A 72089-nucleotide genomic window follows, 5' to 3' on the forward strand; every position below is an offset into this window, starting at 1 on the left:
TCAGGAACTTTATAGTGTACTGATGTAACATTCTTCACCCTGTTTTACAGGTAAAGAAAATGAAGCATAGGGTTGTTCAGTCAGCCAAAGTTACAGGGCTTCTGACCTCAGTGTCAGACTTGGGACCACCTTGCAGCCCCTGGAACAAATTCTCAAGCATTTGGATTTCTGCATTTCTGACAGGGTCGGCTATTATCTATGTGTCGAGATTCCCAGGGGAGTCTTAGTTTTGCTGCTGGCTAGAGGAAGACATGGAACAGGGTAGGAAGAAGAGAAAATATCCTGAGGTTCTTAAAGGAGCGGAGAAATTTGAAGACCACACACAGAAACGCTCTGTTCCTGGGGAAGGACACTCACCATTGAGAAAAATCTGAGGGTCACAGCCGCTGTGAGCCTTCACCCATTTCCCACCTCCACCACAGGGCTCCCAGCTCCCAGCAGCTCTAGCCTCCACTGAGGTGATTTCCAGGGAACCCAGTTTTGTCCACCATATGAGTTTTCCTCAAGGCACATATTATTCCTAGAGGGTGAAGAAATGAGTAAAATAAAAGCTAGCATATGTTTAATTTATAGTTAAGTGAACACGCAGATAACATTGTTTTCAATTCAAGCAATTTCGCACAATTGGCCAACTTGAGAGAAACAAATGCGTGGCTAAATTCATTTTTCTAAATATTTTCTGAAGAGTTCAGACATGTTCATTGCAGGGTTTTTGCAAAGTAAGATTCTATTCTCCCGCTCTTTAAGCGAAGCATGGCAACTTTTTTGTGAGAAAAGGAGGTTCTCTATTTCTTCTAAAATGCCTTAATGAATGGGAAAAGATATGGTTAGGTTACAGAGCACAGCAACGTTTGCTTTTGGCATCAGTATCTGGGGATTTTTGTGCTTTTCTTCCTCCTTTGCCTTATCTCTTTTCCCTTTTCACAGTTCACACTTACACAAACTGTGTCATTCATTGTAATGATAAAGCAAGTACTGAGTGTTTAGCTTTCATTCTTGTCCTTGGATGTTAAAACTGACAGCTTAGCACCTCTATTACTTTTTATCGGTGAGTCATTGCCCTTGCCAGCACTCAAGATAAGAAAGTCTCACACTTGCCAGAGGGAGAAAAAAAAAAAAAAAAAAACAGGAAAACTGAAAAGAGCACTGGGGCTGAGTTGTACTAACCACAGAACGGAGGGTAGGAGGCTGTTTTGAAAATGGATGGACCTTGCCATTCTCCAGGACAAAGTTATAAATGCGAAACTGTCCAGTGTGATTTAGGTCATTTCCAATGGAGAGTCAATTTTCAACTACCCGGTTAACCAGTATAAACCTCTAAGGAGTAGAGAAATTCAACACTTGATCGCATTTTAATCCAAATATTAAAAGACCTACATTCAAAATGAATCTGATCACCTCACACTAAATCCTTATTTATGAAAGATTAGCCACAAGAGCTGAGAATTGCCATTTGATACTACTGCACCGTGTGTGTGTGTGTGTGTGTGTGTGTGTGTGTGTGCGCGCGCGTATGTAGTTATTCTGAATAACTACAGAATAACTACACCACGAGAGGATCAGAGAATTCAGTGACACATTAAGGCTGTTTTGGGGGTCACAGTTATTCACTGATAAATTTGGGGAGATTAAACAAAATTATATGTTCCTTTTTTCCCTCTAATACAGACCATCTTTCCTGGCACTGTGTCTTCATCCCTATTGTTTAGGTACTAAAACAAACTGCACAGGGCTGTGAGAGACCTCAAAGACATTCAGTCCTCACCTGCTCAGGGAGACACGCCATGCAGGTTCTGCCCTGTAGTTTGTGAAGGGTTTGGGAAATCTGTGAAAATATTACATTGATTTAAATTTCCTATGTTGGATTAGTTCGTCTTTCTATTGACTGAATGGTTCAGGATATACTGAGATGGAGATTAGCTATATTTAATGTGCAACAATGACTTTCTATATCATCATAGTTTGCTTTCTCAAAAACTATGTGAAGTTCTGAGTAAGCACAAGCCACACCCATAAAACATCCTCTGCTAATTGATTCCCAATTATGATGACTTTAAAGTGGAACAAGAACTTAAAGATGCTTGCAAAGCAAGGTGTGTGAAGAAATCTAGATTTCTAATTTCTCCCCAGTTTTTACAATTGTCTCACCCAAATCTAATCTGATAGCATTGCATGTTAGTGATTACCTGTAAAGAATCTTTCCCAAGCTTCAAATTCATTATCATAGAAATGAAGTTACTTCTGGTAGATGCAATATTTAATTGTGTAATTATAGATATAAACAAGTCTGGAACTACAGTGGGTAGGAGCAAAGAGAGTACTGGGGAGGGGCCGGTAGCCACTAGATTTCAGCTAGTCTTAGGCATTAGTCCATAAATCTTAGAGAGGAAACAGAGAATAATAGCTAATCCAGTAAACTGATAAATGGAAAACAGATAAGAGAGTGTTTATTGTATTCCCAACTTACAGATGAAGAAACTGAGGTACTGAAAATTTAAGTAACTTAATCAACATCACGTAACTGGTAAAACCCGTAAAGGATATATAGGATACATGGTTATATGCAAAGTCATTATCGCACATTAAGCATTATTTAGGAAGTACTAGAGTGAAAATGGCCAATTACATTCCAGTGAATACCGGATGTGCTGGGAGTGCATTCAAGGGATAGCTAAAACAGGACTCAGGGAAACCTTCTCCAAAAGAGGGATGCTTAAGTCGAAGGGCCAACCAATCAGACAAAAGAGGGGCAGAGAGTGATCTGGACAGAGGGAGCAGCATGTGAAGGAAGGCCAAAGGCAAAGAGCACAGCATGGGAAGAGAACTGCAAATAGGTCCTGGAGTAAAAGAGAGATGAGCAAATAAAATGAGTTAAAGAGGTTAGTAGAGGCCAAGCACACAAAAACGCTGCATAAGTCACTCTAAAGAATTTAAACTTTACTTTGAGGACAATGGGAGTCCGAGAAAGGAATTAGGCAGTTGAGTCACAGAAGCAGATTTGAGCTTCTGGGATATCACTTGACTGCACTGTGGAGAAAGGACTGGAATGCCAGATAGGAAAGAGGCTGTGTCAGTAATCCAAGCAAGAAGCTGATGGGGGGCTGAGTTTGCATAATGTCTATAGAGATAGGAGATATATTTAGTTGCTAGCTTCATTAGGACTTGCTAATTGATTGATTGTAGAGGTGGTGGTGAGAATGAGGAAATGTGAATTAGGCTTCTGGGGCAGTAGTCATCTGAATGGAGGCAGGTATCATTCCTTGAGATAGTGAACTCAGGAGGAAAAGGAGTAAGTTTCAGGCGTGGTGAAATTTAATTCTAGATATGTTGTTACATTTGAACATTCAATTTGAGACAACCTAGAGGTGGTTGAAAGACATGGGTCTAGAGTTTAGGAGAAAGATCTGGGCTAGAAATATAGATGTGGTAAATATCAGCATATGGATGTAAATGGAATTCACAAAAGAAGATGAAATAATATAAGGAGCATACAGAATGGGGAAAGAAAATGAGCCAACCCCCCCCCCAAACGGTACCCAATTTCTGATTATCTGTCACATGCGTGACACATCATTGAGCAGGCCACCATACTCGTGGCACCATGCCTACACCTAATGGCATGTGTATAATGGCATCTTTCTTCTTTTTAAAAACTCCAGTGCACTAAGCCTGATTTTCCTTATATGAAATAGATGAGAGAGACTGAGCTGGAAAATCCATACCATGACTGGGGTGTGCCTTGATACTCCCAAGCAGGCAAAATAATAACTCAAAACTGAAGTACCCTCATTATAAATATTTTCTAATTGTACATCATTTTAAAAAAAAGGCGGTGGGGTGGATGTTAACAGTAGCTGGAAAGAAGAGGATGGGGTATCATATCTAAAGTGGTGTGCCTCAACTTCACAGTTGAGTCTCTTCCCGCCCTCGTGAACGGTGTGTTCATACAGGTAATTTGCCACAGTGGAAATCAATGGGCGTGAGTTGGAGTTAAAGTCTCAACTCTCCAAGCGATCTCCACTCCTCAATAATGAGCAGTTTAAGCAGCCCCAAAGCATGCTTTGGCAGACAACATGCAAGAAACAATGTGTAGAGGTGAAAGGATAAAAATAAGTTTTCAGTTTTTGCCACAAACAAGTGTATCTCCTCACCCAGAGGAGGAGGGTGTCCCCAGATGGGATCGGAGGTCTCCATCATTTCCTGTGGCCTCAGTCACCTGCAAGAGTAAGTCAAGGCACAGACTTCACTGGCAAGTCCTGTAGGCCTGAATCCTCCCCTGGCGGAGGGATCCGGCAAGTACTACTTCTAGCCTGGTAGCACTCTCAATCACGATTTGTCAGCACTCAAGGCACAGGTAGGCCATGGTGCATATATTAATTTTTCCTGCAAGGTCCTTGTTTTCCTTTGGCTTTGAAATATTATGGTGACTACTTTTATTATTTTTACCTATTGCGTGCGATGATTGCCATCGCGGTATATTAGAAGGTCATTTCCCATAATTTCCCCCCAGCTCTATCCAATGCACTAACGCTGGCTATTTGTAACTCAATATACCATTTCCAACACCATGACTTTTTCATTTTATTATTCTTTTTACTTTTGGAGCTGACATACGGAAAAAACGCAACCAGTGTTAATGTTAAAAAAAAAAACTATATTTTTATTTAAACCATTGTTTCCTCTGTGAATAGTAGGATAATTTATACTTATTTTAAAATTTGGAATGCAAGGTTTCCTCATAACAGAACTAACTTTACTCCCCTGAAGTGCCCCCAAATACCTCCAACTCCGAGAGCTGGCCTAATATTTGCTCACTTGGTTGCTCACTCCCTTTTTCTCTTCAGCTCCATTTGATATATGTTTCCCAGGACGTAGTGGAGACTTCTGGCCCGAGAGGCTGGAAAATGTAACACGGAATTTCCTACAATCTCAGCTCCGCTTTCTCAGCGATCCGACCCGGGGCGGGAGCCTTGTTATTGTCACGTGGCCACGGGGGCGAAGCGCCCGGCAGGCCAATGGGCTCGCGCGGGCCTTGCCAGCCCCGCCCCTCGGCTCCGCCGCGCGGGGACTTGGCGCTCCGCCGCGGGGAGAAGGCGGAAAAGTTTCTTTTGCGGGCGAGGAGAGGCCTTGGCGCGCGGACGTTGCTCCCACTGCAACTCTGCCGCAGCTGGCCGTTCTTTTCGGTTTCCCTCTCGCTTCCCCGGGGCATGAAAGAGCTTTACTGCCAGGACTAAAAGAAAGGGGTTTACCTGGGAGCGTTAGAGGAGGGCGCGCGCACACGGCCCCGAGCGCGGGCGTCCACTCCCGACTGGAAGTTGGTGCCGGGCCCCGAGCGCGCGCCGGCGCGGAGCCCGGGTCAGAGCGAGAGACTGCAGGACCGCGATGGGCGCGCCGAGGCTCCGCGCACCCGCGGCGGCTCTGGGATTGCTGCTGTGCGCGGTGCTGGGATGCGCGGGCCCGGCCGAGGGCAGCGGCCGCGGGGCCCTGGGGCAGCCTTCTGGGGTCGGCGCAGAGCACCGGTGCCCCGTTCCGTGCCGCTGCCTCGGGGACCTCCTGGACTGCAGTCGCCAGCGGCTGTCGCGTCTGCCCGAGCCGCTCCCGCCCTGGGTCGCTCGGCTGTAAGTATTCTTCCTGAGGGCGGAGGGGGAGCCACTCGAGATTCGGGACTGCGGGCGAGGGGCCAGGATGCTCGGCGCGGAGCAGCTTTTTCCAGGGCACCTCCTCTTGGCCCAGGCCTCCAGCGGCCCTCCGCGGAGATGGAAAAGGAGCCGACCGGGCCTCAGTCTCCCTCCATCCCCCAGCGCCTGGCGGGCCGCGCAGGTGGGCCCTGAGTGCGCCCCACCCGGCCGCAGGTGGGCGAGGGGATGCAGCCGCTGACAACTCCCAGGGGCAGAATCGACGTCCTGCACCTGGAGCTCGCCAAGGGGGCTCAGATGCGCGCCCTGCCAGGCCGGGGCGGGAGAGTTGGCAACCTGCTGCCGCCCTGAGTTCGCAGTTCTCACTTTGAGAGGATGATCCCGGGGCTCAATAGTTTCTGACAGGTTCATGCCACTTTTCGCGTTCCCAACTAGTAATCGAACGCGCTCCTTTCGTTTGGGAAGCCCCCGCTACAGAGTTCGGTCACTGTCCAAGCTGTAGTGGACATCCTTTTGTTGTTCTTTATCCTGGGCTTAATTTCGCGTTAGTAAATTCCCCTCTTCGACCAAACTGTAAGAAGTTGGCAAGAGTGATCAATGGATAAGGAAGGGAAGGAACTAGAGATGTTTCAGAACCGAGAGCGTGCTATCTGTAGTTTCTCATCAGGTCCAGAAGGTTTAGGAGAGAGCGCTGGGTGCTGTTATGCAAGTGTTTGGATGCTAGTTGTGAAGTCCGAAAACCTGAAATCACTGCCAACTGCCAGAACGAGGAAGAAAATGTAGTTTAGGTCCAAATGTCATCTTATTCTCTCCCACTCTCGTTTTGTTAAAATTGGAAGCTTGGTGCAAAATGTAAACAGTCAAAACTTGTGTTTCTTTTTTTTCAAAGTAGCTATCCTGTTAAAATAACAAAAGTGCAGTCCATCCTTAATCCTTAGATTTGGCCGTAGCAGAATTGCAGTGGAAATTTGAAACTCTGGAAACAACTCTAGTCGACTGTCCTAACATCCAAATAATAGTGGTAGGAAGTTTGGTCAGGTAGTTTAAGAAATTGTGTTTTTAAATCACTGTGCTCATCAAAGTCTTTATTTGTGAATTGTAGAATTGTGGACCATCAAAAGCATATTCTTTGTGTTAATATGTCTTAGTTTAATAAAAAAAAGTAGAAGTAGAGAGTTTTAGATTGATATGTAATCTCTTATCATGGGATGTCTTGTTTAGTAGTTTTTATTACAATTGAAGAAGGAGATAAGCGCTTTAACCTAAAGCAGGAAGACTTTCAATTAGTTGTGGCTAATTCTGTTAAATTGCCTCTTGTGGAGGTCATGTTGCCTTATTCATGAGATGTGAATGGCTCTATTGACATCATATGGAACTGAACATTTGAATGACTGGAGGTGAACATGTATGAATAATAGAGGGATGAGAAAGAGAAAGAATACAGTGCTTCCTGGGGTGTGTTTAGAAATGCTCGAATCATTCACCAGATCTAACTTATTATTCAGTAGTTTCTCAATGTTAAGTGGCCTATCGGATCATGCCAGTGTGCAGTATATTTTTGTGTGTGTGTGAATGTCTCTTTTAAGAATTGGATGTCTTAAAAAAAAAACCTGTATTGCTCTTGATTAGAAGTTGAGTTAAACCAAAAGGGGTTTGATACCTATTCAAACATTGTCTTAAAAGTAGCTGACCTAATTAGGATTTTGTTTTGCAGATAATTTGGTGGCACACTAAAAACAAATTACAGTTTATTTGGTTAGCACAATCTTTAATTACATTTCCGCCAGCAGTAAATTGTCTTAATACAAGTCCACATTCCTTAAATGTATGCGAAAATAAGTTCCACTTGTACAAATAAGCACTACGCCTGTTGTCAGAAACCCTGCTGTGATCACTCATTGGACAGCTCTGTCATTCTTGTACTTGTGTGACTTTGTAGTTGTCACCAAACCATGTGGTCCAAATTCTTTATTGTAAATGTTTCTTTTGTTTGTGTCTGAAGCTCTAGAGGTCTCCTTTCTCCACCTTTGAAAGGAGCAGAAAAATACGTGGAATTGAGCTTTAACTTCTCTTTAGCTTGGTATTTGGAGCAGGAGGCATAAGATAGCTGCTTCTTAAATTTTACATAATTTGAAAAGCTTTTAAGTAGACTGTTTCCAGAGTTCAGAAATAAGTAGAAAAATGCATATTGTTCTTCCCCATATCTTAACTTCCTTTTCCTCAGGTAATTAAGAAAGTAAAAGTTCTCCTTAGGAATACTTCATGAGAGCCCTCTTCAGAAAAAGTTTGGTGTCTAGCTTTTGTTTCATTTGTTGAATTGGTAAGTTAAAAACTTAATCTATTTAATGTACGTGTGTATGTATTTCTTTCCAGTTTATTCAGTTGTAATTTATGGCCATAGGAATCCCATGTGTGAAAAGTTGAATTGTTTGACCTGTAAAATAGTCATATTGTAGTTAGTTCTCTTTTCAAAAAGGAACTTTTAATCCTTTAATGAAAGTGACTCTTAAAACAGTCACTATTTGCAGCGTTCCTTACAACTGCCTTTAAAAGCAGACTTGAGTTTACATCTAGAGTGTGTGCCTGCAAAGAGTTGGGAACCCAAAGAGGAGTGCTAGTTAGAATATGTTTACTTAGCCAAAAGAGGGAAAAGTTGCCCAATTATCAAGAAGAGTTTTAAGTATTATTAAAATCTCAATGGAATTTCAGAACTATTTGTCTTCTCACATAGAAAGCTTTGAGTTAGCTGGGCTCAGGCAAAAAAAAGTCTGAAAGGTACTTTCTGCTGGTGTGGCTTCTTTAGTGTCTGCCTGTTATAAATCCTCTGGTTCGTACCAAAATTGGGGCTCGGGTTAGGGGTATTAGTCCTTATGGTTTTCACAGCTGTTTTTCTATATTTTCCAGACTAAAACTTGAACATAGCAGGCTGATTTATGAGTCACTTTGGATCAGTGTCTTAAAACAGCTACAGCTTGGCTTTTTGTTTTTCAGCTTTCCAGATTTCTGCTGAATTAGCAGCTCTGCAGGCCCCAGTGGGATTGATTAAGAAGCTGTGCTGGATTTGCATTTTAAAATTTGACTTGGAAGTCAGATTTCCAAATGCTAAAAGGAAAAAAATGAGAGCTGGAACCAAATGTTGTATATTAATTATTTTCCATATATATTTATTTGCTTGCTAATATGCAGGAAAAGAGACTTCTCTCTATTGTGTAGAGTTTGGTTTGCAAGTGTTTGGCCAGCTGAGTTTTGGGTAAATAGTTCACACCTCCCTGCCTCGCCACCTTTCCCATTTATTAACCTCATTACAAAAAGTTTTTTAGGAAAGGTTTCTGAGGAAGATGTTCATTACTGGAACTCTAAAAACAAAGAATCTGCCTTCCTTATTGAATGTAATGGGGTTTAAGAAAACATCGACATTGTACAAGTTGAATTTGTTTTTAATGGTCTAGCCATAAAAAACAATACAAGGAGATTTAGGAAAATGTGGCATCCTTTAATCATTTCTGAAACATAAACTGTATTAAATCTAAATTTAGGTACATTAAAAGTTTCATGGCTTTAAGTATTTAGCAGTAAAAGTCACTTCAGGGGTGATTTTTTTTTTCTCCCCCATATAATGTGGTTTTAATAGTACACGCAGCTCTGGAATGGAAGTGTGTCACAATAACTGAAATATTTAAGGTTGCCAGCTCCTGCTTCTGGATCAGAAGTGAGGGGTCCCCAGCATGTGCCCTGTTCTCTGAAGGCACAGTTTCTCATTTTACAGGTCTTTTGTTGGCGATTTCATCCTGTTACTGGTCAGAAAAAAAAAAAAAAAAGTTAAAGCACGCAATCTTTTTATTTATTTATTTTTCCTCACGGGATTGCCCTGAGAAATAATCCTTAAAATGAAATGAAAAGTGGAATTTTCGTTTTTTCTAATCAAAAAGAAAATCACCTGTGTGAGCTGGAAATGCCAGATGGGTGCCCCCTTTCCACTGAACACTTGAAACAATAGGGGATGCAGTTGTAGGCTTAGTGCAACGTTCTTTAGTTGAGTGGGTCCAAATGAGCCTTTCTGTTGATTCAGGCTACCTCCCAGGTGAAGACCTCTTTTCCACGGTTGTTTTTTAAAGCCTGTGGGAAATCTGTGACTGTCTGGGGTGCTAAAAGCACACAGGTTTTGTCTGAATCCTAACGTGAGCCGTGGGGCCCATGGTTTCCTTGATGAACTCCAGATGGATGCGAGCTGGGCCGTGAGGGAAAGTGTCTGGTTCCAGCGTGGGGAGCATGCACAGCAGTGGTTGTAATTGCAGGATTTTTATAGTTTAAAGACTGTGCCAGATTTTTTTTCATGTTATAACTCTACCGGAACAAATCTGCTCATGTCTGTTACTGTCTGGTAGGTCTTTAGGCAAACATGTTTCAAATAAAACCTTTTGCAAAAATTTTTTTTTTCCTTTTAGGTGAAATAGAGAAATCCAGGTTTATTGACAAAACAAAAATTCAAAGACTGAAAGGATCTCTGATTTCTAATTGTTACCCTAATGGATGTGCACAAAGTAACACTGTGCGTCTCTGGATGTGATTTCTCTGCCTTTTTTTTTTTGTTGCGGGAGGCATGCTTATGTATTAATATACAGCAAATGGTTCCTGCTTTTCTCCAGTCAAGTCTGGTTATCTCTAACTTCGGTTATTCAAAAATCTTCACTTTTAAACACTGAAGGAATTAATCTAGGAAGGGTGGGTATGCCTCTTTCAGGGGGAGAGCTTTCAGCCATCCTGTTTGGCAGCCGGGTTTTCAGTAGCTGTTCAGCCATTTCATTTTCCTTAGACCAGTTTGAAGGCACTTAGTCAGTGTATTGACCAATATAACCAAGTGTGTGCCGGATTTTGTTTCACATTTTCATCCTCAATGCTGAGCTGACGTCCTAGCCTAGAATACTGCATACGTAGGAGTTCGATTGATGTCCTATGGAAATGGTTACTGAGTTATATTGAGTCTCTGAGTTAGAAGCAGGTTTGTTTTAATAATTGAAAAGAAATCTGATCACGGATTTCTGAACAGTCTACTTAACTTTGTTAGGTGGTTGATGTGGTTTAAATTATACATTATATTGAGATATTGAGATTTGGAGAATTCAGGAAAGCAGAGAGTTTGGGTTGTTTCCTACCTGCTCCACACACACACACACACACACACACACACACACACACACACACACCACACACCACACACAGCAGTACTTTAAATAATTTGGTGCCTTAACCCAGAGAAACAAATATGTGTGAAAAGGAATTTCTACTTTGTTTGATTGTAATAAGGACTCTGATGCTTAGTTTTGTGATAATAAAAAGGTTTCTTTAGAGGTTTTAGTTTCAGCAACCTGACTAATTAGCCACTTTTCATAAGCTATGACTTCATCATATCAAGTTGGAAGTGAGGAGTTGGTAGTGGATGGGGAGGGTGAAGTAAAACAACCAGTTCACAAAAGATCTGTTCACCCTGGACCAAAAACCATCTCCTAAAACATTTGCGGGCTTGGAGCATTTGAATCTGCCAGCCTCCTGAACTAACTTTGTCCTCAGAGTTTGTATTTTGGAGTTTGCCCTCTCGTTTATGGACAGGATGCACCAATTATTTCTTATGCTGTCGCTAGCGTTGAGAGAGAGTTCATAAATCCACTCTGTCTTGCACATCAGTAAGCACTATTAGTGATTTTTGGAAACTTACTTATAATTTTATTTTTGTTTTTTCATAGGGACTTAAGTCACAACAGATTGTCTTTCATCAAGGCAAGTTCGATGAGCCACCTTCACAGCCTTCGAGAAGTGTGAGTTCAGCTATTTTCTGCTTGAGGTTTGAATCAAATGTACTACCCATCACAGTATTTAATTGTAAAGAATGTTTGGGTTACAGTGAATTATTTAAAACTTTTAACTTGGGAGGGATCTTAATAATTTTATAAAGTTTTCACCTCTGTGGATTACAGATTGCATAATCTGCTTCTCTCTCTCTCTCTCTCTTTTTTTTTTGGCACTTATAGGAAACTGAACAACAATGAATTGGAGACCATTCCAAATCTAGGGCCAGTCTCAGCAAATATTACACTTCTCTCCTTGTAAGTGAACGTTAGGAGGGTTTTGAATGTATGTTTGCAGGGACTGGGTGGGGAACAGTTCCATATGGGCTAGAGAACAGATCTTACAAGCAAAATAAGCTTCCTTTAAACTGGTTGACTTGTTTCCTAGCCTCTCTCTTGCTCCTAAATTTTAAGTATCGTAACAAGAACACTTTACACTATGCTGTTATTGCTGCTGTGGCCTTCAAGACTCAGAGAAGCCGCCTTCACCCCACAGGGACATGTATTTGATTATGGTGGACTGAGACTTAAATTCTGGTGTCACTCAATGGTTGGCATGGGATCTGTGGATTCGGTATTACATAGTTCCTAGTGGAGAGTGACCGGAGTTATTTGGGGAGGAGAAATGGAGTTGGTAACGAAGCATTGAGGTATCCTCTTTTATCCTCTTTTATCCTCTGTTAAGTGTGGCGCCTGCAGTGGAAATCAAGGTCCAGAAACGTCAAATCAAAATATCGACTTGATACAGTTAAAATTCAGTAGGTCCTTGACGTTAGAAATATCATTGCATGTTATTTTGCAGTTCTGAGTTTTCAGATGAGAGTAAAATTGTGTTAAATTTTGTGTATTATTAGGGCAGATCACATGTTTATATTCATGCAGTGGAGATGTTTTGGAATAATTTTAACTTTTGGCCTTTAAAGACAGCATTTAGAATGAGCATGGTTTGATTTCTAAAATTAAATAGTCTACCACCTTAATCTTGAATAATTTAAAAATATATTTCAGCCACTAAGTTTAAAATGTTTTCCTCCTTTAAACAACTTAAGAAAAAAAGCACCATTGTTAGTTATATCTGGGAAAGGTGTTAGGAGGGTTGAAATTGTACAGTAAATTTCAGGAAAGCTGTTCAATTAATTACAGTGATCACTACCCGATTGCTTACATCTGGTGATTTATAGAGGTTTGTTTTTACTGAGGGCCCAGGTCAGCTAAGTCACGGGTACAGCCGCTGTGTCTGCTTTCCTCTGTTTGAATGAGAACTAAGTGACATTTGATACTGATGTGGTTTTTCCAAAGATCAGAAACAGAAAGGAATAAAAGAAAAAGCAGTTGGTATTTGACAAATAGGCACTGAATTTAAAAAAGGTTTTTATGCTAGCATTAATACCTGTTTTGGCTTTCCCAATTGCTTAAAATTTTGGAGTCTGAATGGAATACTGCTTTTGGTATCTTTAACATCTTTAGCTATTCTCATTTGACCACTGAGGCCTATTTAAATCCCAGGGAATGCCACTTCCTTGCCCTGCTGTCCTTGTCCTGTGTATTGGCAGATACTGTCAGCATGTTCAGGGGGTCTTGAGGGTCACTGCGTGATTCATGGCTGAGAGGGTCTGCAGTGAAGTTTTGGAATCTGGGTGGGATGAGGAAAACAATCTTCTCTTTGGCATGGTATAGAGGTGAAAGCGTAAGAACTTGTAAGGAAATTAGAAAGTTTGATCAGAAGTAAATAACCTAGTGATTTTTACACTTTAAAGCTGTAGTTTGTAATTAGAAAACTAGAAACCTTCAATATCTGAACTCTTCTCCATATTTTTGTTTGTGTTTCACTTTAGTGAGTGCTGAATAAACTTTACTGAACTCGAATAATCTCACTTTCTTCCCCTAGATTTGTCGTAGTATATCTAACCAGGGGTTGCTTTGTTCCTCTTATATAATGATAGATCCTATTTATTACCTAGATCACATAGACTCTCCAAAGAGTAATTTATGTCACGGGCCTGCTAATTCCATGTGCATAGTAAAAATTGTTTTTATATCTATGAAATATCTTGAAAAATTTACTTCTCTGGCTGTCCTTTTCTGTAAATGTTTTGTTTCTTCTGTAGGCTTCTTTGGATTTCGTAATACATAGTCATTGTTTCTAAAGCACTGTTAATTTCTGTCTTGTGTAGGGTAGACTGTTTTTGTTTATATAGAAGCACTTGAGAATAACCAGAGCCAAAAGTCAGTACTTAAATGCATTTCTGAAATTTCAAAAACAAAAAATTGTTAAACCACATAACATGGCTCAGATTAGAAATTTGCTGTAGCACCACAATTAAATCCCATATCTTTCCAAGTAGTTCCTGAGACTATTTGACTTCTGTCAAGATTTTTTTTTTGTACCATTTCTGCTCTGTGCGGTGAGGGCCCCTGCCAGCTGGATGGCCTGGATGCAGGGAAGACTGTACCTGGTAAGACCCTCCTCTTCTCTCAGCTGCAGGAGCCAACAACTAATATTAGGTCAATTGTCACCCATGGCCAGAGATGAATTCACTTAGGGACCAGTTCTGATAATGTCAGGGAAGCCTGGTAGAATGCCAACATCTTGGAATGAAGGTTGGATGAGCATTCAACTTCCCCATTAACAAAGCTCATCTCTGACCATGGGAACTTTCAGGAGGTAAAAGACCTGAACAGACTTGCTTTCCTTTGAATCCCACACAGCAGTAGCTCAGAAGTCAACTGGCACGCTGTGGGCAAAACATGGTTTGTGCTTTGTGTTTATTTTTCTTAATTTCCTAGCCACACATGGCAGGATGGTATATTTTAAGGGAAGAAGTGGAATAATTTTTGGAATGAACGTATCTTGTACTAAAACTGTTGACCTGGCACAAGCGAGTTGATTTTACCAGATGTGATAGTTCTGGCTTCTTGCATATTGCATGAGCTGCCCAACATTGGACATTTTTGAAACCTGTGACCTGAGTTAGGGCAGGTTTGAATCCATAAGTTATGTAACGTTACTGTTGAACAAGAGGCCTTATTGGTCATAAAATAGAGCTAGTTGGGTCTTGTCTTGACACTGATCGTTTATATGGTATCATCCAACATGCAGGTGCTTTGCCTGGTATCTTAGACTTGAAAAAGTTTACATGAAGGAATGTCAAAGGGATACCTAGATTACTGGTTAAAATGTAGATTTCCTGACCCCATCCCTAGAGATTCTGAATTAATGTGTTTGGGTGGGGCCCAAGTAAATCCATTTTAACACATCTACTTGAGATTCTGATTGGATATTACATACATATTTCTGAATTACTGAAGAGGCCAATTTGTCATAACCAGACAAGCCTTTTCTCATTATTATCTCGAAGGTAGAGCATTTCTCCCAAGTCCATCCTTTTCTTCATAACCTGTCATTTTTTCAGAGATGACAGTGTCATCCTTCTAGAGAGGTTATTACAAATATTGATCACTTTTGCCGGTGGGACCCCAACAGGTATGCTCCACTGCCATGGAAGTGATCTAAAGCAGAGTGAGGTGATTAGTTTTGCTATTGGAAAATGTCATTCTGGCTTTAGTGTGGAGAACGGCCTGGCAGTGGCAGGAGGGGGCTTAGAGGGGCCAGATAATGAGGAAGCCACCACAGTAGACCTGATGCGATGGTGGCCCTGTTGTCCCACAGTGCAGCTTCCGTCGAGTCAGTAGAACAGTGATTAAAAGCAAAGCTCAAGTTGGATGGCTTGCCATTAATAGCTGGCTCTTCTCTTTGGTAGTTTGTGCCCTTGGGCAAGGTACAGTCTGTCTGTGCTTCCTACTGTATAAAATGAGAATAATAATAGCACACACCTCATCAGGTTGTTGTGAGGATTGGGAGAGAGAATATAGTGAAACCTGCCTGGCATAGGCTGAGTGGTCAGTGGACATGAGCCACAGGCATGGGGATAACGGTCATTCATTCAAGGAAAATTTGTCAAAGAAACAAACAGTGCCAGGTTCTGTTTAGAGTGCTGGGGACACCACAATGAACAAAGCAGACAAAAAACTCCCTCTTATTCTGAAGCTGCTATCCGTGTGAGGGGTGAGAGAACAATAAGTAAACAAACTTTAAAAGAAAAGATAACTTCAGTTCTTGATAATGGCTGTGAAGGAAAAGAAAGGAGAGCGAAGGGATGGAGAGCTCGGTCGGCTGCCCTTTAGGATGGTCAGGAAGGCTGCTTTTTGAAGACTTACCAAATCCTGCTATGTGTTCGGTGCTATTCTAAGGCCAAAGTTCAACAGTGAACAAAACAGACAGAAATCCCTGCCTTCGTGGGGCTGACCGTCTCATGGAAGGAAAAAGACGGAGAGTAAAATAAATAAGAGATGGGACTTCTCCGGTGGTCCAGTGGTTAAGAATCCACCTTCCAATGCAGGGGACGCAGGTTTGATCCCTGGTCGGGGAACTAAGATCCCACATGCCACGGGACAACTAAGCCCGTGCGCCTCAACTGTAGAGCCCGCGTGCTGCAAACTACAGAGCCCACGCACTCTGGAGCCCGTGCGCCACAACTAGAGAGCCCACACGCCACAACTAGAGAGACGCCTGCACACTGCAATGAAGATCCCACGTGCCACAACTAAAGACCTAACACAGCCCAAAAAAAAAAAAAAAAAGAGATGTGATCAGAAGGAACTAAGTGCTAGGGAGAGAGGAGGTATAGGAGTATGTGTGGTGGAAGAGGGGGAGCAGTTTACAGTTTTAAATGGGGCTGAGGGGAGAGGCTCACTGGGAATGTGACACTTGAATTAGGGCCTGCAGGTGAGGGAGGGAGTCATGAGGAGCATCCTGGGGGTGGGGCTCATCTCCGTAAGCCTCCCCTGCCCTGTCCAGGCCCATTTTGCCTTGTATATCCAACTGTTACATGGCCATGAGATGATTTTGTTCATATTTTTCTCCCCTACTATGAGGCCTCTGGGGCTGACTCTTGTTTTCCCTAGTACTTAATGCAGGTTATATGGCATACAATCGGTGCTTAATTAGTATATGAATTGAATTAAGGAATATTTATGGAACAACCACACGCATTTAACATTATTTAGACAGATCTCCTCCTAGAGACTTAGTCTATAGAAGAGGCTAAAAATTTACAGTGGAGAAAATGCCTACCTATGTCTTAACCTGTGTTCAGCTGTGCATGCTTGGCAATAAACAAAATAAAAAATTATAGCAACAGCAATACCAATAATTAAAAGAAAGAATGGAAGAACACAAGAGAAGTAATTTAAGTAGCAAAAGGATTTAGCTCACCATTCTACCCAGCGAGCACATGCCCTGGAGTGTGTGTGAAATGAAAGTATGCAGGAAATAAAAGCCCCCTTTCCCATTTGCCTTTTGAAGTTTGTATATCTCAGACAACCGAGGATGACTTTGGTCTTCAGAGATAGATATATTTCCTAGCCCCTGTGCCTGATGTTCATGGGAACTACTTCATCAGGTCCTGAACTAAAAATTCAAAATACAGAACAACGACAACAACAAAACACGAAATTGATCTGTCCTAACACCAAAGGAAAAACTGGCCCTACAGGAATCACTGAGAGAGAGAGAAAGCGAACACATGTGTGCATAAAAAACCTTTGCTGGTGTTTTAAGGGTTTTTCAAGGGTGTATCAATGATAGATGATCTTCCCCCCTCCATGGGCTTTAGAACCTGAGTCTGCCTGAGATGTGGCGCCATCACACCATGGGAGATGCTTTGGGGATGCAGGAAGGTATGAGAGTCCTGCCTGCATCTCCTGCATGGGAGATGCTTTGGGGATGCAGGAAGGTGTGAGAGTGCTGCCTTCCATCAGAGGTCTGATCTGATTTATATGCTATGGAGAACAATCCTGGGTAGTAGGGAGTATTAGCAATTGCTGGAGCATGAACAGTAGTCATTGTAGAATTTGGAGAAGGGTGGTGACCTTTCTTTCTTCAGTTTTGAAACTCCTACAAGCGCAGTACCTGTGGTTCTCCCATGGCATTTGTCATACCTCCCACTCCAGGGTTGGACTCGTGTCTTACTGAGCTTTCTGTCGCCTCAGGAGCCCAGTCCAGTCTCTGGCACATAAGAGGTTCTCATTAAATATCTGAGCAGATGAGAGATCTCGGGCCCTTGTGCGGAAGTAGAGAGACCTGAGCTGGAAATGGGGCCCCCAGGTTTTTGTCTTGTTTCACGCTAATGACCTGTCTGACCTCAGGCAGAGCTAATGAACTCTGCTTTGTTTATCTGTAGGAACAGTGTAAGATGTCTGCCCGTCTATCTCATATGGTTCCGGTGAAGGATCAAGTGGCATATTGTACATGAAAGGGCTCCGGATGGCGTGAGCGACCACAGCTGGTGCTCATACAGTTGCAGTGGGCTGGGGGGAGGCACAGAGACTTGGGGGGGGGGGCGCACAGTGGATTCTCAAACAGGAGGGTCACAGGAGGAAGGCAGGATTTAGAAACATTATCCTGGTGGCAGTAGATGAGGGAGGAAGGAAGAACTTGGCATTTGGGGTGAGTTATCAGGAAAATTTTTGCTCTCTTCAAATAGTTCCAGAAGAATCAGTGAGCACTCAATTATAATTAATAAATGAACACCGTTTCTAGCCTGAGGGTTTATATAACTATAAGGTGGATTTGGAGCTGTTTAAAGTGCCCCCAGAACACCACCTACTATGTGCTGAGTGCTGGAGAACAAAGAAAAGTAGCACTTGGCCTCTGCCTTCCAGGGGCTTTGAATAAATATAATGGGCAGACAGACAATAAAGAATAAAGAGATACTCCAAGGAGGAGATGCCCTGGATAATAGAGGGAAGCAGAGGAGGGCTGTCCTTTCAATGTGTGTAGAGTGAGAGGGTGAGTGAGGTCTAGACTGGGAAGGAGATTTGGTTACACTGACAGGGATCAGCTTAGGTGTTTTACAGGTTTTGGGGGAGGAACTGACTTTTTTTTAAGCAGAGGAATGAAATAATTACATTTCAATTAAGCACCAAATCTGCTTCTCTCCTTTTTCTCAAGTAGTCATTTAACAGTGCTCATATTCAAAGTCAAGTGCCATAGACCACTCAGTAATGTGACTTTGATAATTAACAGTTATGACTTGCCAAATACCTGTTATCCATCCACCTTTAGAACCGTTCTGTGCTCTGAGCCTTGCTGTATGTTAGGGCCACACCTCCTTTTCCCACAAAAGGAAATTGGCCATGGCATGGGAGTCATGTGAGCGTGGGCTTCTGTTTTGCTGAAAGGAGTAGAGTTGAACTAATGACTAGAAGTCAGATCTGCAGTGTTCTGTTATCTGTGTACTGAACCCGACACCATGTCAAGTGGGAATTCCATCCAGAAGCATGCATTCTCATTACAGTCCCCAAATCAGACTAATGAAAAATCAGTTTGGGAGACTTAAGAGGCTATTGCCTGGTTGCTTGGCACAGAGTTTATTTAAATGATTCACCAAATTCTGCTTATAACTTTTAAAATACATTGTTATTTTAATAGCTCACAGCTCAGAAATAAAGCTGCATGTGGGAAAGGCAAGCATTTTTATATGTTCTCAAGTGATGGTAGAGCTAAGTAATTTTATAACCATGAGGTAAAGCTCAAAGGTAAAAACAAAGTTTTTTTTTAAACCAAAGCCTATATAAATCAGTATTTGAAAAGCAGTCACCAGTTTATCATGTAAATTAAGGAAATTAGGGAGACGCTTCACTCAAAATGAGAACTTAAGTTTCTGGGGAATCAGGGTTCTGATGAAGTGGAGACAAACGGTATCCCATCTTTACCCACATGTGGGTGTAGACGAGCCCAAGGAATTTGACCACCTTAACTGAAAAATTCATCCCCAACTGTGTGCTCTACAGATGAGAATAAATGGACTAGTGTCTTCATATGTGAAGGACATTGCATTCGAGGGCCACCACCTTCACCAGTACAAGCAAGCCAGACATTACTGTGTTTAATAGCAGTAAGCTCATGAAGCCCAAGTCTTACAGAACAAACACATAAACACCTTAATATGATAAGTTGTAATCTTTTATTGGATTTTAAAATGTTTATATGTGATTTGCACATAAGAGAGCTTACTGTACACAGAGCCGTATGTGTAATACTCTCTAAGTTTACCTTCACATTTAACCATAAACTGGTCCCCAAAATACACATTTGCTAGGTTTTTGAATTCTCAAGTTACAGTGGCTGTATTTGAAACAAATTTGTGATCGTGTCATGGCTCTTTAAACCCTTCAAGAATTTCCCATTGCTCTTAGATCAGGAGCAAAAATCCTTCTCAAGATAGACAATTCTCTGCGTGACCTGAGTCCTCCTTTCCTGTTAGCCTTCTCTAGAATCATTCCTTATTTCTAGGAATGTGCCAGCTTGTTCCTGCCTCAAGTCCCTTTGCCTAGAGTACTCACCCTCCCCCAGCTTTTGCTAATTCAGACTTACACATTTTCATATCTCCTTTATTTACAACGTCTATGTTGTTATCATAAATGCAATCCCATTTTCAGTTGTATATTTGTGATTCTTTAATGTCCACTTCCACCCCCAGAATGAAACATTATAAAAGCTGAGATCATGTCTGTTTTTGTCCCCGTTGTAACTCTGTCATGTAACTCAGCGTCTGGCATATGGTGGCCACTCAGTCCATGTTCGCTAAATGAATGACTGAGTCAGTTTCCCAGTCCAAATTAATACATGGTTAATTACAGAAGAGACTAGTCAGTTAACCTTTTTGTTCCTGCCTCTCTGTACACACTTACAATTGTTTTCATTAACAAAACTTTGTTCCAAGGTGGCAACATTCTTAGATTTGACTTGGTGACCCATTGGGCACCTTTCTTCAATGATGGCTCTTGGAGCCCATAAAATTGACCCCCAGTCCCTCGAACTTGACCTTCCAGTATAACTTGCCACAAGAAGTCCTGCATTACCAGTGTTTATCCTGAACCTACAGCATTTTCTCATCCTTTCCCTCAACTTCACGTTAGCCTTTTGTTGGCTGCTTTGAAGTATCAAATACAGCTCCTGCCAGAGACTTCTCTCTGCTTGTGAGGCTTGTGCTTCCAAGACAGACAAAACAATAATGTTACAGCAGTTGCTTTTCCTGACTGGGAGGCAAGATTCAACATGTGTCTCTGTCCTGGCCTAGTTACTTTTCCTCCTTCTCTCCCTTCTTTTACTGTCTGTGCTGTCCTCCATAGCCTAGAGGTATGGGCTCTAGTTGTTGGTTAGAGAGACCAGAACAATGAAACAGGGCTCTAACCAGCACCTCCCCTTTTCTGTCTGGCTGCAAGTTGCTTAAGTACTAAATTCAAAACATGAAAGAAAAGACAGTTATAAATATTAGCACCTCCTTTCTAGCACTTAAAGTCACCTTCCTGGCTGTCTCCCTTCCTCTCCAGAAAGCTTCAGCTGGTAGATAGAGCGGTCTCTAGAGTGAGGCTGAAGGCAGCATGAAATATTAAGGTAATATTCACTGCAGGTACCATTCAGCACAGGATAAACATGGTATACATTCTTGGACTGTCAGTTTTACAATGCACAAACCATTTTAAATTTTTTATAACAAAACAAACATACGGAGTTAGAATCAAAACGAGCATAATTTTTTTTGAAAAAAATAAGATGCTTTTGTACTTCATCACCAATGGCCATGTCATCCTGCATAAGGTATTGGCCTGGGAATAGAGGGCAGTACTCTTTAAAGATGAATGCATGTTTACAGAATCAGGACTCTCATCAGTTCATCGTATAAATCCCTCTTTTCTCTTATTCTCCTTCTCCTGTCAGTCTTGCTTTCACTTCCTCACCTCTGTCCTCATACAAGTATCAAGAAAAGGGTGAAGGGAGTTAGAAACAGTTTACTATATTATATAACTGGTCAGAACCCATGTCTTGTTAGTTTTGAGTGTCTGCATGCAATCCTTGTAACTTTGAATTGGAAGAGACATTTCTCACTGAAGGGAAGTTATGCAACCTCCCCTTGAGCCCTTCCGGGGACAAAAGCTCACTCCTGGGTGAGGTGCTGTTCCATTTGGAATAGTTCTAATTGCTGGGACTCTTTACTTGTTAAGCTGGGCTCTGCCTTTCTGCAGTTTCTGCCTATCGTCCTAGGTCTGTGCACCGGGGAGAACAACTTCAGTCTATTTTCCGCATCATAACATAATACTGACAAGTCTTAACCTGTAAGGTCTTCTTAAAGCTTTCTCTTCTCCTGGCTCAAGTTCCTGTTCCCATTTTCTATACGATGTGGGGTCTAGACCAGTGCGGTCCAGTAGTGCTTTCTGCGATAATGGAAATGTGTGCAGTCCACGGAGGTAGCCGCTGGACACATGGGGATTGAACACGTGAAATGTGGCTGGTGTGATGGAGGAATTAAGTTTTAAATTTCATTTAAATTTAAAGAGCCACATGTAGCCGGTGGCTATTATGCTGGACAGTGCAGGTCTAGACTCTGAAAGTCCTCCTGTCACCCTCGTCCTTTAGCATGACACTAAACTCCAGTGCCCAGAGCAAGATATTGAGATGTGGTCTAATGCAGAATATGGTGGACTGTGTCTCTTGACCAGAATATGGGATGTTAATGAAGCATAACATTATATTAGCTTTTTTTTTTTTTTAAAAAGGACGGATGGTGAGCATGTCCCATATATATTTTTTTTTAATTTTAACAATTTCATGTATCTTTATTGATTTATTTTATTTATTTATGGCTGTGTTGGGTCTTCGTTTCTGTGCGAGGGCTTTCTCTAGTTGCAGCAAGTGGGGGCCACTCTTCATCGCGGTGCACGGGCCTCTCATTATCGCGGCCTCTCTTGTTGCGGAGCACAGGCTCCAGACTCACAGGCTCAGTAATTGTGGCACACGGGCCTAGTTGCTCCGCGGCATGTGGGATCTTCCCAGACCAGGGCTCGAACCCGTGTCCCCTGCATTGGCAGGCAGATTCTCAACCACTGCGCCACCAGGGAAGCCCCATTATATTAGCTTTTTAAGGACCATGTTGTATTATTGGCACATACCAAGTTGCGGTCAGCCGAGATCCCCAAGTCTATTGTCATTCTCGCACGAATTGCTTCCAAATAGGCCTTTTTAAATGATTGATTAAAAATTCAAAGCACTGCCTTTCCCCAGTTTAATTTCTCTAGTTGCTTCTAGACCATCATTTTAGTATATTGAGAGGTTTGGGATCATATCATCCAACGGATGAGTTGCACTTGATTATTCACATCTCTATTCATATTCATACAAACGTTGACAGCACAAGGCCACAGGCAGCCTCAGTAGCAGACCACTTAGCATCTTCCCTAAAGGTCCATGCCAGTCTCTGAATAAAGACTAGGGATGCAGACTCACTTGTCTATGTGATCATCACCACCGCATGTTCCGTGTCTTATTCACAAGGACAAGTTAAGTACTTGGTGAGATCAAGACATTCTGTGTTTGTGATGTTCCTAGTCCATTGGTCTGTGGACATCAGAAAAATAAAATGACATTAATTTAGCCCGATGTGTTCATACAGGATTAATCCCCTGTATGAGAACTGTTTATTAATTTGAGGTTCAGAATAATGATGCCATGTTTTCTGGTTCATAGTGTCATCTTAAGGTAAAATTTACATAGGCTAATTCTTTGTTAGACTATCTAAGTTGAATGATGTTTCAATTTAAAAAATTACAATAACTTTTGTGAGGGAAGGTTTTTAGAGAAAAACTGGTCTTATTCGCTGATCAGATTCCCATTAAAGACGTCCTATCAGGCATGGTGGACTGAGCACATTTGCTTCACTCTGCTCCATCCTAGAACCCCCTTAAAATGAAAATAAAGGACTAAAGTGCACACCGACAGGAACAAAGAGAAAACAGGAGAGGAGACAGTCCAAATGAAAGATTTCATTAAAATCTTTCAAGCAAGCACACAAGTTGTAAATGATTTAGAGAGAGTGGAGTGAATCCCAAAAGAAGCAAACGCTTTTTTGCTGCAGAAGCTCAGGATGCTTCAGGAATTCAAAGTCGGTAAAGATAGGGATGCAGAGTAGGACTGGAAATGGGGGATTGGTGAAAACTCTTTTATAAGAAGCAGACCTCCAGGTTCCCCCTCCAAAACTTAAGGCCCAGTGACCGACCCTCCCTTGATGGAGGCAGAAAACTAGAAGTTTACTCTCTAGAGAGTTGAAACAAAGTCTCTGGAATTTGGGGCACAGGTCCAGCTGGGCAAGGGGTGGGGATTGAGGGCAGCATCTTCTGCAGTCAGGGAAATTAAGTCTGATCTGAATAGGAGGGTGACAGTCCTCCCCTCAGCTTATGTTCCTGTTCACCTTCCCAGACACTAGCAGTCAAGCTTATCCCCACCAGCCTGGAGGTTGGAGGATCTGAGCGATCAGACAGGTGCATGTGGATCCATCGTGAAACAGACACCCTGTGGTGAGACTCACCAGTCAGCAAGTCCTTACCTCACAGCCCTCAGCAAGCTTTCCGGGGCTGCTTTTTACTAAATATGAGTGGATAGCCAGTGATCACTGTCTCTTGAAAGGGTTTGTAAGAATAAAGTCAGAGTCTGAAATACATAGGAAGAGGGAACCAGAGACAATGGAAGGAGAAGGGAACTTCAACTTAATATCTCTAGAGAGAAGAGAGATGTTATATCCACAAAATAAGAAAAGAGTAGTAAATAATAATAATAAAAAGGAATATTTCAGAAAATAAGAAAGGGACTCTTAAAAGTTAAAAATATAATAACAGGGACTTCCCTGGTGGCGCAGTGGTTAAGAATCTGCCTGACGGTGCAGGGGACACAGGTTCGAGCCCTGGTCCGGCAAGATCCCACATGCTGTGGAGCAGCTAAGCCCGTGCGCCACAACTACTGAGCCCACGTGCCACAACTACTGAGCCTGCACGCCTAGAGCTCGTGCTTCACAACAAGAGAAGCGACTGCAATGAGAAGCCCGCGTACCACAACGAAGAGTAGCCCAGCCCCCGCTCGCTGCAACTAGAGAAAAGCCCGCGCGCAGCAACGAAGACCCAATGCAGCCAAAACAACCACAACAACAACAACAACAACAAAAATATATATATATATATATATATATATATAAAATAATAACAGACACTTTAAAAAGGTAATAGAAGTGTTGGAAGACAGTTGAAAAACTCTCAGAAGAATCAAAAGATAAAAAGATGGAAAACTGGAGAGGAAAAAATAAGAAAATTAGAGGATCAACTTAGAAATCTAATTGGAATTCCATGAAGAGACATCTATGGAAATAGAAAAGAGGAAATTATCAAAGAGGCAAAAAAATTTCCCAGAGCCACGGAACACACATTTCTAGGTTGAAAGACCCTACTGAGTGCCAGCAAATGGGAAAAAAAAAAAAAAAAAGACCTACACCGAGGGACATTACTGTGCTCTTTTAGAACATCGGGGTTAAAGAGAAGCTCTGAGAGGAGGAAAAATAAAATACAAAGCAGGTCACCTGTAAGGATAAATAGTGGTTCTCCCCAGTGTGAGCCTCACCGCATCAGCATCACCTGGGAACTTGGTAGAAATGCAGATTCTCAGGTCGCACCCAGGCCTACTGAAACGGAAACTCTGAGTGTGGGGCTCAGCAATCTGTACTTCAAGAAGCCCCCCACCCCCAGTTCTGATGCCTGTTGCAATTTAAGAAACACTGGAGTTGAGAAGCAGAATGGCCGCTGGCTCCTCAAACTTGCATCCTTGAGTGTTGTGATAGGGTAAAACAGTCTTCAAAACCCTAAGGAACATGGTTTCTAATCTCAACTCGGTACACGCCCAACTGTCAATCCCATAAAGACATTTCCAAGTGTGAAAAAAAAAAAAGTACCTTTACAGATGGTTTCTTAGAAAGCTCATGGAGGATATGCCCCAGGAAAATGAGGGAGTAAACCAAGGAAGACTGGGCAGCCAGGCAGTGGGACTCCCCTAGGAAAGAAATCCCCCAAAAGTGAGGCCAGGATCTGTAAGAGGCTGCAGTTTTATATGATGATTATGTGAAGCCTCTGTAGCACATCTGGTCATTTGCTGAATTGTCATCCAAATCCACAACTCCTTAGAGCTGGAAGAGGACATTTCCTTCCATTTCCTCCCACTGACAGTGAGAAAATCAAGGTTTACAAAGTGTGGTAGAATGAGACATACAACTGGGAACAGAATCAAAATCTACTTGCTGGGGAGCTGTGGTATGAACTGCTGCTTCAAAGAGATCCTACTTTTGACAGGTTGATTGATGTATGGAATCCCAGTTTTATGTTTACTTTTTCTGGCTGGCAGCTGTGGTGGTCATACCACTTTCTGATGGTTGTATGCATCTTGAACCACAGTGGAGGTACATCCTTATGGGCCAATCTAAAGCTTGATCTAGAGTTTCAAGACTAATTAAGACTATTTGGTCACTTCAGCATCTTGAATCCATTCATTTAATCCTGAGTTTGGGGAACCAAATATGAATCAGAGATTTTCTTCAATCACAAGTAAATCACAAACTTGTGGGGAGACTCAAACTCACAGCTTAACCATAGCAGTGGTTTGACCTGTGAAAATGGCTGTGGAAGACCCTGCCTCAAAAGAGAGGTAGGGAAAATTTTTTTAATTTTACTAAATAAAAGTAGAGTTAATTTTTATTGTATATAATTCAGTTATTTCAGATTAAAATAATTGTTCAGTAAGTGTCTTGTTTAGGATCCTGTTGTCTTCTAGGACCTGCCCTTAAATTTCTGTTTACATAAAAGGAATAAATAGAATTTCTATTTGGGGATCAAAAAAGGTTGTTTTTTATGTGGTGTAAATGAGTTTCCTACTTATATTTCTTTTTTCAAGCTTACATGTATTATAATTGGCACATAACTAGGGCTCTGATTATTGAAGGATCTCTGTATTTTAAAACATTGTGGGCAACTTTATCATGTTCACAATCCAAAAGATAATTATATTTTATGTTGACCTGACTTTTAGCTGAAAGAACGGATTCTTTGCTCCTTACCGTGGCTCCTTTGCTGCTTAATATCACTGCTTCTTCATCAAGAATCTTTCTCCTTGCAGAAGCTTCCTCAGTTGGCTTTATCCTTTGATGCCACAGGACCAGTGGACCGGTCTAAACATGTGTTCTTTTAATGAAACTTCTTAATTATCTTTTTAGAAAAAAAAAAAAAGATGAGCAGAGACAGTTTATTTTTATCTGCATGGGAGAGGTTCTTTGCTTGCTAAGTCTCTCTGCTAAAAGAAGCCTAATCTTATGGGGTGTTAGTTATTCCAGCCAAGGTAGTTTTCAAGGAAGCTTTTTTTTTGGTGGGGAAGCGGGGTAGGGAGGGGAGAGGAGTTATTGTTGGAAATATAAGTGATCTTTAATGTATTTGCAAAATGTCGTGTTTTCTTTAACAACTTGTAATACCTTTATAAATGGTGTTAAACCAGTTGCTTACAATTTATATATAGAAATCAGTATTTCCTTGGGGCCAGGCCAACTGTCCCAGCCAGTACCGTTAATGTGCTTGCTCTATGGTTGTACGGAGTGAGCACAGATTCAGCAATTTGTTGGCTGCAGTAACTGAATTGGATTTCAGGGATGTGGTCAGAGTAATGCATTCTAAGAAAGGGGGGCATTGCAACATGTTAAAAAAATGGTTTCAGATTAAATTTCACTGCACATACCCTCTCTAAAAGGAAAATGCCACTCGTGCATACCTTCTCTAAATAGCCAAGTTTGCACGTCTTTACACATCAAGCTGCAAAGCCTTCAGCTGCCTTTATGTTGTGCAGTAGGTAGGAGACACCTGAAACTATTGACAGAGATTTCTTATTCACCAAGAAGCTACACTTTAATTGGTTTCAGGAATTCCAGTGTGAAAAAACCTGATATTCCAGTTCCTCACAAAGAATATTCCACTCTGGGACTCTCTTCTCCGACTCCAGAAATAAACTCATACCATTTATATCCACTTAGGTGTGCATGAAGTTCTTCTGAGACTCTCATGCTTTCTGGAGATCACAGTGAGTCAAAAAGAACCAATCATCATCGTACCAAGTGGTCGATAACCTCATAGATTATATTTTACTGTTATTAATCTAGTCCGGGTTTACATTTATTGCAAGTGTTCCGAGTATCAGAACAAATGCACACATTTCTTATATATAAGAATAAGACATTTGTCCATGTTCCTAGTGATTACAGACATGAAAATGCCAGAACTGGGCTATTCTGGTCAGTAGCATCTCACACCTGAACAAGAGAGGACCCTACTCTGCTTTCGAAGGGGACCCCCTGCTTTAGAGGGCCTCTCGTATAAGCAGACAGATCACAGGGGTAGTGAGTAGTGTGGATGGGAACTCCAGTAGTGCTGAACTGGGTCCCAGTGTCCAGAGGCTGCAGAGCTGGAAACCTGAGCCTGTATGTCAGGGGAGGGGGAAAGCGCGGCCTGTGCCCTGGAAACCAGAGGAGGAACGTGCTTCACCCCCAAAACGGGTGTCCAGGCAGACCGTCGCCATTGTCCCTCCATCCCTCCTCTGTCCTCTCTCTTGCCTGTGCCCCACCCAGTCTTTCTCCCCACTGCTGCCAGAGCAGTCTTTCCAAAATGCACATCGAATATTGTCACCCCACCGTTCGAAATCCTCTGTCCTCCTCCCTCTACTTGATCTTGAGACAAAGGCCAAGTGCCTAATATGGTTTACAGGGTCCCACCTGACCTACTCTCTTCTCCTCCCAGCACCTCACTCCTCAACTTCCTCTTTCTCCAGTTTCCACTCATTTCCTCAAGGGAAAGAAGCCTTGCCTTGCTCTCACTTGCTTCTGCTCGGAACTCTAGCCTTCTCCTTGCCACAGGAAGTTTTGCTGACGCCCACACCCTCCCATCACTTTTTAGGAGACTGTCCTTTCTTCTTCCACTTATCCCTCTGGTGGCCACTCCCTTTTGCCTGCCTGTTCTCCCCCACTAGACTTTCAGTGCTGTGAGGTCAGGGACCATATCCATCTTGTTCATTGTCAGATCTTCAGGAATCTCAGAGCAAATATCATCATGTAAATATCATAAGTCGGGTTTGCTTCTGCTTAAAGGTATTTGGCAAAGGCTGAAAGGTGAAATTAGCGACGAAGTGAAACCATTATTGTTGGGCCTGAGAAGCCAAGGCTGACATACCTAGGCCTCCTGTTATTCCCATGGCCTCTGAGAAGCCTGAGGGAACCATCTGCATTCCAGCTGACCAGGCCCCCAAGTCTGTGTTTGTCTATACGGGACTGGTTGACCTCAGCCATGATTTGACCATGGAACGCCTTGACCTCAGCAATGATTTGACCATGGAATGCCTTGTACTATCAACAAACATAGATGACCAAAATATTCGTGGTCCTTAAGATGGATTTGCACAAGGCTGAAACGCCTTCCTATGCTCAGAGTACAGATTTTTGAACAATGGAAAGATGACATTTCCACATTAACTTAAGTAATGGAAAAAGATAGCTTGTTTTGTTTTGTTTTGTTTTTTGTTGAAGGAGTGCACATTTCCTGCCAAAAATATTAATTAACTGCAGTGCTTTAATATGTTCATCGATTTTGGCATTTATCCATATTTGGAGAAAAATTGAAGCCCGAGTTGAATTGAATCTTTGTCTCCTAGAAGTGGTTACTTGTGACCCACTCTATTATGAAGTATGTTTATTTTGAGGGTTTTAGGTGATAAAAAGATTTTTTTAATCTAGTTTTTTAAGGTAGTTGTCTTTTTTGTAAACCCTTCTTGTTTGACATAAAGCAAGTTTTTTTTTCTTTTTTTTTAAACTTGTACATATTAGGTGGTTATTTGCCAGTTAGTCTGAGAGCTAATATGAAACTGGTATTTGGACTTAATTCAGTTCCATTAGAACAGAGTTAAAATTTTGTGATACAGGGACCATTATCCTGGCAGTTGTAAGGGATTTTTGTGCTGGGAAGCAGTGCTGACAAAGACGCACTGTACAGGCTCCGTTTATAACTGAGCACTTTCACGCTGCAATTTAGGAGGTGTGCGGCTCAGGAAATTGCTGGCTTTGGCTGGAGCATACTTTAACTGCAAGGAAAATTTTATTCGTCACTCAAGTAATTGGCAGTTTTAATACCTTGTTCATAATTACCTTATAAACAAACGAATACACAAACCAAAGATTGTATGGCCTGTTATCTAACTTGTAGCCTTATTTGAGCAACGTGATAGACACCTGTGGGTCTCCCTCTCCCTCCCACCAGAAACCAGTTTGTTCCATTTATTGCGAAAACCTATGGCTGTTTCTTCTTGTTGTTAAATGTAAGCGTAGCTGTACTAGCTAGCCCCAGACAACCTGGGGCCCAAAACCAGATGCAGAATTTGATGGGCGGCAGTGACTGCGGACCGGACGGAGAGGGAAGGAGATGAGAGGGGGGTGCTTCAGGGTTACTCTGCTGTTTGTGGGGGTGGGGGGGCTTCCTGGTAATGCAGACATTTGGGTTGTGTATTTAAGAGAACATTTTTGTCCCCTAAAGTGTGGTTTTCTTTAACCCACACACCCTGACCCTGAGGCCCTGTGGCTTGTCTCTTGGACTGAATCCATCTCCGGGATGTAGAAATTGACTAATTGTCTCACTTGCATTACCTGGTACCTCACAGCTAGATCAAGGGGTTTACACACTGACGAATCCAGATGTGGGAAATGGTCAGAATCAGAGGTCATGGCTGACTTGACTCTAAACAAAGTCTGTAAGACTTCATGGGAATCTGAGGGGCTTGATAGTTGTGACTTGTACATGGGACTGCTAACCACCCCCCGTTTTTTTAAACCTTACTATAATCACAGAGTTCAGCTGTTAGGGTATACATCACCCCTGCCTGTTACCTTGTATAGGATTACTTTAAAAATGGGGTTAGATTTTTGGATGACTTGGGTCAAAAAAGACGATTCCCTGACAGTCCTTAGAAGTAACATAGGGAAGATTTTTCACAATATTTTGAGAAGTTTTGTTAGTTCATTGTTATTTAAATAGATTCAAAATGTACAACCTGGTTTCTCCACTTACTGGGGAAAGCAGCACCTGGCATTTGCACACATTCAGGAAGCTGGTCTTCTACTCTGTTGGGTGCCAAACACATGCAAACTCTTGGTGACCCTCTTTTCCTCCTGGGGTGCAAGCACAGACTGGGGGGAACCCAGTTTCCAGGGCATCCTTAGTGTTGGCATGATGATGGCTAAGTGAGCTGGTGTGGATTCCCACAGCAGTTTGGAACCGGTAGCTCAGCATTTTTGCAAGAGTGGGAAGTTGCGGGCCTTTCTGGAGGTGCATCTTCACCTCCAGAAAGTAAGAACTTAATTGCGAAAATTAAGTTGTTTGAATGTTTGAAACTGTGTTCTATGAAACAGGCTTCAGGGATTGCTTTGGGACCAATAGGGACTTACTCTGTGAGGTGGCCTGGGGGGAGTGCTTGGACTTGTTATGTTAAAAGCTCTAGTTTCCTAATTTAAACAGCAGAGAAATGTTATTATAATTAAATGGCATAATATATGAAGAATGCGTAGCATAGGGCTTGGCATCCAATGCCCTCAGCGTTATTAGATTCCATATACATTCCAAGACGGGGATAGATATATAGCCCTGCTTTAAAGGAGCTCACAGTATGGCAGAAAAGACCAACAGCGTAAAAAGTGCTGTGTCACACACCGCAGAGGATTTTGTGAAAACACATAAGAGGTGCTCCTAACTCAGGAACCTTCTGTGATGGTGAGAGGCCTGAGAGTTACAGTAATGCAAAAGAACTTAATGAACTCAAAGCACTATACAAATGCAGTTATTGGTAAGAAAGATACACATATGAAATCTCTTTCTAAGTTTTCCCCTTAAGTGAGGGTTTACCTAAAAATGGCAGCACGTGACTTATATGACATACAGAGTTCTACTTAGAGCCTTCAATTGTTTCATTGTTCCTTGAGCTGTAAAGCGAAGACCCTTCTTTGTAGGTGGGCTCTGCCATCATCCCAGCCTTTCTCCCTTGACGTGTCATTTTTCCCCTGCCTAATAATGGTCTAAAATGTCCAAGCTACCTGGTCTAATATGACAATTAAGATGGTTTGCACATCAGTTTGGTTCCTGTTTTCTAGCAAGATTGTTGTTTAATGCTGAATCTCCCTCTTGGAAACTGTTGTATTGATGACCTTCTAAAAGCTTTGACTTGGCCTCTTTTTGTTTTATTTTGTTTATCTTTTTTCATTTGTGGTCTAGTATAGTGCTCACCAGTAGAGCTTTCCACGATAGTGGGGATGTTCTGTGTGTGTACTGGCCCATTTGACAGATACCAGGCACCTATTCAGGACCTGACATGTGACTACTATGACTAAGGAACTGAACTTTAACATTTAATTTTAATTTAAATGTAAAGAGCCACATGTGGCTACAATATTAGACATCATGGTCTGGTGTTTAAGACAGTTAATGCCAAACTTTTAAAAAATCTAATTGCTCCCAGAGATTATTTAGACTGGTGTGCTCTTATTTTTATAATATTCAAAGCCTTAGAGCATATCCACTGGTTTTGAAGACTATGGCCATGCATTGAAACTTGCTATTTCCAAAGAAAAAGAGATTTCTCTAGGATGGCTTTTAAAAAGCCCAATCTGATGAGTATTTTAAGTTCATTGGCACCTGTAGTGTGTATGCTTTCCAAGAGAAGAATTAGAAATGAATTAGGACTCAAGAAGAAAGAATAGGGAACTAACACACCAGTGCCTGGAATGCCAACTTGGTGCTAGTCATTTCATATCCCATTTCATAAAATGATAAAGAAGAAAGACTGTTAACAAAATAACAGAAAGAAAAATCAGTTTAAGTGCATCGCATTTAGATAACCACAGCTGTTAAACACACCCAGATTTATATAGGAAAGCTTTTCATAATTCTAAAATTATGATTTACTATTTAATGCAACATTAAAGTGACTAAAGAGTTGCTGTTTAACTTTTTAACGTGCTGTGTAGAACAATCAGTTTTCTAAATTTCTGAAGAACGAGTTACAAATAGAAGAAATTTTTCACCTTTCGGATTGTTGTACCATTAACCCTGTTATCTGTGCTATTCTTTAAATCCAGAGCTGGAAACAAGATTGTGGAAATATTACCTGAACATCTGAGACAGTTTCAATCCCTCGAAACTTTGGACCTGAGTGGCAATAATATTTCAGAGCTTAAAACTGCACTTCCACCCCTACAACTCAAATATCTGTAAGTCAAGTTGTTTTTAACAGTTTTCACCTGTGATGAAAATATTGTGCTATATTAAAAAAGGAAACAACTTTAAGATAGGGACCAGAACTCTGACCATTTCTTACTGCTGAGGGATCAAAAATGTAACTTATTGACTGGTAATTTTCTGTAAGCCCGAATAACCGCAATCTTCATTTTATTCTTACACTATTGGATTACAAAAATTGAGACATCCTTTGACTGTTATAGAAAAACCAAGTGCTTCTGTAAAAAAATAATCAAAATTAAACCCCTGGTGTATTTCATTAATAAATGAATTTCACAAAAATTGGGTAAGCGTCTCTAACAAATGTTTGTTATCTTCAAATATTTTAGTCGCTTTTTCCCCCAGAGATATGTGTGAATCATAGTCGATATTGGCCTGCAAGGGCCTAAAGAGTTAATTATTTTAAGTGTCCATTGTTACAAGTGATGGGTAGGTTCTCTGGAGAGTCTTTTATATACAGAGAATACATGCACTTTAACCTCCCAAAGAACCAGAAAGAGAAGCTCATCTGCAGACTTTCAACAGGTATATCAACAGCAACCGAGTGACATCCATGGAACCTGGGTATTTTGACAGTTTGGCCAACACACTCCTGGTGTTGAAGCTGAACAGGAACCGAATCTCAGCTCTCCCACCCAAGATGTTTAGACTGCCTCAACTGCAACACCTGTAAGTAAAATGTCCTCTTAGATTCTGTTTCCTCACCTCCTCTAAACCCTTGGCACCTACCCCCTAAAATCCACAATGTGGCAGAAGGAGTTTAGAAGCAAAGATGTAGCCACCTTTCCTCTGAGAGCTGGAGTTGTAGAATCACTGAATCAGAAAGAGCCTTAAAAGTCACCCGGTACAGGCTTCTGCCTGACAAGGCAGGTTGGATTGTTCCTGAAAGAGTGAGCAGTGTAATCATTGAACAACCTCCGTACAAAGGCATCATGATGGCACTGAAGACATCATGGTGACTCTCCACAGCTGTGGATCGTGAGAACAGTACCGATGACTGCAGGGCCCCTCATAGCTTAAGGAGCTGTAAAGCACTGTCTCATTAATAATGGTGGAATAATCTGTGAACAGGCTCCTACAGTATAGTGGTTTTCAGCCTTGGCTGCACATTACAGACACTTGGGGAGCTTTTAAAAATCCCAGTGCCCAGGCCACACCCTAGACCAATTACATTAGAACCTCTCGGGGTAAGATCCAGGCTTCAGTAATTTTTTAAAACTCCCCAGGTGATTCCAGGGTGCAACCAAGGTTGAGAATGACTGCCTTAAAGAGGAAGCATTAAACACAGTACAAATCGTGACAGAGAGGAATCAACTTTTGTAAGCAGTTGAACAGGATAAACTTGACGGCCCTGCTCCTGAATAGACCTCGTGTTTTAATGTGATATTCAGTACTCCCATTCTGGATACTTTAAAGACCAATATTAATGTGTTTACTTCTATACTGAATGGACAACAGTTTAGAAATTGAAGTGCAGTCTGGTGTCAGTATTTGATTATCCCAAAAATACATCACATGTTTCAGAAGGAAATTTACTCACTGCTAGTAAATCAAAATTCTTCTCAATAAAAATGCTTAGAAATTTAAAACATTCTATGTAATTTAACACAGGCTGGTTTAACTATATTGCAGTAATGTCACATTTTATTACTGCTTCCAGAGTTTGTCATATAAGCTAACTGTTTAACTATAACATCTAATGTAGTGAACTGAACCGAAACAAGATCAAAAACGTCGATGGGCTCACGTTCCAAGGGCTTGGTGCTCTGAAGTCTCTGAAAATGCAAAGAAATGGAGTGACAAAACTTATGGATGGAGCTTTCTGGGGGCTGAGCAACATGGAAATCTTGTAAGTGCGGGTGATCAGTTCCTACTCAGGTGGTATGATCATGGAATGCTCAGTGAGCATTCAGCAGCGTTTATTTGAAATCCTATGTTAAAATCTCATCATTTACAATCTTATAATTTAATATTAAGTTTTGTTTCAGGTAATGTGACTGAGAATTTAGTAAGCATAGTATTTGCTGCTGATGTCTTTGTATAACAAAAGCTGCACATCTCATGACAATAGGAATATGTAGTAGGTTGTAATATGTCCCCTTTGAAGAGTCTAGATAATGAACTTGGGATCCTGCTTTTGATTCTTATTGTAAATGTAGGCAGCTGGACCATAACAACCTAACAGAGATTACCAAAGGCTGGCTTTATGGCTTGCTGATGCTGCAGGAACTTCATCTCAGCCAAAATGCCATCAACAGGATCAGCCCTGATGCCTGGGAGTTCTGCCAGAAACTCAGTGAGCTGTGAGTTGCCTTTTATTCTCCTCAGGTTTGAGAGCAGGAATCATGCCAGAGCCTGAGCTTCTTACCACTGATGTGTGAAATTTTCATAACAAAGTTTCCAAGGTGACAGCTTTTTTCACAGGCAACCTAGTCATAGTTTTGTGATAAGTTGAAGCCAGCTCTGCTGTTTCAATTCTGTGGCACGTGGGCTAAAGCCATGGTGGTGATTCTCAAATAAAGAGAATTTTTTTTTAATTACTGGGATTAGAAATAATGTTTACCTGAGTATTATTAAGAAGGCAGAGTTTTAAAATCAGGGTAATTGTGGCAATATATACTACCTGTTTTTGTGTGTGTGTTTTTTTTTAAACAAATCATTGCATTGAACTGGAAAATAAAAGCTATCGTTTGTTTTTTTGTTCCTTTTTTCTTTACAGGGACTTAACTTTCAATCACTTATCAAGGTTGGATGATTCAAGCTTCCTGGGCCTAAGCTGGCTAAATACACTGGACATTGGGAATAACAAAGTCAGCTACATTGCTGATTGTGCCTTCCGGGGGCTTTCCAGTTTAAAGACTTTGTAAGTTACACATTTTGCTCTTCCTCCACGAACCTAATTGGTTCCTAAATGTGCCCACTTTTCTCCAAGCAGATTTCCTTTGTTAGGAAGGAAATGCGTACAGCCTCAGAAGTAGTGTCTTAATCTTTCCCAGATCAGTTTGATTAAGATCGGTCCATTTCATCCATGTGTGCTTCTTAAAGGGATTAAAAAGGACAGTGGTCAGATTGGTTTGGTGATTGCAGTCAGCCTTCTCAGGATCTCCAGGAAGCTGGTCACTGCTCAAGAGGAAAACAATTTTAGATCCGCTAATTTTTCTTTGTAAAAATGCAGATTAAAAATTACCCAGAGCAAAAAAGATATACAAAGGGCAGCAAAGGAAGACGCCTGTTTATCGGACCGGTTATATCCAGACTTGATCTCTGTCCCAAGAGAAAGAAGAGAGAGTTGGATTAAATGGCCTTTGAAAAATCTTTCAAATGTTAATTTTAACGTTGTGCAACGGGCGTTTGATTTTTGCACTGTCAGAAAGTTTTGCTGTGTTCACTGTTCGAAGCATTACATGACTGAAAGACATGCTGTGTGCTTTGGCGAGCTGCTCCTTGTGTGGTTGGAGCAGTGGTTTTAAAGTTTAATGTATTTTTCAGACTATTCAAGTCTTTCAGAATTTAGTCATCTTGATAGAGGAGTTAATAGGGCCGGAATCAACTCTCCTGATCTCGGACAAAAGTATAAAATGCTGCTGAGGGAGGAGGGCAGGAGGTAAGATCTATGTTAGGGAGAGAAACAGTTTTCTGTTGTTTTGAAAGGGGCAGAGAGAGATGATATGGGGAGTTATGAGGAACTCTTCCAAATTACATGCCACCTGGGTGGTGATCTTCGCTTTCTAAGCATATCTCTAACAAGAATGCCTGTATCTTTTGTTAAGTACCTGGTACCACTTTCGGTAACTCTCCTTTTTTGAACCAGGGATCTGAAGAATAATGAAATTTCTTGGACCATTGAGGACATGAATGGTGCCTTCTCTGGGCTTGACAAACTGAGGCGGTTGTGAGTATGATGTGCTTCATAATTGGCGTTGCTTTTTGACCTAAACATTTTGGGTTTTTTGGGGGTTTTTTTGGCTACACCACGCAGCTTTCGGGATCTTAGTTCCCCAACCAGGGATTGAACCCCAGGGCCACGCCGAGTCCTGACCACTGGACCGCCAGGGAACTCCCTAAACACTTTGTCTTAATTGAGCTCAGTTCCACACACAAGTTGACATCTTTAAAGAATTTTAAAATAGATGCTTAATCTGGTTGCTATTGATTAGATTTTCTTCCTTGGGTATAGTGGTTTTACTCAACACTTGGGTTAGTGCAGCTGACTTTAGTATCCAGATAAGAATTTTAAGTTGTTTTGAGTGCTTAGACCCTTGGGATTACTACTGTGTAAAGGCTAGTGCACTAAGTTCAGCATTTTGAAACATGCAGTGTTGCACTTCCCTCACAGGAATGTTTAAGTGAGGTGATCCAGTGACCAGTGATAACACTGCAGTGGGTTCCAAGCAATACAGGATAAAAACATGTTTCTGTTTAGCCACAAAATGGCCTTGAAGATGGCTAAATTCTGTGTTTTAAGCAAGCGATCTTCAAATTGACTTCCATTTAGTCCTAAACTTCTGTGGGTGATGAAGGTATCCATGGGGTGGGGGGGTAAGGAGAAAGTCTCCAGTATTACCTGCTTTATTTATTAGTGTTCTGAGACATTTTACTTGGAATAAAGTTTCTACCTCTTTGAAAAATCACTGCTTTGATTTAACCATCAGAGTAACTTCTCAAATACCTATTTTTGCTGGGTTCTCTGCCGACTGCTTTGCAACCATGCTGAACCATATTACTGAAATAGATGGCACGGGTACATTTTTTTAAGGATATCTTGTTTAATTGAAGAAAATAGAATATTCACAAATGATTTAAAAAGCAGTTCTTTTCAGGAGAGTTGCACTCCAAAATGGCTTTTATTAACTGTTCCATTATAATTTTTTTTTTTTAAGAATACTCCAGGGAAACCGGATTCGATCCATTACCAAAAAAGCCTTCACTGGTTTGGATGCATTAGAACATCTGTGAGTAGCAGGAATTTAGTTACCCTAAAGGCAGTCTGAAATGGTTATCTACTTATATGTCATGAAAGATAACACAAACTAGTACATAATTTTGTTGGTATCCTCTCAGTACAATAAAATATACACATCTATCCGTCCTTTGTCCACCTACCTACCTACTTATCTGTCTGTATATCTATATGAAAGTATAAGTGTACAGGTGCATATTTCTTTTGCCTTTAAGGGCATTGCTCTACATCACTTTTGGGTTTTCTTTTAGTTATTTCTCTCAAGCAGTGGTATATTTAATTTTTTTAAAAACTACCATTTATCACGCACCCACTGCACATCAGGCATTATGCTAGGTATTTATCTATATTTTCTCATTTAATACTCACGAGAAAACTATTTAATAGCTATTATTATCTTAATTTTTAAGTTAAGACGTGGTGGCTCTGAGGGTTCGTTGATTCCATCGGACAGTTAAGAAGGCAACGCACATCTTAACGCTCAAAAAAGAAGATCCCAGTCCTGGAGAGTGACAGGAGAGTTTTAACACTACTTTGAGAATTTTGTTTATTGTTACTGTTGTTTAATTATGAAGCATACAACCTGTTTTTCCTCCTTTATTCTTTTTCTCGCTCTCTTTTGCAACTAACCTGTAAGTTAGCAGCTGGCAGAAGCAGGGCTCAAACCAGGGCAGCCCCTGCTATCACAGCAGCTCTTGCCTTACATCTTCTGCCCCCAGTAACTCCCGGCACACATTTCTGAAATGACACTTAGGCACTCGAATATTTTCAGGCACTAGGAGCACAAGCTAACCAGCCTTGATAGGAGTCAAAGCCTGCAGGAGCACAGAGCCAACCAGCTTCTGATAACCGTGGGAGCACGTATATGTGTTCAGTGGGAGTCTGAAGCAGCATAAAGTGTGTCCACCCTGACTATTAAGGAATGCTTATAGCCAAAAGTTGTATTATCTGTTAACCTGGACAGAAGAAGTTATCATGTAAAATACACGTTTGCTTGGTACCGTCATTGGTGCTGTGTGATTAGCTGTTAATCTGTGCACCACCATCTTGCCGTCTTCGCAATGACCCGTTGGTTGCAGGGAGCTCTGGATCGCCAGCCATGTCGACAGTGTAGCAGGGCAGGTTGTAGGGGATAACTGCAAAGCGTCATCTGGAAAGGCGGGCCGGTATTGCTGGGCTTACTGAAACAAATTATTTTCAAAGGGAAACTAGCCAAAAGGGTTTGTCATCTGACCCATTCCATTTCTGGGAAAGTGGAATTCGTGGATCCGTGGAGCATTAGCCTCTGCTTCAGTTTCCTAAACCTTCGTGACTCTCTCAGCCTCTTTCTCTGCCCACGTTTGGGACCTCGATTCTGTCTTCTGTTGCCACTTGTCTCATTCAAAATCCCTTTTCTCCACTCTGACCCTTTTAAAGGAAAACGGAGTAGTAATCACTGTGGAGAGGACTTTAATCCAGAGCACTCATAAGCACCAGTTAAAAATAAAGCCAGCCCCGAATATTCTCTCATTTTATAAATGTCCTACCTGAAGTGTTTGTTGGTTTGTTTGTTTTAGTGAGAACCTCTTGTCTGAACACCTACCTGTCTCCCCATGAGTGAGTTGTGTGTGGCAAAATGGGCTAGTGACTGAGAGCATAGGTTTGGAAATTGAAAATAATTGAGTTCAAATCTTATCTGTCCCTTTCATGCCAAGCCAAGGTAGTTATACCATCTGCTTTTCGGTTGATGTGAGGATTAAATGTAATAATGTGTAAACGTAAATCACTTAACATGGTTGCGTATCATAGAAGGTATTCTATACATTGATGGTTTTTTAAAAGCATAATTATGAGGAATTTTATTTCTGCATTTAAAAGTTACTAATGGTTACTAATTTGAATAATAAGAAGTGTAATAAAATAACATGGCAGAACAGCTTAGGCCCTTAAGAGTCAAAAAACCTGTATGTGGTGATATGAAATCTCTCTCACCGTAACAGAACCTGCCTCTGATGCAGATATCCTTGTTCTTGAATCCAAGCTTCCTAACGAGTTCTTCTAGTCACCCCCATTTGTGCATCTCAGCACAGAGAGCGTTTTTGTGGCGAATGGGGTGGCAGCGTGGGCCCACCCTTTGCCTGAAGGCACATAGTGACTGTAATTCCCTCTAATGTATTTGATTTGGTTGCTTTTTCAGAGACCTGAGTGACAACGCAATCATGTCATTACAAGGCAATGCATTCTCACAAATGAAGAAACTTCAGCAACTGTAAGCTTTTCTTTTCCTTCCAAGAGTTTCACATAAAGCATCGAGGGGGAAACTGACGTGGGGTGGATCATCCTGGATTATGTATCTATAGAAAGTGTCTGGCACATTCATCACATCCCTTCACTTTTGTTACCAGAAAGCAAGAGGAGTTCGTTTTTTGTTCCCTTTGTTGAAAAGAGGAGTTTCTTTTTTTTCTGGTACAAATTGGCGGTTGAAATTTGTGGGACCCAATACAGTACAGTGCCTCATTGTAGTAACCAATTTTCAGTAGTAAGGTATTTTTGGTATATCAGCACTTCTGTCTCTGCTGGTCAGTAAGAATACCACCAACAAAAATAAAACAGTGCTAGTTCCATGTCTTGCATTTTAAGATGGACTATAGAATATGTAGTCCATGGGATGTGTGTATTTGGTTTCCCCGTTCATTGCTTTGTTAATATTTACTTGAGTTTAGTTTATACGTGTAGAAATCTGCATTTCGTACAAAACAAATTGCATGTAATTACTCTCCTCAGGCACTTAAATACATCAAGCCTTCTGTGCGATTGCCAACTAAAATGGCTCCCACAGTGGGTGGCAGAAAACAACTTTCAGAGCTTTGTAAATGCCAATTGTGCCCATCCGCAGCTGCTGAAGGGAAGAAGTATTTTTGCTGTTAGCCCAGATGGCTTTGTGTGTGGTGAGTGGAACTATGGCCTTTGACTTTTCTATTCATTCTTCTTTTTTTTTTTTCTTCTCCCATTTGTCCAAATAATGGACTTCAATAAATTTATGTTCCCTTAATAAAGCTCTTATTTCTGCTGAGGTAGATGAGAATGGATCTGTAGCTTGTTGATGATCACAGTTTTACTGATGGAAAGAAAAATTTTTCCTATAATTTTTTCTATAACTTATAAAATTGGCATCAGCGTGGTTTGGTAGAAAGCGAATGACGTTGGATCTTGGGAGAACTGAAGGATAGTCACAGCCCTTCTACTTAGCTGTGATTCCCTAAATCTCAGTCTTTGCATCTATGAAATGGGAATGCTGCTGTCTGCTCTCCCCAGTTCCGGGGGTGGTTGAGAGGCTCTTGTGAGCTCAGTGAAGAGACTGACCTAAATCCTGTGCAGATGCTGTTTATGGTGAATAGAAAGAGAAAATTATTAGCTAGTGATTTATAGTCTGCTAAAAATTTTACTATTAGTGGGTAAAACATTACAAGTAACAGAAAGTTTGAGTTTATTGTAAATAAATGTAAGGTCCATTGTTTTAGCATCTAAGCATCTCAGCGTTAGAAATTTGCTTACCCAACTTCAGATAGCTAGTTAGCAGATCTGGATCAAAACCCCAAGTTTTCATCTCTCTGGTGCCGTCTTCCATCTGCTGCACTACACTGCTGTTTACTATTTGCTGCCATGGAGACCTTTGTAAAACTAAATGTGCGTACAGAACATGAAATCAAACTTTGTTTGAATTTTAGTATGTGTGTTAAGATATTGCAGAACCTAATTCTACGTTGGCCTTTAAAATTTTATTTAAAACTGCTTTGCCTATGATTGTTTAGCTAAGTACAAGAAAACCATATTTTTTTTAGGTTGCAGCATTAAGTGGTGCCAACAGTTTCTGGAAATAAAACATCTGATGTAGCTTTTGGATCTAAATAAGCATTTGGCATTCATCTGTAAGGGCCTGAGCTATTCCTTTTCCATGGTCTTGATTTCTCAGTTCTGTAGTCTTCAAGATATGAACTCTCTATTACTTTGAGACACACACACACACACACACACACACACACACACACACACACACACACACACACACACACACACACAGTCTCTCATATCTATATAGTACCCGTAGATTTTTTACCTGATGAGAGTTTTAGAATAATCACACAGAAGAAGAAACTATCTTGATTACAGCATGCAGGCGTGGCATTGGACATTACCTGCATTGCAGTTGTCAGAGGGTCCCCCATACCCCATTCCTAAACACACACACACACACACACACACACACACACACACGCGTTATTTTTTTCAGAGCACCCAAATAATACATTTTGGTTGCTTTAAGATGCTTCCTTCTGGGTTTAGACCATCTCTGAGAAACTGAAGTTCAAAAAGGTAACTTTTCCAAAAAGTAGCAGAGAACTAAAAATAACTGTTTGGAATGAAAGAGTTGCTTAGCTGTAATTATAATGTAGCTCTGACAGTGTGGCACAGCGACCTGATGGACTGTCCACTCTAAACTCCAGGCTGCAGCCGGGGGCCTACAGGGAGCTTGAGAAATGCTTTTCCTTTCACTACAGGATTGTTTTTTCCTGCTCTACCTAAAAATGACTGGTCTTTTTAATGAGTTCTATTTTTGGTAAGTGGGGTGTTAATTTGCTGTCTTTAGTGGTATTGATTATCATTATTCATGTTTGATTTCTTAATTTTTCTGCTTATTTATGAAGAACATGGGGGAAAAATGCAGTTCCTAATAGTAGCATTTAAAGATGATCCATGAGCCTGGAAGTGTCTTAACCGATTTCTTCTTGTATTTATGTTAAAAAAAAAAAAAAAAAAAGCACAAGAGGTCTGCAATAAACTGTATTCCAAAATATCAGTCTCCTCCCAGTTAATGATGGATAAATAGGGCTCAGTCTCTAGTTGAAATGAATGAATTACTTTATAAACTCTCTCCCAGTCTGTTATTTTCAACACTGGGACTGCTGGTCCAGCTGTGAAACATACACAGAGGGTAAAAACCTAAGCCACTGTTTGTTTTGAGTTTCTTGGTGTTCAGATCTGAGTAACATTTGGACTCAAGCTTAAAACTGTTTTGTTTCTTCCTCTCCATTTTGAACAGATGATTTTCCTAAACCCCAGATCACAGTTCAGCCAGAAACACAGTCGGCAATAAAAGGTTCCAATTTGAGTTTTGTCTGCTCAGCTGCCAGCAGCAGTGATTCCCCAATGACTTTTGCTTGGAAGAAAGACAATGAACTACTGCATGATGCTGAAATGGAAAATTATGCACACCTCCGGGCCCAAGGTGGGGAGGTGATGGAGTACACCACCATTCTTCGGCTCCGCAGTGTGGAATTTACCAGTGAAGGGAAATATCAGTGTGTCATCTCCAATCACTTTGGTTCATCCTACTCTGTCAAAGCCAAGCTCACAGTAAATAGTACGTGATCTGACTTTTCCTTTTGCGTTTAAAGATATGTTTTAGAAACAGAAAGTACCTGGTTTCCTCTCTTTTTCTTACTGCTAACCCTATCCTCTGCTCTTAAAGTTCTCCACCTAACCTTTCTCACTCCACAAGATTAATAGTCTTGGTTAAGCAAGCAGTTCTTGTGTTGAAGACCCCATAGTTAGCATGGTGGGTAACCAAGATGAACCAGACACGTTTTGCTCTGTGAGAGTTCACAATGTACTGGTCTGATGTGGGAGGCCATGAAGAGTTAAAGGATATCACCTTTTTTTTTTTAAATGAAGTATAGTTGACTTACAATACTGTGTTAGTTTCAGGTGTACAGCAAAGTGATTCAGTTATATGTATTTTTTTCAGATAATTTTCCATTATAGGTTATTACAAGATATTGAATATCGTTCCCTGTGTTATACAGTAAATTCTTGTTGCTTATCTATTTTATGTAAAGTAGCTTGTATCTGTTAATCCCATCCGCCTAGTTTATCTCTCCCCCTCTCCCTTTCCCCTTTGGTAACCGTAAGTTTGTTTTCTGTGTCTGTGAGTCTGTTTGTTTTTTATATATATATTAATTTTTTAGATTCCAGATATAAGTGATAATATTTGTCTTTCTCTGTCTGACTTCACTTAGTATGATATTCTCTAGGTTCACCCATGTTGCTGCATATGGTAATATTTCATTCTTTTCTATGGCAGAGTAAATATTCCATTGTATATATGTACCACATCTTCTTAAACCAGTTGTCTGTTAATGGGCACTTAGGTTGCTTCCATGTCTTGGCTATTGTAAATAGTGCTGCTGTGAACATTGGGGTGCATATATCTTTTTGAATTAGAGTTTTCATCTTTTCCAGATATATGCCCAGGGGTGGAATTGCTGGGTCATATGGTAGCTCTATTTTTAGTTTTTTAGGAAACCTCCATACTGTTTTCCATAGTGGCTGCACCAATTTACATTCCCCCCAACAGAAAGCACACCACCCTTAGCTCAGAGATCTGGGTTTGAACCCTGCCACTCCTGCTTACAACTGTGGGACTCTCAGCAAGTTACCTAACCTCTCTGTGCCTCCTTTTCCACATCTTTCAGTTAGGAGTAATAGTACCTACCTTATAGAGGTATGATAATTGTTAAATAAAATCATTTGTGTAAAGAACTTAGCAGAATGCCTGGAATAGAGTAAGTGCTCAGTAAATGCAATAAGTGTTAGCTGCTGTTCATAAAAGTATCTCATCCTGTGCTTTGTGTGGCAGGTAGACAGTTTTACAGTTTATCATTTAATTGTTTGTATCTTTCATGGTAGAAAATATGATTCATTAATGCATTCATTCAATAAATGGTTGCTGAGGCCTGACACATAGAACAAAAAATTGTGGGACAAAACATGTGTCTAAAGTCATAGTATGTTAGAGCCAGGAGGGACTTAAAAAAAAAAAAGATGGAGTGGTCAGGATAACAAAGAGATAAACTGATTTGCCTAAGGTCTCACAAATAATTATTGAGGAAACTAAAAAGCGACTGGAAAGTAGCAGAAAGACCATCAGTCTGAAGCTCAGGTGACCTGTTTCATCCTGACTCCCATCATTTCTGTACCTGTGTAACCTTGAGGGAGTACCTTAATCACTCCATCTCATCTTGCAGTTGGAAATAACCCCTGCCTTACTATGTCAGGGACATTCATAAGTATCAAAAAAAAAAAAAGGGAATGAAAATGAACCTCCCAAACTCCAGAATGCTAATTGCCCATGTTGTGTCTCTGATTTCAGTGCTTCCTTCGTTCACCAAGACCCCCATGGACCTCACCATCCGCGCCGGGGCCATGGCACGCTTGGAGTGCGCTGCCCTGGGACACCCGGCCCCACAGATAGCCTGGCAAAAGGACGGGGGCACAGACTTCCCGGCCGCGAGGGAGAGACGCATGCATGTGATGCCCGAGGATGACGTGTTCTTTATCGTGGACGTGAAGATAGAGGACATCGGGGTGTATAGCTGCACAGCTCAAAACAGTGCAGGAAGCATTTCTGCGAATGCAACTCTGACTGTCCTCGGTAAGTGGATATTTTCAGATTTTGTGATATACGTTAGTCTTAAATATACCGGCTCACCCAAAGGCCCTAAGAAGCTGTGAGAAGTTGTGTCTGAAGTTGAGAAGGTGAGAGATGACCCATAGGACACTGCCCTTTCCTGGAGGGGACAATGGCTTCTCAGAAGCTTTGAAGTCGTGAGTGTATTACATCTTCAGGCCTGTGGCCAGTGAAATGAGTCTGCTCCCTCCCTTGTGAGGAGGGGGAAAAGTAAATGCTTTGATGCTTTCCCTTTTGCAGGAGTCACCTTTCTCTGCTCTTTCCATCATGCAATCTCTACTAAAAGTCTTAACAATATAAAGAATATAAGAAAATAAGTGTATAAACAAATTGAAAGGGCCCTAACTTTTTTCTCAGCCTCCCATAACCACTGTGGAAATCTGAGTTCATCTTTTATCATTTACCTAAACAGATGCTTTTTAAAAATGTGAGCATGTTAATCATTTGTGTATCTTTGAAAGAGTAAATCAGAGTAACCTATGAACACCAAATAATAAAAGTAAATTATTTTCAGAATTTTAATACAGGCTGGGACATCTAGCACTAGAAAGTTTCCCTTTAAAAATGTAAACATTCTGATTTTTTTCATCCATCAACACACAGTTGTGCTTGAAATTATTTTTATACATTTTCTAATTCTAAAGAATGTCTAAAATGTTTTGCTTTGCCCCACTCCCACCATTCCCCAGCCTTGCCAAGAGTGAGACAGACTGAGAGAAAGGAATAGTAAATATTACCCTTAACTGATGTTATAAGTAAATGACAGCCAAATGATGAAATGAAATCCCAGATGTTGTATACATGTTTAGGGTCTTAAAGAAGCATGGGCATGAGGTTGTGGGAGAATACAGTTTTCAGCTCCCATTTGAATAAATTTAAGCGCGAGGTCTTATGCTGTGCGAACCCTAATTTCATGTCGGAGATTAAAAACATAACTTGTCATTTCAGAGACGCCATCATTTTTGCGGCCCCTGTTAGATCGAACTGTAACCAAGGGGGAAACGGCCGTCCTGCAGTGCATCGCGGGAGGGAGCCCTCCTCCCAGATTGAACTGGACCAAGGATGACAGCCCTTTGGTGGTCACTGAAAGGCACTTTTTTGCAGCAGGCAACCAGCTGCTAATCATTGTGGACTCTGATGTCAGGGACGCCGGGAAGTACACATGTGAAATGTCTAACACCCTGGGCACCGAGAGAGGCCACGTGCGCCTCAGCGTGATCCCCACCCCCACCTGCGACTCCCCTCAGCTGACCGCCTCATCACTGGACGATGATGGATGGGCCACCATGGGCATCGTGATCATCGCGGTGGTTTGCTGTGTGGTGGGCACATCGCTCGTGTGGGTGGTCATCATATACCACACACGGCGGAGGAACGAAGATTGCAGCATCACCAACACAGGTGTGTCAACAGAAGCCTGGCACAGGGTGCAGGAGTCGTGTGTGTGCTTATGGTCCTGCCGTGATTTCCTTCTGAGTGTGCGTCTCACAGTCTCAGGCCGTGTCACAAGGGTGACTCATTTGTTTCAAGCTGCAGAACTACGGTTAGCTAAAAATAACACCCTGGCCCAAAATGAAGCTGATGGTTAAAGATGAGTGCTTTCTGTCAAGACCTCATCAGAATATCCTGTTGACTATGAGAGACGATCCAAATCACAGCGTAAACCAGTCCGACCCTGTCACAAGCTGGTGATGGGGGAACAGGAACAGCCCTTCAGTCATGAGGCTTACACTCTGCTGTCGTTTTTCGTTTTGTCATGTGTGAGCGTGTGTGCATGTATGTGTACAGGCATCTAGGGAAGATTCTAGTTATTCGTGGGAGAGGGGCTTTGATTTATATGTGCAAACCTCCTATATCAGTGAATAATATTAAGTTGGGAATATGGCAGAAATCAAGCTTAATTCAAAACCTTAGATACGCTTTCATGAAAATTACCTTTACCTTTGTCAGCATTTGTTGTTTTTGAAATTTGGGAGGAATATCCCACAGGCCATAAAGTAGAAAGTCAGCTCAGGCGGCCCAGAGCAGCAGAGCCCTGGTTTGCCTTACATCAAGATGGTTTTGCAAGAGTCGATTGATTTGATTTGCACCGAAAACCAAACAGAACGTACCATTCATCAGGGAAGCCCGTGTGGTATTTACGATCATTCTTGGTTAATGGAATGCTGTTGTTTGATTCCAGATGAGACCAACTTGCCGGCTGACACCCCGAGTTATTTGTCATCTCAGGGAACATTAGCTGACAGACAGGATGGGTACGTCTCCTCAGAAAGTGGAAGCCACCACCAGTTCGTCACGTCTTCGGGAGGCGGATTTTTCTTACCACAACACGGCAGTAATGGTACGTGCTTAAAATGAACGTGGGCTGTAGTTGTTTTGAAATAACCCAATGGAAAGTTCAAATATAATATTAATTTTCACAAGAAATTGATACCCCCATATTTGGAGGGCCCTGGCCCAAAATCACTAGCAAAGCTGAAATTAAATAGTTATGCCCTTCTCTTAAATACTAAAAAAATCTTTGTTTCTAGCAATAACAGAAGACAAGTAGGTTAAATAAAATTTAATTCCTCCAGACGATGTAATACTTCCTTTATGTTGTAAATGTTCTTTGGCCCTGAATGTTCTTCTTACTTAAATGACATTAACTGGTTTCATGTGTGGTCTTAAAAGTCAAAGGATTTAAAATCATTTTGTTAGAGACATCTAATACTGACTCTCACTTTAAGAACTGTATTGTTTAAAGAATAATAAGGAGGCAGCGTAATACAAGGGCATCAGCTTGGTTCAAGACCCACTTCTGACACTCCCTGCATAACCTTGGGCAGCTATAATCCTTCCCTATTAAGTTGTTGTGAACATTAAATACAATGATAACGGAAAATGACACATATTAAGGGCTCAGTAACTAGCAGCTAGTGACATTATTCTCAAACATCTTACCATCTTTTCCCACAAGCGTTGATTGAATATCTGCTCTGTGATGGACTCCGTAGTTGGCAGGGAAGAATATTTGTTTTCAGTTTCACAGTTTAGTCAGTGGTGAGACAAAATTCCACAAATAATTGCAAGTGCTTGGCAAGGCAGTGATAGAGGGTATAGAGATAGAAGATTTGAGCAAAAAAGCTGTAGTCCCTGTTAGACTCATTTGGCTACGAAGAGCAGAGGCCCAAGCTCATTCAGCTGGAACAGGGTTTACTGAAAAGATGCTTACAAAAGTCTAAAGGGACAGAACTGGAGCATAGTAGTGCCATGTCGCCTGGATTCTGGGGCTGGAGATTGGTCCCCCCTCAGAGCAGCCCTAGAGGCCACTAGCATTACTGAGTCACATTCTGCACACTTGCTTCTCGCTGAGACCACCACCCACCCTCCGACTGCCCAGTTCTTGCTGCCCAGACACATGGTCCATCGTGGCATCTCTCACCCTCATGACGTCTCTTGTCCTTCAGCTGCTGTGTCCACTACTAACCAGCATATCATTTCTGGGTCATTTAGCTCAGATACTCACGGATACATCTTTTTTTGTTTGTTTGTTTGTTTGTTTGGCCGGGCTCATCTTTGAGCTGGCCATTAAGAGGTCATTGGTTAAATGCCAATGCCTTATCCTGGTCATCAGTGACTTTCTGGAGGAAGCAGGCAGTGCTGGTGGCATCATGTGGTTCAGACCATGGCTGCTTCAGCTGCAGTGTCCATACACAGATCAGTGTCTCTTGGAAACTAGGTGGGGCCAGCAACGAGGTTAGCTCCAGTTCAATGGTTAATCAAGTCCTCCTTTAGTAAGATATCACACATTTACTCAGTTACTAATCCATAGGCATCAATAAATTTTGAAAAAACTCTACCATAAATTTCTGCAGTGTTTCCTTTGTATAATAGTCTATCTAAACTTTTCATCTATAAATATGGAAAATGTCAAAAGTGGAGAGAGACTGTTGAATGGTACTTGAACAAAATTGGTTCAGTGACTAAGATGTGGTTTTTAAAGGGACATGCCACATTGACAACAGCAGTGAAGCCGATGTGGAAGCTGCCACAGACCCGTTCCTTTGTCCCTTTTTGGGACCCTCAGGCCCTGTGTATTTGAAGGGGAGTGTGTATGGCTCAGATCCTTTTGAAGCCTATCATACAGGTATGTGGTTTTCTTATCTGAGTTCTGTTTCCTGGAGAGACCTCCAGAAGCATTAACTCTGTCTCCTGATATTGTCCCCAAATTTAAAAGGTTGTGGTCCTGACCCAAGAACAGCTTTAATGGAACACTATGAGCCCAGTTACATAAAGAAGAAGGAGGGCTACCCGTGTCCTCATCCTTCAGAAGAATCCTGCGAGCAGAGTGTCAGTGATACAGGGTGGCCTTCCCATGTGAGGAAGTTACTCAGCTCTTCTTACTCTCAACACGAAGGACCTGGAATGAACAACTTACGTCTGAACAAGTCTTCGGCAGATTTTAGTCCAAGTCCAGAGCCAGCATCGGTTACTCTGAGTAAATCTTTCATGGGTAAGTTTATTAAATTATTAGACACCTTAACTCAGGACCCACATTCCAAGTTGCATGCGGGAGAGCCATGAGAGCTTTGAATGCCAGACTGGTGAAAAATAGTTTTTGGTGGTGTTTTTTGGTTTGTTTTTCTTTTTAATGATGCTGTCGTGACATCGTATTAGTTAGTATCTTTGTTTCTAAAAGCAAAGGCAGATGTGGGGGTTTTACTTGATTATGTATTTAATCCAGCGCTAAGCCTTAGGAACTTTCTGGGCAACTCTGTGTGTGGCATCATCTAGAAGACAAGAGTTTTGGAAGTGACTTAGGAGTGCAGTTTGTCAGTCATGTGGAAAAAGTGGTTTTGGGCTACAACAGCCTTTGGGGTGGAGTTGTGTGCACAGCATGACTGTGGTTTGGGATGTCTGGTGGCTTATAACTGAACTCACAGTCAAAGGGCAGACGGCGTCCTACCTGGCAGCAGCTGCTCATCAGCCAAACTGGACTACCTCCTGCGAAGGAGGCTGTCAGAGCCCTAAAGCCCTCGGTAGTGCTGGTGGACACTGGCTGGCGCTGAGGTTCATTTGTGGATTTTTTAGTCTAGTGCATGGGGACGATGAGATGGAAGAACTGAGATCATCTTTTCACTGCGTGGAAATATGGAAAAATGAACCACAACTTTTTTTTTTTTTTTTAAATAGAATTTTTAAATATTTTACCCAGCTTTTAAGAAATTTCATGTTTTGTCCTGGTATAATTTTTCATATTCCTTTTTGAAAAAATGAAAATAATATCTTTTACATGACTGAGGCAAGAATTTGAGTCAATGGAATAATAATTTGCTACTAAGGAAGAAAGGGCAAGACATACGGGTTGTTTTGAGAGAAATGTGCTATACTCAGGAACAGCTGACTTGTACGTTACTATCCAGATGTGCTTTGTGGAGAATTGGGGGCTCTCGATTAATACAGCTAGGACTCGGGAGAACTTCTGTTGGGGAACTTCATTGCTCAATGATGAATGTTACTATAAGTCCTGAGACGTGGTGAAGAAGGGCTGCTTGTATTCAGTGGATGTGTGTATAAGAGGGGCACACATGCCCTCAGCTCCATTCTGTAAGGTCTTTCTCCATAGCACAGATACACAACCATACACCTGAGTCCCATAATGTGGACTTGTAGAACGTCCGTGGGGTACTCACATTCATGGGGGAAGATGCTCCTTCATTTGAAATGCATTTTGTTGATTGCTCCAAAAGGCCCCATGTGCTCAAGGGGGTTCTTTCTTTCAGGAACATTTGGAAAGCCTCTGAGAAGACCTCACCTGGATGCCTTTTCAAGCTCTGGACAGTCATCAGATTGTCAGCCAAGAACCTTTCACTTGAAAGCTCGTTCTTCCCCGAACTTGGACTGTGAGTCAGAGGAAGATGGGAAAGAAAGGACAGATTTTCAGCAAGAGAATCACACGTGTACCTATAAACAGACCTTAGAAAACCACAGGACTTCAAATTTTCAGTCTTATGACTTGGACACATAGACTGAATGGGACCAAGGAAGAGTTCTAACATACTACCTCAAGTGGACTTTTATTTAAAAGAGAGAGAATCCTATGTTTTTAAGTGGAGCTATGAATTTTAAAAGGATAAAATGTCTTATTTATACCGATGGACCAAAATTACAAAAAGTTATAAAAATTTTATACTGGGAGTAACTTTCATATAAGAATACCTTTTAAAACTATTTTACTATTTTATAACTTTGCTTTATGCAGAAAATATCTTATGTAAATTAATGGTATAAATCCATGACTATTTTATGTATTTTTATAATGCCAGATTCCTTTTTATTAAAAATGAGTACTAAAGCATTTTAAACAATAACTGTCTTGTACGTTTTTTGAATAGAGGCCACTTCATTTTATTTTGCACATTACATTTAATAAATGTGTCATTTTGATCCCAAGCCCCACCTATACAAGAACAATCTTTATTGTTTTCAACACATTTTAGGCTTAATGATTTCATATTATCATGTCTCACGTTGGTGAAAATTACATTCAGCACGTTAAAATATGAGCAAATGATCGTTCTTCATACCTCCCAGGGTGGTTGTAATATAGACTCAAACCAGATTAGTGTATGTGAAAGCACATTGTAAATGAGAGCTATAGAGATCTGAGGTACATTTATTTATTTCTAACTCTACAAACGAAAAGATGTGTTGTTGTAGTCCGGTGTACTGTAGTACAACCACCATTGCTGAAATCACTGCTCACACCACGTTTCCTTAATTATAATAATGCTTTATGTCGTCTAATGCTTTGTGCTTTTCCAAATAGTTTCACATCCACCATCCCTTTAATTATAACAAGAGTGGTTTATTGCACCTTTCTATTGTTAAAATGTCTAGAGCAGATGCGGTGTTCATCCTCTGTTCCGGGTTATAATGGGATGCTGGTGGAGTTCTTTGCTGTGCTTGGTTTTCTGCTGAATGAGCAGTTCTTACAGAAAAGGTACTCTTAAGCTATTCTGCAACATTCTTGAAGAATTAAAATATTTTCCTAATTTGGTCACCACAACTCTACTTGTTAAAAACTGAGTATCAAATCTGTTACTTAAACGTATACAATTATTTAAAATACTTGTTTTAAGCAGTATTTAGCTGAAAATATCATTACGTGACTGGCCTATATACACATATAAAGAAGAATATAGTCATTTCCAAAATTAAGTGACATAGTTTGAAGTAATTGAATGAACAAACATTAAGTTTAATCATTCAGATGGTGAAACTGTTTATTTTCCCTTAGTAAATCCTTGAAATTAGCATTGAAGAAGTTAATATAGTACATTAAACTTTAAAATCTACTAACCTGTTGAAAGTGTGAATTTATGTCATTGTCAGTTCTTTGTGAACTAAATTAAAAGCATGTATTAGAAAAGCAGATTCTTCTCAGAGGGTATGTTGGGGGTAAAGTTTTCCTATTTAGTGAGTTTAGAGCTTTGTTGTTTGTGAGCCAGAAGCCTGGAACCCAGATTGCAGTAAGATTTTCCTCCTTTAATTTAGACACCAGAGTCCAAGACAGGAAGTTGATCCTTCCTGGGACCACCAGTGACTAAGAGCAGAGAAGCGATTTTGTATGGTTTGGCTTTATCATATTGCCAGATCTTCCAAATCGTGTTAGTTTGTCTTCATTATTGCCAGATGTGATCCAGGCATCGATAAGGGGTCTATGCAAGGATTATGAACTTCTTTTAAAGGATTTAATTTTTCCAGACTTAAGCACAAAGGTTTAAATCATTAACACCTGAAATTCAAAAGTTAGATTCACTCTACGTTAACATGATTTTTCTTTTTCTCTTCTTGTGTGCTGAAACTTATGGATGACATATAATCTTAGCTGTCTGGAGAAACAGCGGGAGCTTAATTTCTCTTTGACATTTGCAGGAAAAGAATATCTATAATTTTGAGACTCCATATTGAATTAACAAAGTGAATCTAGTAGGTTAAGATATCCTAAAATAACATAGACTTAATTAAAAATGTAGATAAATATCAAATCACTTGGCTTATTTATGAGAAGGAATGCTTAAAATTTTCAGTTTGATCTTTCTGTGCTTTCTGGTACAAGACTATTCTTTTACAGTGTATCTTAATAGATGTTCACACAACCTTCGTATATTTTATCTCAATTGCACTATTGACACTAAATGATGGGATAGTTACTGTGTATAATCTTACCTGTTTTTTTAAGATATTGGGGAATAAATATTCCTTAATTGTGGTAGGCAACATTTCATAAAAATTAAATTTCTGTGGAACATCACCATTTATTTTCAGTTAGAAAATAACCAAGAAAGAAAGAAGACCAAAAAAAGAAAGAAACCAAAAGTTATTTCTCAGAATAAAGCCAATGGTAGGTACCATTTTAAAAACTTGACAGAAAAAAGAAGGGATGATTTGGTGTTTGTACACACTTGAGGAGTTTTAGTCCTCTTGATTTAATGTGATAGGAAGTACTTTATAACCAGTATTACAATAGATGTGCTACCCTGGTATTTTTCAAAGAGAATGAGAACCAAATGTCATTGCAAAATGCCTGCTCTGTCTCTCCTGCTCTTGGAATCTGCAATGACTGGACTTGTGTAATGGGATAATTTAGAACTCACTATTTTTTAAGACAGCATTCTTTTAACACATTGAATAACACAATGTCCTGCCAAAGAAGCTATTAAAGTCTTCAGAGAGGTGTACGGTTTCTTCATGAATTGAATAGCTTCAATATTCCAGAAATATCCCATTACCGGAACTAATCATTTCTGTGGGGCATTTCTTAAACTAACGTATAGAGAGTACTGAATAGTCTCGAGAGGTTGCAGATTTGACCTAAAATGGCTCAGAGGTACTTTAGTAGGTATTTTCTTTTAAAAGAGAAGAGGATTTGCCCACAATATTTATACTGAATTATCCCAATATTTGGGGCCATTTGGTTTTTGGTTTTTGTTTTGTTTTGAGAAATCTGATACTGGTAGGGTGTCTTTTTTTTATTTATTTATTTTTATAAATTTATTTACTTATTTTTGGGCGTGTTGGGTCTTCGTTTCTGCACGAGGGCTTTCTCTAGTTGTGGCGAGCGGGGGCCACTCTTCATCGCGGTGCGCGGGCCTTTCACTGTCGCGGCCTCTCTTGTTGCGGAGCACAGGCTCCAGACGCGCAGGCTCAGTAGTTGTGGCTCACGGGCGTAGTTGCTCCGCGGCATGTGGGATCTTCCCAGACCAGGGCTCGAACCCGTGTCCCCTGCATTGGCAGGCAGATTCTCAACCACTGCGCCACCAGGGAAGCCCAGGGTGTCTTTTAATAAAGATGTTCGATTTTACCTGAGGCATACAATCAAGATAAAACATACATAAAAGTCTATAATAGATTGAAAGGTATACAGTTTATTGAATACATTGGTACCATTGCAAAAATTTCAAGTTCTTTTCCCATTTGTATTCTATTTAGTATCAAGGATCTGAATTCTGTATCCTGAATTCCATATCCTCCCATACAATGATTGATACCTATGAACACAGAAATTATATCTTACTATTCACCTGTAGCTTTTTATTAGAATTATTTTTTTAATTAAAGAATTTTTAAGAATACATTTTAAAGCATAAGGCAAAGCAATTCACGACTGTTACAATTTCATTCTTGGATTTCTTCTACAATTATTTTTTTCTTCTGTCTTTATTGGGTTTCATGGTTGATTTGGCCTTTAAAGAACAAGTTTAACTTTTTTCTTCAATCATGTTTGAATATAACACCTAGTGCCTTCATTGTTTGGCAATACACTGAGAGTACTGTCATTGTTTTGGTGGTTATTGTGATATCTCTGCATATGGCTCTTTTCCCCCACTCATTACAGAGTGGGAGAAAAATAATAGTACAGAGTAAAACTACATATAATAGATATACATCCACACTTTTTAACGTATCATCTAGAGCTATCTCTTTTAAAAAAAATTTTGTTAATTGAAGTATAGTTGACTTACAATGTTGTGTTTCAGGTGTACAGCAAAGTGATTCGGTTATACATATATGTATTTATGTACACATATATATATTCTTTTTCAGATTCTTTTCCCATATAGGTTATTACAAAATATTGAGTAGAGTTCCCTGTGCTATACAGTAGGTCCTTGTTGGTTATCTATTTTATTTATAATAGTTGTGTATATGTTAATCCTAAACGCCTAATTTCTCCCCCCCAGCCCCCTACATATGGCTTTATTTTGACCTATCTACAGCTCAGAGTTGGAATTTGGTAACAACACACCATCAGTTGTCAAACTTTTTTATGTATTTATTTTGCATAGGTGATGTGAAATGATTAAAATGATCCTTGTCCCAATTACCAGTGGGACAGGAAACAGGTTCATAAATAAATTCTTATCATTCAATGTGTTAAATGCTATGGGTTAGTAGGGAGCCTGTAACTGGCCCCGATTTTGTCTAATTCTAACTGAACTACCTCGATGTGTTACATGCACTCACTCATCATGTCCTAGAACAAGCTGATTACCTGGTTTTTCCACCTGCGTCCAAAACGATTCCGGATCTGGCACTCCCTTTTTTGTTTAATGATCAGTCATCACCATTCCTGTTGTTTTGCACCTGAATTTTCTCAAAGCCGTTTATATCTTCCCCCTTATCCCATTGCCATAGCCAACTTCAGACCCTTATCTGTCTCTTGCCGTGGTGTCTTCTTGTCCCTTGTTTCTCTCTCTCTGTTTCACTGTTACCAGAATTGTTTCTAAAATAGATCTAAATGGGTCACTTTTCTGTTTAAAACCTCCGATGGCTAAACTTTCAATCTAGTTACAGTGTATAAGACCTTTTACACACTGATCCCAGCCCACCCTTCAAACCATGTCCCCTCCCCACCCCCCAACTCCCAGCATTTGTACACACTTATCCCAGCCCACCCTTCAAACCATGTCCCCTCCCCACCCCCCAACTCCCAGCATTTGTACACACAGTACCTGTGACCAGCCCCTATGCCCCTCTGTGGCTTTATTTTGACATATGTACAGCTCAGAGTTGGAATTTGGTAACAACACTGTCAGTTGTCCCTGTGCATACTTTATCTTTGGTTCAACATTTTTTGAGTGACTACTACGCTAGGCGCTGTCTTAGATACTTGAGCTGTAATACCATTAAAACAAATATTCTTCCCCCAAAAAGCTCCTAGACAGATGACAGAATTACTACCCTGAAATGTTTTTTCTCTTATCTGGCAGAATCCAGCTCCTTTTTCAAAACCAAGCCTTTCCTTTTACCCCAAGCACAGCAACTTCTTCCCTTAGGACTTTCTATGAACCATTGTGAGAAAAACCACAGGGAACTGTTAATTACAGAGCCAGCTGTGATGTCATTGTACAAGAAATACTAAGAACAGTTAACTTGTATGTCAATAGGACATTTTCTAGGAAGAAATAAAGTAAGTTAAAGTAAGTTAAAAGATTTTTTTTTTTTAAATCACCAGATGTTTTGGTCTATCACTCATCAGGAAAATCAACTCACATTCAGTCTATTAAAGGTCTGCTAAAGGTAAACAGGTGGCTAGGTGTGTCATAATAAAAGATATTAATATGATCAATTAATTAGTGGTTGTGATTTGCCTTTCTTATGACACAGCTGATCACTACTCAAAAAAACAATAAAAATAAAAGGTGCTGTTGCCCACGCAGCATAGTTCCTTTGAGTGACCTTATAATTCACATATGTTACATGGATGCTAATATCTAAGAAACTCTACGCTAATAATAATAACAGCAGTGTAGGAAAAGAAAAGCCATTAAATCTGTGCAAAAACTCTTTGTGATCAAAAGTTAGAATTTTCTCCATAATATTTAAAATTTATAGTTATACATTTATAACTTAAAAGCTTTATTATTGACATTTATTTTTTTAAATCTGAAAATGACTGCCCCTAGACCTCCCCTTATTTTCCTCATTGAACCATAATTATAATTGAAGCAATAGTTTTCAGGCATTATGCATTAGGCATCACAGGGCAGTGTGATACCTAAGAAAAGGGGAACAAATGAGGTGAGCCCTACGATACCAGGTGAGACCCATGTGCTAGGCTGTAGCACAGGAGGAAAATGGAGCCAGCCATCTATCCAAGTCAAGGGCACAGAGCTGGGAGTCTGGGAAGGCCAAGGCCACTAGGGCACTACAAAAGAGAGAACTGCACAGATAGAGAATCCCAGAGATCTGCAGAGGGTCCCCCTCGAGTCTTTGGCTGAGTACCAATCAGAACCTGCATGTAAGGCAACTACCAAAGACCAGGGAAAGAGGAACCTGTAAAAGGACTAGAACAAACAATTCTCGGCGCTCCCAGAGGGGCCCACCAACCAGAGTGGAAAACCTCATGGTTCAAACGGGCAACAGGGAGAGTACTAAGGACATTGCCTCAGCAGTGGAGCAAAATTAAGCCTGGGCTGAAGACTGCTCTTGTTCGACCTAAAAAAGCTTCAAAAGCAAGCCTTGAAAGGATCAACCTGTTTTCAAGTAACTTAGCTGTCTTTCAGAACAAAGCTCAAGAATATTTATAGGAATTCAGAAATATCCAGCACTCAACATGGTCAAATTCACACTATTTGATATACAATAAAACATTACCAGGCATGGAAAGAAGCAGGAAAACATGACTCGTAATAAAGGGGGAAAATCCATGGCTAGAAACATCTAGAAATGACACAGATAATAAAATTAGTAGATAGGATGTTTAAAAACTCATTGTAACTATATTCCATATATAAATAACACATTTAACCTTGTTATAGAAGAAAAGACTGCTTTTACAAACTCAGTGGGTACACTAGAAGGAGGGTTTGTTTCTCCTAGGAGAGGTCAGAGATTTTCCAGAGGAGGGCATATTTGAGCTGAGTCTAAAGGGATGGGTAAGAAGTGGCAAAAAAGGGATTGGAATTCCAGGCTCTGGAAACTGTAACCAATATCAAAGAGAAGTGAAGGTATAAGGCTATTCAGGGACCAGTGAGTGGCCTTGGGTTAAAGAGAATGTGATTTATGTCGGGGGGACTAATGAGATGTAACTGAAAAGAGAAGTTGCCACCCCTCCATCTTAACCTCTTTGTCCTCAACCTATGGTTATATGAGTCCTATAAAGCAATATTCATCTTTCCTTAACCTCACCTCTAGGTAATCCTCTCTCTTATTTTTCCTCAAATTCCTCAAAAGCATAATTCCTTTTCAACTTGGGAGTTAGGAATTTGCTCGAATTTAATTGAATTTGCTTTTGCCCAGATCACCAAAAGACCTCACCAATATTCCTTATTGACTGGACTAATACATTGTTGCATGCTCCTTCCTTTCTGAATCTCTCCATTCTTCTAGTTCTGCTGGTGTTTTGCTGATCATTTTTTTCTTGTTCTCCTTCACTGAAGCGTCTTCCATGACCCACTTCTTAAAAAGCAGTGCTGCTCAGGGCTTAACCTGATTGGAGTGCCTAACGTCCATCTATTTATTTTACATCAACTTAATTTTTTATTTGCTTGGTGTAGTCTTCTCCAATACTGTCATTTTCAATCTTTCTGTGCAATTTTTAAAGTACAATTTTACTTATTTGAGGTACCTAAAGTAATCAAGGTCATAGAAGCAGTAAGTAGAACAGTGGTTACCATGGGTGGGGGGGGTGGGGGGGGGACAATGGGAGCCGTTGTTTAATAGCTATGGAGTTTCAGATTTACAAGATGGAAACATTCTGGAGATCCGTTTCACAACAATGTGAATACACTTAACACTACTGAACATGTACCTGAAATTTTTCCCTACGTGGTGTTCTTTAGTCTTTTGTTGTTGTTTTGGTTTTTGTTTTTGTTTTTTTTTATTGGAGTATAATTGCTTTACAATGTTGTGTTAGTTTCTGCTGTACAATGAAGTGAATCAGCTATATGTATACCTATATCCCCTCCCTGTTGGACCGACCTCCCACCCACCACCCACCCCACCCATCTAGGTCATCACAGAGCAAGCACCAAGCTGAGCTTCCTGTGCTATACAGGAGGTTCCCACTAGGTATCTATTTTACACATGGTAGTGTATATATGTCAATCCTGATCTCCCAATTCGTCCCACCCTCCCCTTCCACCCCTGTGTCCACATGTCCATTCTCTACGTCTGTGTCTCTTTTCCTGCCCTGCAAATAGGTTCATCTGTACCATTTTTCTAGATTCCACGTATATGCGTTAATATACGATGTTTGTTTTTCTCTTTCTGGCTTACTTCACTCTGTATGACAGACTCCAGTCACCGTGGTGTTCTTTAGTTTTTAATAGAGGAATTCAAGCTGTTATCATTTCGGATCACTACTATATTTGGAATTATTTCTGCCATTTTATTTTGTTCTGTTTCCCATCCTTTTTCTTTGCTTTCTTCATTTCTCCCCTTCCTGACTTCTATTACATTACTGAAATTTTCCTTGTTTACTTTTCTTTCCTCTATTTTTTTTTTTTTTATTCTTTAGGAAGTTACCACTAAAATTTTGACATGTATTTCTCTCTCTATCTCTCTTTTTCTGTCTCTTCCTTCTTTTTTCCTAACAAAAGGTGAAACTTTTCTGTCCTTCTCTCAAACCAGGTAATAACTTAAACACATTTTTCCTACACACTGAGTTCCCACCACATCCTACTACCCCCACCATCGCTACTGACGTTTCTGGAATTTTTTTGCATAAAGTATAGATTGCCCAACATATTTTACCACCCCTTTAATCATTTTTGTTTTCATATTTAATTTCATTAAGTTTGGTTCACTTTTTTTATGATGAACTATATTATTTGGGAATTCTTTTAACCTGCTGAAAGCTACATTTTCATGGCTTTTGTGGGTCTAAAGATATCTTCATATTGTCCTCACTCTTAAATTATGGTTTAGCTTAGTGTAAATCGTTAAATTGATGGTAGTTGCTCCTTAACATTTCAAAAATATTACTCCATTGTCTTCCAGTATCATTTGTTGAAATCAGTTCTAAGTGTAATTGTCTTTCTTTTTGCTGCCAATTCATCTTTTCTCTCTGGTAGCTTTTAATACTTTTCACTTTATCTTTCATGCTTTTCAATTTCACAGGCATGGGTCTAGATGTGGGTTTATTTTTATTTAACATATCTGACACTAAGGATGTACTTTTAATCTGAAAATGCATGTCCTCAATTCTGAAAAATTAATTTCTAGAAAACTGCTTATCTGTCTTTCTGTTTGTTTTTGAATTCTCAAATTTCTTTAAGATGTGTTTTGAAGCCTCAAATAATCTTTCGCATTTTTCATTTACTCTCCTCTGTGTTCTTTCTAGGAACAAGCTCAGTAGTATCTGAATCCTCTAATTCTTTAATGACCTTCTAGAAGGTTCTCTTTTTTAAAGTCAAGGACTCTATACATGATTGCTGGTTGTTTCTGTTTTTAGTCATTTCTTCTTGAGTTATATCTGCTAGTTTGTGTTTCACAATTTTTTTTCTGGGTCTTACATTTTTATGTCTCTGAGAATCTTAAAACAAAATGATTTCGGAATCATGTATAGATTGTTCCATTATTTTTATTTTTTCAAGACTGACACAGTCTTCCACTTGTAGATCTTGTTGGCTATCTCTTTTAGTGTTAGTTTTAATTATGTGCTTTGGGATTTTTTTGTTTGCAGGTTTATAATTCTTCTTTGCTTCTTTAAGGACCGCTTTCCCTCTGTAGTCATCTTACAATTGCCTTGGGGCCCTGCTGGACCCCTAGTCCAGAAGGAAGTTTTATATTAGAAGCTAAACATGATCTGGGGCACTTTTCAGATTCAGTCACAAGAGCTGGCCGGCAGCTTGGGATAAGTCCAGCCTGTCTCCTTCAAACACTACAAGTGAACAGATTGACAAATGCCTTAGACCTGGTCAGTGGTCACTGATTTTTCTACAGCATTTCACAGGTAGAGACCCTGTCCCCATGTCCAGTTTCATGCAGTGAGCCTGGCTTCATTCCCTTTGACACCTGGGAAACTTTTGACTCTTGGTCAAACTTCTGGTTCTATCTGCTAGTTTTCTGACTTAAAGCTTAATAGAACCATGACTTTAGCCTCTGTTACTGCTGTGTGTTGCTATTTTTTTGTTATTTGAGTTGGTCCATAGATATTTTCATGTCATTTTTGAGAGTCACTATGTCATATATGTGTGTGTGCACACACACACACACACACACACACATATATATATATATATATATATATGTATATATATATATAAAATCGCCATACATACATAGGTGTTTATACTTGCTGGGTGAAGATTGAAGCAAGAAATCATGTCATCCTGACCAGGAAAAAGATCCTCTAACTGAAATTGAAAGTGATTCTGAGAGAGAAACTGAAGAAGATACCAAAGTTCTAGCTTCTGTGATTAGATGGATGGTAGCACTGTTAACCAAGATACAGAACATGGTAAGGTTGGAGAGAGAGGGGAATGAATTTTATTTTACACAATTTGAAGAACTTATTAGCAAAGCAAGTGAAAATTTCAGGAGGCTGTTAGGAAGAGAGCATACAGCTCAGGAGAGTGAAAAATGCTCCTGATGGAGAGATGTGAATCATTATCACGTAAGTTAGTCTAAGCCCTGAGAAGTTATGAGACCAAGAAAGTTTGTAGTGTGAGTAGATAAGAGCCAAAAGTACAGGGGACAAATCAATGAAGTGGAATTAGCGATGAAGCCTGGAAAGAGTTCTCAGAAAGGTAAAAGAAAAATAAAGAATAAAAAGGAGACTTAAAATGTATTAATTGCCTAGTATTCATTCATTTATTTAACAAACATGTATTGAGCACTTTTTATATGTCAAGCATTATTCCACTTGCAGGGAATACAAGGACAAACAAAATAAATGGAAGTTGCTGCCCTCACTGAACTTAATGTGGAGGATAGACAGTAAGCAAAATGAGTTAAATACATAGTATGTTACACAGTGACAAATGCTAAAAAGAAAAATGAAACAAAGAAATGGGTTTAGAGGTATGAGGGATGGGGCTAAAAATTTTATATGGGGTGGCCAAAGAAAATTCACTATCATTTGAGTGGTCTTAAAAAAGTGAGGGATCCATCCATTTAGGTCACTGCAGAGCACTGAGTAGAGTTCCCTGTGCTCTATAGTAGGTTCTCACTAGTTATCTATTTTATACATAACTGATTCACTTTGCTGTACAGTAGAAACTAACACAACATTGTAAAGCAACTATACTCCAATTAAAAAAAAAAGTGAGGGATCCAGCCACGTTGATATCTGGGGGAAGAGCAGTCCACACAGAGTGGAAAAACTGCAAGTGCAAGGGTGTTGAAGCAGGAGCATTCAACTGGGGTAGGGGTGGAGGGGACAAGGGAGAAAAGAGTAGGAGATGCTGCCGGAGAGGTAACACAGGGGTCAGATCATGGGGCCGTAGGGGCCATTGCAAGGATTTTGGCCTTTTCTCAGTGCAGCAGGCATAGACCTTGAAGGGCTTTGATCTGAGGAAAGACTTCTATGTTAACAGGTTCATCTCATGGCTGTGTTGACAATAGACTAAAGAGGGCACATTGGAAGTAAAGAGACTAATGATGTGACCATTTTTATTAATCCAGGCAAGATGTGATAGTCCTTTGGGCTAAAGTTATAGTTGTGAAGGTAGTGAGGATTATATTGTTTATATATTTTGAATCTAGAGTCAACAGGATTGCTGATGGGTTGGATGTGAGGTGTGAGAGAAAAAGTGGAATCAAGGATGACCATAAGGGCTCTGGTCTGAACAACTGAGGGATGGAGTTGTCTTGTCTCAGATGGAGAAGACTGTGGGAAGATCAGGTTAGAGAATATCAGCTCGGGTCTGGACAGATCCATGAATTCTTAGTGACATCCAAGTGGAAATGTCAAGTTGGTAGTTGAAAATGAGTCTTGGATGGCTTTACAAATTCAGGAATCATTAGTATAAAGATGGTATTTAAAGTCTTTGGACCAAATCAGCTCACCTAGGGAACGAGCGTAGCCAGAGAAGGAGTCCAAGGCTGAGCTCTGGGTTTCTCCAACAATGAGGACTGGGAGATGAGGAAAATCCATCTACACTGACTGAGAAGCCAGTAGTTAAGTAGGAGAGAAACAAGCAAAGACAGTGTCTTAGGAAGCCAAGTGGAAAAAAAAAAAGTGTGTCAAGGAGAAGGGAATAGTTGACCATGTCAAATCTGCTAATTCAGATCAAGAAAGAGCAGGACCGAGAATTTATCATTGGATTTAGCAATGTGGAGATCGTTTGTGACCTTGACAGTAACCTGTTTTGGTGGAGTCATGGGTGTGAAAACTTGATTAGAGTGGGTTCAAGGGAGAGTGGAAAGAAAGAATTTAGGTACAGAAAGTATAAATGATTATTTCAAGGTGTTCCACTGTAACAGAAAAGAGAAATAGGGCAGCCACTGCAAGAGAAAAGCCAGGCAGAGAGGTTTTTTTGTTTGTTTGTTTGATTTTGTTTTATAAGATGGTCAGTAAAATCCTGGTATGTTTTTAGGCTAATGAGAAAAATCTAGTGGAGAATTAAAAATTGCTAATGCATGAGAAAGAGAGGGAGAGAGAGAGAATTTTAGGACTAGAGTTTAGTGTACCAGTGGGCCACCTTAATCATGAAACCATGAGCGTGGGTGACATCCACGCTGGTGTCAGGAGAGAAAGTGGACCATGTGGACACTGATACTGGAGGGTGGGTACATGTGGTGATGGGAGATAGTGGGAGTTCTCTTCTGTCAATAATATCTTCTAACTTCTCAGTGAACAAGGAGTTGGCTGAGATTGAAATAAAGGAGGAATGTTAGAGATTGATCTCAGCAGAGTAGAAGAGTGATGTAACTCAGACAATGCACTTCCACCAACACAATGCTTTCTAAGAACCTGAAGAGATGGCTCATAAACTCTGGATTCCTCTTGGCCACGTTTTAAAGCTTCATGAATGACAGGATAAGCTAACTCTTTAATGATGTAATTGTTGTATGATTAAATTACTAATTTGTGACCAGTTTAATACATATGGGTAACCATGGTCAAATTATGTATCTACCTTTCCATAATCAAGAAGTCTCAACAACTTTCTGAGGGGCAAGTTGGAAAGAAATGTATGAATGAAACCTACCTAACATTTTAGGATTCACAATTCAATTTATTTTCAGGGAGGCCATATTTTTGGAATTTTGGGGGAGCATTCACTATTGAATGAGACATAAGTGTGTGAAGGGGGTGAGAATAAGAGAGAAACTTCCTATACAAACAAATTAGATCAAACCTCATCAGTGCTTCGTATTTATTTTTGGAACAAGCATTGAGACTATTATATTACAAATAAAACAAGTGTTTATAATTGAATGAGACACGTCAGTTTAGTGGTGAAGTCCCAGATTCAGGAGTCAGACATCCCTGCTCTAACTCCAGTTACCTAAGATGTGAATTATTTAATATCTCCAAACCTCAGTTTCCCTATATGCCATTGGGCGATAACACCTACTTTCTAGAGTTTCTGTGGAGATTATGTTATACAAAAGAATATGGTTCCAAGCACCTGGGTTAAATAAAGATAGCTACTATTATTATTTATTTTACTCTTACTCTATTATTGAATAACGTAGAGCAAATAGGAAACCTGGTTTCATTTCTGCCAGTGAAAATCTTGGACAAATTCTTTGTTATGGGGGAAAAAAAAGAAGACCTTCTCGTATACTTATCTCACTCTGAAATTGTAGATGTAAATGAAAAGCTATATCTTTGAGGACAGAGATTTGGGTTCTCCATTTAACCTGAAACTATACTTTGAGTGTTTCTGGGAACTATTTTTTATTTCCTCACTTTTAAAATATGGTTCATAAAATGAGTAAAGTATTTGTCACAGGAATGTTGTGGAGATCAGGGAAATGACATTATCTAAAAGCACTCAGACTACTGTGCCCTAGACACGGCTGAGTGTAAAGGGCCCAGGACCCCACGGTTGAAAATGGATTCCATGTTCTTATTGTGTTTGAGCTGATAGTTTTTGAAGGATGTTGAGGCAGGTCCTTTCATTGCTCTTGGGATCAGCAGTAAGCCTGCACTGAAGAAGAGGACCCAGATTTGACTATGAAAAGCTTTCTTCAACTGCAGCGGTCTAAAGGATGTTGTAGAATCACCTGTCTTCTGTTCTTCAGAATAGCAAAGTGACCTGCTCTCTAGAAGGTTTCAGCCCCGTTTCAACATGAAGGAAGAAATATGAGAAAATGATCTCTATCCATTTTTTCCTTAAGCTATACAGAATTTATACAGTGATGGGGAGAGTGGAGTGGGCTGCAGATAATTCAACAAAGGTTCACTGAGTAGTTTGTGAATAGAAATGTGCTGTTGGGCTTCTCTGGTGGCGCAGTGGTTGAGAATCCGCCTGCCAATGCAGGGGACACGGGTTCGAGCCCTGGTCTGGGAAGATCCCACATGCCACGGAGCAACTAAGCCCGTGAGCCACAACTACTGAGCCTGCGCGTCGGGAGCCTGTGCTCCGCAACGGGAGAGGCCGCGATAGTGAGAGGCCCGCGCACCGCGATGAAGAGTGGCCCCCGCTCGCCGCAACTGGAGAAAGCCCTCGCACAGAAACGAAGACCCAACACAGCCATAAATAAATAAATAAGTAAATTTATAAAAAGAAAAAAAAAAAGAAAGACATGTGCTGTTATATTCTGTTGGTGAAGGAAAGGCATGTTTTTAAAGAGACAATGCTGAATAAGATGAAGGGACAGATTCCTGTCCATCGCCACCGCTACCTCAGTGTGGTCCCTGACAATGGCAGAGACAGTGACTGCAAGCCAAAGGGAGAAGTGATTGATTCTGACTGGCAACCATCTGGCAAGATTTCCCAGTGGTGGTCACATCGGAGGTGAGTCTTGAAGAATAAAGCGCTTTATTTTCCCTAAAGTAAATTAATTAGAACTTTGAAAAACAATATAGAAGTTTACAAAGAATAAAAGTGGACTGTAATACACTCCCCAGAGAACTAGTTGTTACCATTTAGGTGTAAATCCTGTAGCTATCTTCTGTGTGTATGCATACGTATTTCCAAAATGCCCACTTTAACATTCTGGGGCACAAATTCTTTTACTATGTATCAACCTAAATACTATGTATCTTTTACTGTGTGTAGCAATCTGATTTTGAGTACCTATCTTCCCGGCTATATTTATTTCTCTGTTGCTTGGCTTCTGGAATCCCACCCTTGCCCTCCACCACCATACTCTAAGAGATTATTTCTAATTACCATTACTTTGCAAACGGAAGTCACATTGTAGCCACATCATGCTGTGACCCAGATGAGCTATGATTCGGGCACACAGTGACCCAGGTACATGGTGATCATCATGTAACTAGTGGCCAAGGCATGCTAGATACTCTGACTCAAGTACATGGAGACAGAGGCCCACAATAACCAAGGGCTTCTGAGCCCCATCCACATAGATACCTGCATGAGAAAGAAAGCTGTGGCCAAGATATCATACGACCAAAGCACATTGGTGCCATTACAAAGATATACCATGTCAGAGGAGCTCTGTGCCAACATGCTGGGACCAAGTCGTATGGGGACCAAGGAGCACTGTGACCCAGTCATGGTGTGACCCAGGTACATTCTGACCAAGATGTGCCAGGTCTAAGGAGTCTGTAACTGAAGCAAGTTGTGATCAAAGTAAATGGTACCCAAGGAGCCCTGTGACCGAGGCATGCTATGAACAAAGTGTACGCAGTGTAACCCAGGCACATGGGGATCAAGGAACACTGTAACCCAGGTCTGCTGTGGCCCAGGAGTTCTATGACCCAGGCACACTGTGCCCCTGGCCTGCCACCAGGACCCCGTGGACCAGTCAGTAGTTCTCTGGGAGAAGCAGAAAGAGGCCCCTTCCCCAGAGTTACTCTCAGCTGTGGCCACCCCACAGCCAGAGGCGCAGGTAAACCTAAGTAACTCCTTTCCTTCATCATAGAGCTCACAGCCTCCACACTCACACCATGCCTGTCTCCTCTCATCCCCCACCCCTGCCATACACATCTTGCAGAAGCTTCGGGATGGCACTGTGTAAATCGTTGCAAACCTCACATACCAACAGAGTCTAGGCACATAACCTAAATGTGTGATGGAGCCAGATAAGATACATTAGGGAGTGGCAGAGACTGTGGTGTCCATTAAGGATGCCAACAGCTAAAATCATGCTGCCCAAGACACTCTGGGGGCTCCACTGTTTGGGAGCTCTTGTATAAACCATTTGTGCCCAAGAACCAAATGTTGCAGTGAATGGAATGCCGTTGGCATTCTCACTGCCATGCCCTTTGGCTGATTTCTCCAGTTTCTCTCAACTTGGACCTAACCTCAGACCAGGTGTTTCTAAATGAGTAATATAGATTTATGTTTCTAATCCAGGAAGAGTGGAATCTAAGTATAAAAAAGAGCTATTAAAGCTAACTACTCTTTTTTTTATAAATGAAGGCTGTCAGACGAAAACATTCTGAAGGAGTTTCTTGGTTTCTTTATCCTCACCCCTCTGGGAAAAATGAAGCCCACCTTTTCGGACCAGGTGTTCTTTTCAGTTAAGTGATAGCATGGCAGGGAGAGGCTAAGCTCAATCAACTGTTCACAAAGTCATAAAAGTTTATATTGGTTTTGTTAACATCTGTAATTTTAAACATTTCACGTAAAAATAAAACAGTCAGAAAAACATGGTGTCTATGTTCAATTTTGTTTGCAAACCTCTCCTGTCCGCAGGAAACTTGGGAACTGGGTAGTCTGAAGTGGACCCAGGCTCCCCCCGACCCTCACTCCACCTCATTCCTACAGATGCTAATATAAATCAATTAGGGGCTGACACAGCAATTGGCTGCCTGACAAATGTTCCATAATAATACAGCTCAAGAGAATGTGGAATTTCTGATGTGCTGGTTATAACACTTTCAATATAGCTGTAAATTCCATGCCATGTCAGCACAGGTGGAAAGCTGAGTCATAAATAAAATGTTTCCCCAATTCCTAAAGAGCTCCCTAGATGATTAACCAAAGCAAGTTGTGATTTAATTCAACCACTTAAACTGCATCAAATTCAGACCAAAGAAGGCGGGGTGGGGCGGAAAGGGAAGGGGAGAGGAGAATGTGGTGTAGACAATAGAGGGGAGGAAGAAAGGAAAAGAACACTGCCGGCCAAGTACTAAAATGAGGGAGGCTGCGCAGGCCGAAACAATAATGAGAGGACTCATTATTTGGAAAACAGTAAAAGAAAAGACCACGGCTAGACGTATGCTCAGTTCCATGGGAGTAATTAAAGGAGGCACACTACTTCTCCCCTTCTGTGGACCACAGCGTGCCATGCATTCGGTGACTTGAATTTTCCACTGTGTTTTAATGGCTAATGATGGACACATACACGATTCATGTGGTTCTACCTGACCCCTCTTCCACTTTGAGAAGCCTCATGGATTTAAGCCAATCATCTTATCTGAGTGGAGGATGGAGGGAGAATGGTAGTTCTCACAAGTTTTCTCTGTGAACCTTCCCAAGGGTAGGTACTTCTTTTAGTATTCTCCATTGCTTTTAGCATAACTCTGAGTACATAGTAGACATGAAAATACTGCAGTGAAGAATGAATAAAATCAAAGGGGTGTCCTCAAAGATGCATTATATCAGGACACACAAGATAAGTAGGGCAGTATTAGCAAGTTTAGTTGAACACCTAAAATTTGAATATACCGCAAGCGTGACTTGTTCTTAAACTGGAGTCTCATTACTCTGTCAAATTTGCTTTTAATTCTTTATAGTTTTAGATGTCATTATGTCCAAGTATATTTCGATTATTTATGAGAGGAATAAAAACCTTTTAGAGATATAAGTATCAAAACATATTACTATCTGAATTGATGTTAATGCATACTCTTATTTTCAGAGAGATGCTTAAGTAGAGTGAAAGAACTCTTATTGCCAAGATAGTGATTGGTTTTATTTTTACGCTCTTCCATTTCACATTTTATCTAGCTTCCCTGCCAAAGTTATGAATATCTATGTATGCGCATAGATGTGTGTTTGTGTAATTCTGAGTATGCTCTTAGGATACTTCTAAAGATATGAAGTATTATATGTCATTAAATTCCTATCTGATATAATAGCTATAAAGATATTACAGAGCTAAAGATAATATAGTCTATTGTCTGTGAAATGATTAATACTTTTCATATTTGTATTTCACAGTTATGCTTACTTTTCCATTCATGGGACTAAGTGTGACTTTAATTGGGGATATCAATAAGTCCCAGTGTATCTGAATTTCCTAAGTATTTATAAATTCCTTAACTCTTGACTTACACTTGAAGAATCCTAATTCACCAAGTATTTTTGTTATCAATGTCAGAGAAGACCAAATCCCTACCTAGTCAAAAGTAATTAAGTAGTTAAGAATAATTATCTATTTGTTAATATATTTTAATCTTTCTTTCTTATTACAGATATTATCTATATAGTCCCATGAAATATAAGGCAGGAAGAGTAAACCTTCCACCTATCTATTTCTACAAACTCAACTCCTGCTTTTCACTCATTGTGTACTATTCTCAGCAATATTTATATTCAATTGTGTTATGCTTCTCCTGGTCCCCAGGTCTTAGCACATATACTACATTCCTTTTTTAGAAGGTTAAGTCCCCTGTCCATTCTGTTGACTCCAGCTCATTCTTAATGTCTCAGCTTCAAGATCCCCTTCCCCAGGAAGATTTTACAGAATCCCTAGATAAGGCAAGTCTTCCCATTCTCCTAGATGATCATTTTAACCTCTCTCCACGAGCCTCCCAAACCTCCTCATCTCCTGTCCCCGCTCAGCGAACTTTACTGAGAAAATAGAAGCAAACAGAATAGGATTTTCACAAACTCCACCACTACCCACCTATCTGCATCAATGTCCAAATAACTTGCCATCTCTCTTATTTTAGATGAACTACCAATTCTTCAACCAAAGGCTTGATCCTTCTGTACTCTTTCCAGTTTATGCCTCACCCAGACCAGTGCACTGTCCTGTCCTCTGCCTGGAGCACCCTAACAACAGTTTACACCATCAAAGAGCCAGGTGTATGCTGCTGCCACCACTGCTGTTACGGGACAAGGGGCCCATTCTGGGCTCTGCTGTCAGTCTCCAGAGTTGCCGTGAGCACAACCCAATGGCAACTTCTTTTACTCCTTTGCTATGCATGCACACCTCTCGCCTCCTACCCCGGCTCTCCCCTTAAGCAAGACAACTTTGACAGATGGGAGGCATGAACTGTTGAATAAATTCTGGACTCTTTAAGGACTTAATGTCTCTGATATGGCATCTCTGAAGATGTCCCTCAAGACAGAGTGATCAGTTTGTCACAAAGGTGCAGTCAGATCAGTAAGATTCTCTTGTTTTTTTCCTTTCCCACCACACTCTCTTTATCCATATTTCTGCTTCCTTGAGACTTCACCCTCCCAATGAGATGATACCATGTGAAGCTTTGTTTTTCTAGGGAACTTCACGAAGACAATTTTTGTTATGCACTAGATACTCCCTTGCCTTCTCAGGGCCACTGACCCAGTAATTTCCCCTTTGTCATCATCAATTTTTCTCTCTATTCTGGATTTTTAAAATAAGGATACAGACCAGTGCTATTTCTCTCATATTAAAAATAAAAATCTGGATGCCACGTCTTTCTCCATCTGCTCCACTTTCTTCCTCTTTTTTATTTTCCTTTTTTCTATTTTTCAAACCACAACACTCTTGGAACAGTTGTATCTAATTCCTCACCTCCTATCCTTTCATGAACCCATTCCCTTCAGGCTTCTGATCCCACCTCTTTTCTAAAATTTCTTTTGCTATGGACATCTGTGATTTTCATGTTTCCAAATCCAGCGGTCATTTCACAGTCCTACTTCTGCCTGACCTACCAACAGCATTTGACAGTTCATCAATCCTGCCCCCTTATAACATTTCCTCCTCTTGGCTTCCAGGATATTTTTCGAATCTTCTTTTTACTCCAGAGACTGTTCCTTCTTCCATGGGTGGTTCCACCTCATTCTCCCAGTCTCTTAACATTGGAGTCCCCAAATGTCTTCTCATCTCTATCTATACTCAGTCTCTATGAGCATTGTCTTATCCCAGGACTTTAAACACCATCTAAATGCTGCTGATGCTCATGTCTCTATCCCCAGCCTCAATCTCTTCCCTAAACTCCTTCTATGCCTCTGTCTCCTTGACATCTCCATGTAGACGTCTATTAGACATCTCAAGCTTCACATGTCAAGCCGTGGACTCTTTATCTTTCCCTCTCAAAAGCTTTTCCTCCTCTAGTCTTTCTCATTGTATTCAATGGCAACTCCATTCTTTCCTTGCTCATGCTAAAACAATAGTCACTTTTAACTTCTCTTTTCCTATGCTACCCTATTTCCAGTCCATGAGCAAATTCTGTTGACTCTGCTTTCAAAATATATTCAGAATCCAGCAACTTCTCACCTAATCCCTTGCCACCAACCTGTTCCAAGCTACCTCCATCCTCACCTGAATTAGTGCTCTATATTCATAATTGGTATACTTGCTTTAATATTTGCTATCCTTCAATCTATTCTTAGGAGAACTACCAGGGTGATCCTATTATAGCATATAGGTCATGCACCTCCTATGGTGAAAACATGCACTGACTTCAGAGTAAAAGACAAAGACCTTTATATTTGTCTGCAAGGCCATATAAGATCTGAATTACTCTTACCATGTTAGAATTCAACCATATGTGTATCTAAAACCAACTTTCCCTGAATGCCTGTTGCAGTGTTTCTCCATGCCCTGCTCCTTCTTTGCCTTTTTTTTAAAGAAAACAACAAAAATATACTTTTATTATTGTTGTT

The 72089-nt window shown here is 40.6% G+C and overlaps 1 protein-coding gene across 2 annotated transcripts; it reads left to right on the forward strand.

Annotated features, from left to right (window-relative positions):
• The first annotated feature begins 5095 nt into the window (after nt 1-5095).
• LRIG3 (leucine rich repeats and immunoglobulin like domains 3) lies at nt 5096-51381 on the forward strand. Of its 2 annotated transcripts, none has more exons than XM_061206444.1 (19): nt 5096-5618; nt 11378-11449; nt 11663-11737; nt 32560-32691; nt 33245-33388; nt 34425-34568; nt 34879-35022; nt 35439-35582; nt 36531-36611; nt 37600-37671; nt 39856-39927; nt 40443-40606; nt 42760-43080; nt 44869-45150; nt 46135-46587; nt 47369-47527; nt 49172-49315; nt 49406-49681; nt 50952-51381. In XM_061206444.1, the coding sequence occupies exons 1-19, from the start codon at nt 5383-5385 to the stop codon at nt 51194-51196; spliced, it is 3360 nt and encodes a 1119-aa protein (XP_061062427.1). In that variant the 5' UTR covers nt 5096-5382; the 3' UTR covers nt 51197-51381. The 2 variants fall into 2 exon arrangements, with proteins under 2 accessions (XP_061062427.1, XP_061062428.1); XM_061206445.1 differs by having other exon boundaries at nt 33296-33388.
• Nucleotides 51382-72089: the final 20708 nt, after the last annotated feature.

The sequence above is a fragment of the Eubalaena glacialis genome, chromosome 11, assembly GCF_028564815.1.
Source record: "Eubalaena glacialis isolate mEubGla1 chromosome 11, mEubGla1.1.hap2.+ XY, whole genome shotgun sequence".
NCBI lineage: Eukaryota > Metazoa > Chordata > Mammalia > Artiodactyla > Balaenidae > Eubalaena > Eubalaena glacialis.

Coding starts and splice junctions, on each gene's coding strand:
- LRIG3 (XM_061206444.1), top strand. CDS start 5,383: ATGGGCGCGCCGAGGCTCCGCGCACCCGCGGCGGCTCTGGGATTGCTG. Junction 5,619..11,377: donor CCGCCCTGGGTCGCTCGGCT/GTAAGTATTCTT, acceptor GTTTTTTCATAG/GGACTTAAGTCACAACAGAT. Junction 35,023..35,438: donor TGCCAGAAACTCAGTGAGCT/GTGAGTTGCCTT, acceptor TTTTCTTTACAG/GGACTTAACTTTCAATCACT.